Genomic DNA, 72,089 nt, shown 5'->3' on the forward strand with positions numbered 1-72,089 from the left:
GATCGTTCCCTATCTACTATATAGTGCACTGTCTGATCGTTCCCTATCCCCTATATAGTGCACTGTCTGATTGTTCCCTATCCCCTATATAGAGCACTGTCTGATCGTTCTCTATCCCCTATATAGTGCACTGTCTGATCGTTCCCTATCCCCTATATAGTGCACTCTGATCATTCCCTCTCCCCTCTATAGTTTACTGTCTGATCGTTCTCTATCCCCTATATAGTGCACTGTCTGATCGTTCCCTATCCCCTATATAGTGCACTCTGATCGTTCCCTATCCCCTCTATAGTTTACTGTCTGATCGTTCCCTATCCCCTATATAGTGCACTGTCTGATCGTTTCCTATCCCCTATATAGAGCACTGTCTGATCGTTCTCTATCCCCTATATAGTGCACTGTCTAATCGTTCTCTATCCCCTATATAGTGCACTGTCTGATCGTTCCCTATCCCCTATATAGTGCACTCTGATCGTTTCCTATCCCCTTTATAGTTTACTGTCTGATCGTTCCCTATCCCCTATATAGTGCACTCTGATCGTTTCCTATCCCCTTTATAGTTTACTGTCTGATCGTTCCCTATCCCCTATATAGTGCACTCTGATCGTTCACTATCTCCTATATAGTGCACTGTCTGATCGTTCCCTATCCCCTATATAGTGCACTGTCTGATCTTTCTCTATCCCCTATATAGAGCACTGTCTGATCGTTCACTATCCCCTATATAGTGCACTGTCTGATCGTTCCCTATCCCCTATATAGTGCACTGTCTGATCGTTCCCTATCCCCTATATAGAGCACTGTCTGATCGTTCCCTATCCCCTATATAGTGCACTGTCTGATCGTTCCCTATCCCCTATATAGTGCACTGTCTGATCGTTCCCTATACCCTATATAGTGCACTGTCTGATCGTTCTCTATCCCCTATATAGAGCACTGTCTGATCGTTCCCTATCCCCTACTTAGAGCACTTTCTGATTGTTCCCTATCCCCTATAGAGTGCACTGTCTGATCGTTCCCTATCTACTATATAGTGCACTGTCTGATCGTTCCCTATCCCCTATATAGTGCACTGTCTGATTGTTCCCTATCCCCTATATAGAGCACTGTCTGATCGTTCTCTATCCCCTATATAGTGCACTGTCTGATTGTTCCCTATCCCCTATATAGTGCACTCTGATCGTTCCCTATCCCCTCTATAGTTTACTGTCTGATCGTTCCCTATCCCCTATATAGTGCACTGTCTGATCGTTTTCTATCCCCTATATAGAGCACTGTCTGATCGTTCTCTATCCCCTATATAGTGCACTGTCTGATCGTTCTCTATCCCCTATATAGACCACTGTCTGATCGTTCCCTATCCCCTATATAGTGCACTGTCTGATCGTTTCCTATCCCCTATATAGAGCACTTTCTGATCGTTCTCTATCCCCTATATAGTGCACTGTCTGATCGTTCTCTATCCCCTATATAGTGCACTGTCTGATCGTTCTCTATCCCCTATATAGTGCACTGTCTGATCGTTCCCTATCCCCTGTATATAGTGCACTGTCTGATCGTTCCCTATCCCCTCTATAGTTTACTGTCTGATCGTTCCCTATCCCCTATATAGTGCACTCTGATCGTTCCCCATCCCCTATATAGTGCACTGTCTGATCGTTCCCTATCCCCTCTATAGTTTACTGTCTGATCTTTCCCTATCCCCTATATAGTGCACTCTGATCGTTCCCTATCCCCTATATAGAGCACTGTCTGATCGTTCCCTATCCCCTATATAGTGCACTCTGATCGTTCCCTATCCCCTATATAGACCACTGTCTGATCGTTCCCTATCACCTCTATAGTTTACTGTCTGATCGTTCCCTATCCCCTATATAGAGCACTGTCTGATCGTTCCCTATCCCCTATATAGTGCACACTGATCGTTCCCTATCCCCTCTATAGTTTACTGTCTGATCGTTCCTTATCCCCTATATAGTGCACTGTCTTATCGTTCCCTATCCCCTATATAGTGCACCCTGATCGTTCCCTATCCCCTATATAGTGCACTCTGATCGTTCTCTATCCCCTCTATAGTTTACTGTCTGATCGTTCCCTATCCCCTATATAGTGCACTGTCTGATCGTTCCCTATCCCCTATATAGTGCACTTTGATCGTTCCCTATCCTTTCTATAGTTTACTGTCTGATCGTTCCCTATCCCCTCTATAGTTTACTGTCTGATCGTTCCCTATCCCATATATAGTGCACTCTGATCGTTCCCTATCCCCTCTATCGTTTACTGTCTGATCGTTCCCTATCCCCTATATAGTGCACTGTCTGATCGTTCCCTATCCCCTATATAGTGCACTGTCTGATCGTTCCCTATCCCCTATATAGTGAACTTTGATCGTTCCCTATCCCCTCTATAGTTTACTGTCTGATCGTTCCCTATCCCCTATATAGTGCACTGATCGTTCCCTATCCCCTATATAGTGCACTGTCTTATCGTTCCCTATCCCCTATATAGTGCACTGTCTGATCGTTCCCTATCCCCTCTATAGTTTACTGTCTGATCGTTCCCTATCCCCTATATAGTGCACTGTCTGATCGTTCCCTATCCCCTATATAGTGCACTGTCTGATCGTTCACTATCCCCTATATAGTGCACTGTCTGATCGTTCCCTATCCCCTATATAGTGCACTGTCTGATCGTTCCCTATCCCCTCTATAGTTTACTGTCTGATCGTTCCCTATCCCCTATATAGTGCACTGATCGTTCCCTATCCCCTATATAGTGCACTGTCTGATCGTCCCTATCCCCTATATAGTGCACTGTCAGATCGTTCCCTATCCCCTATATAGTGCATTGTCTGATCGTTCCCTATCCCCTATATAGTGCACTGTCTGATCGATCCCTATCCCCTATATAGAGCACTGTCTGATCGTTCCCTATCCCCTATATAGAGCACTGTCTGATCGTTCCCTATCCCCTACATAGAGCACTTTCTGATCGTTCCCTATCCCCTATATAGTGCACTGTCTGATCGTTCCCTATCTACTATATAGTGCACTGTCTGATCGTTCCCTATCCCCTATATAGTGCACTGTCTGATTGTTCCCTATCCCCTATATAGAGAACTGTCTGATCGTTCTCTATCCCCTATATAGTGCACTGTCTGATCGTTCCCTATCCCCTATATAGTGCACTCTGATCGTTCCCTATCCCCTCTATAGTTTACTGTCTGATCGTTCTCTATCCCCTCTATAGTTTACTGTCTGATCGTTCCCTATCCCCTATATAGTGCACTGTCTGATCGTTTCCTATCCCCTATATAGAGCACTGTCTGATCGTTCTCTATCCCCTATATAGTGCACTGTCTAATCGTTCTCTATCCCCTATATAGTGCACTGTCTGATCGTTCCCTATCCCCTATATAGTGCACTCTGATCGTTTCCTATCCCCTTTATAGTTTACTGTCTGATCGTTCCCTATCCCCTATATAGTGCACTCTGATCGTTTCCTATCCCCTTTATAGTTTACTGTCTGATCGTTCCCTATCCCCTATATAGTGCACTCTGATCGTTCACTATCTCCTATATAGTGCACTGTCTGATCGTTCCCTATCCCCTATATAGTGCACTGTCTGATCTTTCTCTATCCCCTATATAGAGCACTGTCTGATCGTTCACTATCCCCTATATAGTGCACTGTCTGATCGTTCCCTATCCCCTATATAGTGCACTGTCTGATCGTTCCCTATCCCCTATATAGAGCACTGTCAGATCGTTCCCTATCCCCTATATAGTGCATTGTCTGATCGTTCCCTATCCCCTATATAGTGCACTGTCTGATCGATCCCTATCCCCTATATAGAGCACTGTCTGATCGTTCCCTATCCCCTATATAGAGCACTGTCTGATCGTTCCCTATCCCCTACATAGAGCACTTTCTGATCGTTCCCTATCCCCTATATAGTGCACTGTCTGATCGTTCCCTATCTACTATATAGTGCACTGTCTGATCGTTCCCTATCCCCTATATAGTGCACTGTCTGATTGTTCCCTATCCCCTATATAGAGCACTGTCTGATCGTTCTCTATCCCCTATATAGTGCACTGTCTGATCGTTCCCTATCCCCTATATAGTGCACTCTGATCATTCCCTATCCCCTCTATAGTTTACTGTCTGATCGTTCTCTATCCCCTATATAGTGCACTGTCTGATCGTTCCCTATCCCCTATATAGTGCACTCTGATCGTTCCCTATCCCCTCTATAGTTTACTGTCTGATCGTTCCCTATCCCCTATATAGTGCACTGTCTGATCGTTTCCTATCCCCTATATAGAGCACTGTCTGATCGTTCTCTATCCCCTATATAGTGCACTGTCTAATCGTTCTCTATCCCCTATATAGTGCACTGTCTGATCGTTCCCTATCCCCTATATAGTGCACTCTGATCGTTTCCTATCCCCTTTATAGTTTACTGTGTGATCGTTCCCTATCCCCTATATAGTGCACTCTGATCGTTTCCTATCCCCTTTATAGTTTACTGTCTGATCGTTCCCTATCCCCTATATAGTGCACTCTGATCGTTCACTATCTCCTATATAGTGCACTGTCTGATCGTTCCCTATCCCCTATATAGTGCACTGTCTGATCTTTCTCTATCCCCTATATAGAGCACTGTCTGATCGTTCACTATCCCCTATATAGTGCACTGTCTGATCGTTCCCTATCCCCTATATAGTGCACTGTCTGATCGTTCCCTATCCCCTATATAGAGCACTGTCTGATCGTTCCCTATCCCCTATATAGTGCACTGTCTGATCGTTCCCTATCCCCTATATAGTGCACTGTCTGATCGTTCCCTATACCCTATATAGTGCACTGTCTGATCGTTCTCTATCCCCTATATAGAGCACTGTCTGATCGTTCCCTATCCCCTACTTAGAGCACTTTCTGATTGTTCCCTATCCCCTATAGAGTGCACTGTCTGATCGTTCCCTATCTACTATATAGTGCACTGTCTGATCGTTCCCTATCCCCTATATAGTGCACTGTCTGATTGTTCCCTATCCCCTATATAGAGCACTGTCTGATCGTTCTCTATCCCCTATATAGTGCACTGTCTGATTGTTCCCTATCCCCTATATAGTGCACTCTGATCGTTCCCTATCCCCTCTATAGTTTACTGTCTGATCGTTCCCTATCCCCTATATAGTGCACTGTCTGATCGTTTTCTATCCCCTATATAGAGCACTGTCTGATCGTTCTCTATCCCCTATATAGTGCACTGTCTGATCGTTCTCTATCCCCTATATAGACCACTGTCTGATCGTTCCCTATCCCCTATATAGTGCACTGTCTGATCGTTTCCTATCCCCTATATAGAGCACTTTCTGATCGTTCTCTATCCCCTATATAGTGCACTGTCTGATCGTTCTCTATCCCCTATATAGTGCACTGTCTGATCGTTCTCTATCCCCTATATAGTGCACTGTCTGATCGTTCCCTATCCCCTGTATATAGTGCACTGTCTGATCGTTCCCTATCCCCTCTATAGTTTACTGTCTGATCGTTCCCTATCCCCTATATAGTGCACTCTGATCGTTCCCCATCCCCTATATAGTGCACTGTCTGATCGTTCCCTATCCCCTCTATAGTTTACTGTCTGATCTTTCCCTATCCCCTATATAGTGCACTCTGATCGTTCCCTATCCCCTATATAGAGCACTGTCTGATCGTTCCCTATCCCCTATATAGTGCACTCTGATCGTTCCCTATCCCCTATATAGACCACTGTCTGATCGTTCCCTATCACCTCTATAGTTTACTGTCTGATCGTTCCCTATCCCCTATATAGAGCACTGTCTGATCGTTCCCTATCCCCTATATAGTGCACACTGATCGTTCCCTATCCCCTCTATAGTTTACTGTCTGATCGTTCCCTATCCCCTATATAGTGCACTGTCTTATCGTTCCCTATCCCCTATATAGTGCACCCTGATCGTTCCCTATCCCCTATATAGTGCACTCTGATCGTTCCCTATCCCCTCTATAGTTTACTGTCTGATCGTTCCCTATCCCCTATATAGTGCACTGTCTGATCGTTCCCTATCCCCTATATAGTGCACTTTGATCGTTCCCTATCCTTTCTATAGTTTACTGTCTGATCGTTCCCTATCCCCTCTATAGTTTACTGTCTGATCGTTCCCTATCCCATATATAGTGCACTCTGATCGTTCCCTATCCCCTCTATCGTTTACTGTCTGATCGTTCCCTATCCCCTATATAGTGCACTGTCTGATCGTTCCCTATCCCCTATATAGTGCACTGTCTGATCGTTCCCTATCCCCTATATAGTGAACTTTGATCGTTCCCTATCCCCTCTATAGTTTACTGTCTGATCGTTCCCTATCCCCTATATAGTGCACTGATCGTTCCCTATCCCCTATATAGTGCACTGTCTTATCGTTCCCTATCCCCTATATAGTGCACTGTCTGATCGTTCCCTATCCCCTCTATAGTTTACTGTCTGATCGTTCCCTATCCCCTATATAGTGCACTGTCTGATCGTTCCCTATCCCCTATATAGTGCACTGTCTGATCGTTCACTATCCCCTATATAGTGCACTGTCTGATCGTTCCCTATCCCCTATATAGTGCACTGTCTGATCGTTCCCTATCCCCTCTATAGTTTACTGTCTGATCGTTCCCTATCCCCTATATAGTGCACTGATCGTTCCCTATCCCCTATATAGTGCACTGTCTGATCGTTCCCCATCCCCTATATAGAGCACTGTCTGATCGTTCCCTATCCCCTATATAGTGCACTGTCTGATCGTTCCCTATCCCCTCTATAGTTTACTGTCTGATCGTTCCCTATCCCCTATATAGTGCACTGATCGTTCCCTATCCCCTATATAGTGCACTGTCTGATCGTTCCCCATCCCCTATATAGAGCACTGTCTGATCGTTTCCTATCCCCTATATAGTGCACTGTCTGATCGTTCCCTATCCCCTATATAGTGCACTCTGATCATTCCCTATCCCCTCTATAGTTTACTGTCTGATCGTTCTCTATCCCCTATATAGTGCACTGTCTGATCGTTCCCTATCCCCTATATAGTGCACTCTGATCGTTCCCTATCCCCTCTATAGTTTACTGTCTGATCGTTCCCTATCCCCTATATAGTGCACTGTCTGATCGTTTCCTATCCCCTATATAGAGCACTGTCTGATCGTTCTCTATCCCCTATATAGTGCACTGTCTAATCGTTCTCTATCCCCTATATAGTGCACTGTCTGATCGTTCCCTATCCCCTATATAGTGCACTCTGATCGTTTCCTATCCCCTTTATAGTTTACTGTCTGATCGTTCCCTATCCCCTATATAGTGCACTCTGATCGTTTCCTATCCCCTTTATAGTTTACTGTCTGATCGTTCCCTATCCCCTATATAGTGCACTCTGATCGTTCACTATCTCCTATATAGTGCACTGTCTGATCGTTCCCTATCCCCTATATAGTGCACTGTCTGATCTTTCTCTATCCCCTATATAGTGCACTGTCTGATCTTTCTCTATCCCCTATATAGTGCACTGTCTGATCGTTCCCTATCCCCTATATAGTGCACTGTCTGATCGTTCCCTATCCCCTATATAGAGCACTGTCTGATCGTTCCCTATCCCCTATATAGTGCACTGTTTGATCGTTCACTATCCCCTATATAGTGCACTGTCTGATCGTTCCCTATACCCTATATAGTGCACTGTCTGATCGTTCTCTATCCCCTATATAGAGCACTGTCTGATCGTTCCCTATCCCCTACTTAGAGCACTTTCTGATTGTTCCCTATCCCCTATAGAGTGCACTGTCTGATCGTTCCCTATCTACTATATAGTGCACTGTCTGATCGTTCCCTATCCCCTATATAGTGCACTGTCTGATTGTTCCCTATCCCCTATATAGAGCACTGTCTGATCGTTCTCTATCCCCTATATAGTGCACTGTCTGATTGTTCCCTATCCCCTATATAGTGCACTCTGATCGTTCCCTATCCCCTCTATAGTTTACTGTCTGATCGTTCCCTATCCCCTATATAGTGCACTGTCTGATCGTTTTCTATCCCCTATATAGAGCACTGTCTGATCGTTCTCTATCCCCTATATAGTGCACTGTCTGATCGTTCTCTATCCCCTATATAGACCACTGTCTGATCGTTCCCTATCCCCTATATAGTGCACTGTCTGATCGTTCTCTATCCCCTATATAGTGCACTGTCTGATCGTTCTCTATCCCCTATATAGTGCACTGTCTGATCGTTCCCTATCCCCTGTATATAGTGCACTGTCTGATCGTTCCCTATCCCCTCTATAGTTTACTGTCTGATCGTTCCCTATCCCCTATATAGTGCACTCTGATCGTTCCCTATCCCCTCTATAGTTTACTGTCTGATCTTTCCCTATCCCCTATATAGTGCACTCTGATCGTTCCCTATCCCCTATATAGAGCACTGTCTGATCGTTCCCTATCCTAGGGGCAACAGCCTTAGTCCTAATGGGTTGTAGCTATCTTAGCTATCAAAATCCAGTGTTCGGCACTGTGCGGCCGTGAGTTTTTGTTGTAGATGTCTGTCTTTTAAAAAAAAAAAAAAAAAAAAAAAAAAAAAAAATTGTGTATTGTGCTAATTAATTGAGATTTCTTACAGCTCTTACAGGTTTTTGGCCTTGTCTGTTCCGTTGCTTCTATTACTCTCCCCTTCTTTGTAAGTCGCTTTGGATAAAAGCGTCTGCTAAATGATTAAATGTAAATGTAAATGTATCCCCTATATAGTGCACTCTGATCGTTCCCTATCCCCTATATAGACCACTGTCTGATCGTTCCCTATCACCTCTATAGTTTACTGTCTGATCGTTCCCTATCCCCTATATAGTGCACTGATCGTTCCCTATCCCCTATATAGTGCACTGTCTGATCGTTCCCCATCCCCTATATAGAGCACTGTCTGATCGTTCCCTATCCCCTATATAGTGCACTGTCTGATCGTTCCCTATCCCCTCTATAGTTTACTGTCTGATCGTTCCCTATCCCCTATATAGTGCACTGATCGTTCCCTATCCCCTATATAGTGCACTGTCTGATCGTTCCCCATCCCCTATATAGAGCACTGTCTGATCGTTTCCTATCCCCTATATAGTGCACTGTCTGATCGTTCTCTATCCCCTCTATAGTGCACTGTCTGATCGTTCCCTATCCCCTATATAGTGCACTCTGATCGTTCCCTGATCAGCCAGGGCAGTTTGATATCCACTTACGAAAGGAAAATATATTTACCAATATATTTTCTTGAAATATATTTTAATATATGGAATAATATATTGATGGTATTACAAAATATATTATATATTCCTGCAATATATTGCAAAATATACAAATGATTGCCGCTTTCAATATATTGCAATATATTGGAAAATATAAATATTAATTCCCATATATGTGAATAGGCCTATATTGCAGGATATTTTCAAATATATTGCAATATATTTTTGTTTCGTAAGGGTCATTCTGTCTCTGATGCACAATTAAAACATCATGAGAGAAATTCTCAGGGTTATTGTGTTTTATTAATGTGTTTTGCCTCTGCTGGATGCAGAGGAGTTCAGAGCTGTGTGTGTGCTTTGGGTAAAGTCCTCAGGTTAATGAATGTTAATTAAAGCGGAAGGCGGTGACCTTCTGAAGCGAACAAGGCGCCGGAATTCCGGTGATTTGCGTCACCAAAACCCGTCCGTCCGCCCACCGCGATCTCACACTCTCAACTTTACTCAACTCAACTCTATTCTCACGCGCCGGACGGACTTTAGTGGAGAATGTACACATAATAACCGGCGAATGTTTGTACCGGTCCGCCATGTCCAGCCCGGGCGCTCGTGTGTTCCTGCTGGCCGTTCTGTGTCAGTGGTCGGTGTGTGTGAAGGTCCTCCGCCGGGATGTGCTCAGAGTCAGAGAGGTGAGCGGATTATTCTCAATTTACACTTGTTTGTACTCTTCAACTGGAGTTATTCTCTCTCTCTCTCTCTGTGGCGAGAGCCCGTTTGTTCAACCCATGGACATCAGTAATGACACACCAGCTGTTGTTTCATGAAACTACTGTAAACTCCATAACTTTATCATGAGAAAATATCAGGATAACAACTAACGCCTAGGTGTACCCACACAAACCTGTTTAAATGATTCTTATCTGCATTATTTACAGACAAAATTGAGACACTCTTACTTTTTTGCATATCTACTAACTTACTGTTCTTATATCATTAGACAGTGCTGGCAAATCATTTGAGCTATGGAGACTTTATTTTTATGATATTTTTGGTCACTAACGTTACAATTCCCATGTTTGTATTTGCATGCTTTTCCAAACTGTGGACTTAAACACATCACTGACTCCATATCACACACTGGGATCATAACTATATCTATATAACTATATCTTGAAGATATAAGAAGATCTTGAATGTGTTCTCCATGTATTACCAGCAATATTATGATACACGTGTGTGTGTGTGTTTCCAGTTACTCAGTGTGAGAGAAAGACACTCAGAGAGGAAAATGAAGAGGTGGTTTTGGTCTTCTTAGAAATCCCCCTTTACTTTTTGGTTGAATTTTGTAGAAAATAGAGATTTGAAATATCCAAAAAGTTAAAATATGATTTAAAATATTAATGTTGCATAAAACAAACAAACTTTGTCTATAGTTTGTAAGCAGAGAGATGGTGTAAATTAATAAATTAAACATGGCAAACCGAATCACATGAATGATCATTCCCTCTGAAAGTCATTTGTTCACTGAAGATGTTCGAGATCTTGCATGTATTGTGTTATAATGCTGTTGCAATTACTAAAAATATAATTAACGTGCATTACATGCAGGATTCCAGTTCAAGATTAAAACAAAATATCTGTTGGAGATATTAATGTGCTCCGTCTGTTTGTCTCTGAAGTTTAAGAGCGACTCCCTTCATACTGGATCTGCGTTTTTACAAGACAACATCATTTTAATTTGAACTCTAATAACAGCAAAACTTAAATTCACAACATTTAAAGAGGATACTATAACCATACAAATACCTCTCAAGTGTGTTAAAGGCGCAGTATGTACAATTTTAGGATTAAAATATTCAAAAACCACTAGAACAGTGTTATACAATGGGTACGGAAAGTATTCAGACCCCCTTTTCTGTCAGTGTGGGGTGCTGTGTGTACATTAATGAGAAAAAATTAACTTAAATGAATTTAGCAAATTAAGGAATATAAGAGAGTGAAAAATGATGGGGGTTTGAATGCTTTCTGTACCCACTACCGGTATATGTGTATTTATTATTATACTTTGAGTCATTGGCATCGTGGTATTGTTCTGTTCGTTTTAGTTTTTCACATTTGTTTGTGTCATTGTTTTATTATTATTTTTTTGTCTTTTTTTAAATTTTTTGTTTTTGAAGTCTGGAGTAATGATGATAAACTCAGCTTTGATCACAGGAATAAATCGCACTTTACTATATATTCACACAGAGAACAGATGATTCACACTGGAGGAATATTTTACTGTTTTACTGTCTGATTCTTTTTTTGGTGTTTTTAATAAAATAAAAGCAGCCTGGGTGAGCAGAAGAGACTTCTTCTAAAACATTAAAAATATTACCGATCAGAAACTATTGCGCAGCAGTGTGAGCGTGTAAAGGGATGTTTTTATCCCAGGGTGCCGAGTGTCGGTGTTAACTCTCTCCATGTTGAGTTCTGCTGTCTTCACGCTGTGTTGGATTGCGTGTTTCTAAGCAGGCTTCAGCTCCTCCATCTCCATGTGAGTTTTGGCTCAGAACCGCGCTTGCTCGGCATCAGGGCTGTGAGACCCAGCTGCGGCTGTAATGAAGGAACACCTGAGCGTGTGTCGCTGCACTCGATTTAGAGACATTTCTAATGCACATTTGTCTGGTGTGGATGAAGATCTAGAGCTCATATGAGTCCTCAAGAGAAGTCAGGCAGGCTCTGCTTTCACATCAACAAATGAACCAAACTGTATTGTCAACTGGCCCACACACTCCCTAAAAGTGTTTATCTGAACACGGCATGACTCCACTGAGCAAAGTCAATTATTTTTGGCTCTCTCGTTTTGCTCTTGAGATGATGGACTGTTAAACTCAGTGTAATTCATCCCTTTCTAAACATTTTTTTGTATAATGCTTTTATACACTCTTAAAATGATCCGTTCAAAAGGCTGTTTCGCCACAGAAGTGCTATTTCAGCTTCCCCCTCTTTGGGGGTGTCTATGCGTCACATCTTTTTACTGATCTCATCGCTTTGTGATAATGATCATGTGTAAATAATGCATTCCACACCTTATTGGCAATATCGCCGAAATGATCTTCATTGAATTTGCATGAGCCGTAGACACAGCAGATCAGATTTACATCCGTTTTGCGGAGGTTTATTTGTCAATGTTTAAATGTCTCTTGGTCTGCCTGCGGTTGTTCACAGTTCGTTCAACCGTTACGCAAAGTAAACTGGAAGTGAAAGATGCCCAGACCTCTGTTTGTGTGAAAGCAGATGGAGAGATGGATTGCTCTTGATAAGGATGCTCTAATGTGCCATCAACTCAATTATGAAGTTGCTTTGTGCTCAAATATGCTATGAAACAATTCAGCCAATTTAAGTTTTTAAATGGTATGTTCACTGCCAAAATACATAATATATTAATAAGAATAATCTAGGAATAATAGTAAATAATACAATAGGCTAGACATGTGGACAACTCTATTCACTACTATGCCAATGTTATTTTCATGTAGAGACATTTTTTAAATTGCAACTATATTTTAAAGTATTTACTTTATCAAATAATTGCAGCCTTGGTGAGCAGAACGTGTGTAGGTATGTGACGCCTGCCTTTACACTTTAATGCCGTCCCATTGTTAACCCGTGGGGTTTAATATGGAGTCTGCCCACCCTCTCTAGCAGCTCCAGCTCTTCTGGGAAGGCTTTCCTCAAGGTTTAGGAGTGTGTTTATGGGGATTTTTGCCCATTCTTCTAGAAGCTCATTTGTGAGGTCAGGCACTGATGTTGGACGAGAAGGCCTGGCTCTCAGTCTCCGCTCTAATTCATCCCAAAGCTGTTCTATCGGGTTGAGCTCAGGACTCTGTGCAGGCCAGTCAAGTTCCTCCACACCAAACTCCTCATCCATGTCTTTATGGAGCGACGCTTTGTGCACTGGAGCGCAGTCATGCTGGGACAGGAAGGGGCCGTCCACAAACTGATCCCACAAAGTCAGGAGCATGAAATTGTCCAAAATGTCTTGGGGAAGCATTAAGAGTTCCTTTCACTGGAACTAAGGGGCCAAGCCCTGAAAAACAACCCCACCCCATAATCCCCTCTCCACCAAACTTTACACTTGGCACAATGCAGTCAGGCAAGTCCCGTTCTCCTGGCAACCCCCAAAACGAGACTCGCCCATGGGATTGTCAGACTGAAGCGTGATTGGTCGCTCAGAGAACACGTCTCACTGCTCTAGAGTCCAGTGGCGGCTGCTTTACTCCACTGCATCCCACGCTTTGCATTGCTCTTGGTGATGTAAGGCTTGAATGAGCTGCTCGGCCATGGAAACCCATTCCATGAAGCTCTCTATGCTGTTCTTGAGCTCATCTGAAGGCCACAGAAGTTTGGAGGTCTGGATTCTGCAGAAAGTTGGTGACATCTGTGCACTGTGACCCTCAGCATGCTCTGACCCCGTTCTGTGATTTTACGTGGCCTAACAATTTGTGGCTCAGTATAACCTATCACGGCACCACGCTTGAGTTCACTGAGCTCCTGAGAGTGACCCATTCTTTCACTAATGAGTGTAGAAGCGTCTCCAGTTCTCTCTGTGTGTGTGTGTGTGTGTATCTGTATATGTCAAAGCAATATTGACATCAAAAAGCTCTTGACGTCACACACAGGTTGCTATTAATTACATGCTTAGATCATCATGTATCGATCAACACACATGTTTAGCTGACATTGATGTTTAATTTGCAAAGATGCTTGTCTTTATATTTATTGAGCACAAGCTAAACCTTTCTTTCGCTCTCTCTCTCTCTCTCTCTCCCTCTCTCTCTCTCTCTCTCTCTCTCTCTCTCTCTCTCTCTCTCTCTCTCTCTAAAGGAATGGAGTGGTGCTGGTGAGTAATTACACAACACATCATTTCACAATGTCTACATTGTTTATTGTATTTATTTTTCTATATATTATGGGCTGTAAAACAAGAAAAGTCTGAAGTTTAAGTAGGGAGTGTTTTGTGTTCAGTCAGACCCTATTTTTAAACTGTTAACTCTTTTTAAGTATAGATCTGAATTTAAATGGTAGTAATTCATGATTTTATACAAAATATCACAATGTGCAGCTAAAGTGTTTTAAAGTACTGTTTTTAATTTTAACACAATGTTCAATTAGTTTTGTGTGTTTAAGCTTTCGAACGATACTCAATATATGATTATTACTAAAATATGTGATAGTAACACTGACTGTTAGCAGGTTAAACATGAACTATCTTCTGATATTGACACGCTTTTCTGACTGATCTCACATAGGTCCCGATGACAGTTTTCAGACTTCATATGTGTGCATAAATGTGTGTTATTAGAAACCTAAACAAACATAACATGCAGAGACTCATTTACTGTGAACGGAGCCGCTCTGAGACGCTGGAGGAAACGCGTAACATGCGTGTAAATGAGCGCCGCACTTCACTCAGAAACATGCGCCGCATATATTTATTTAATTATCATATCCAGTTAAAGGCGGAACAGTATAAAGCAAGCACTGTAAAATGTTTTACCCAAGTGGAAACTCTCCTGCAGTTTCTGTTGAAGCCAATATGGAAGTGACTTAAACTGCAGTTCCTCGTCTGGCCACTAGAGCGGCTCCAGAAGGAGCAGAATCTCATTGAGCTCATGTTAAAATGGCCAACTTTACAGCAGAATAAAACATGTTTACAGTCTGGGACAAATTGGTGTTTTGGTCTATACAGATAATGTTGCCCTTCATGACGACTGTGAGGGGGTGAATCCTTTTATAACTCATTCGTTTACGTTATATAAAGCCTTAACGTTCTGCATAATTAAGGGCGTGGCCACTTTGAGTGACAGGTGTATTGCCGTTTGTCTGCTGTCTGTTAGTCATCACGTCACCTAAGCTCCGCCCACATCCCGCCTCTTTGCCCATTTTCTGTTATCCAGGCGTGACGCGCTGCCAAGATGGCGACGGCTCGTCTCTACTTTACGCTTCAGAACGGCTCTTCAGAATCCCATGGGTGGCGTCACAGACACTACAGCCAAATTTTATTACAAATTTTATTTTATTATTATTGTCGCCTGTCAATTGCGTCATATCTGCGTTTCCCTCGGTGTCGGGTTTTATTTGGCAGGAGCGCTTTACTCTTAGCAGTGTGAACAAGTGAACGCACGGAGTAACGTCATAATATCATTTTAAACACTTAAATGTATCTAATATGATAAACAGCTGCTTTACCTTATACTCATGACCGGAAAAGAGGAAATGGTGCCCGTGCCCGGTGACTGTGTCCCGTCCCGTCATAATGGCGTCATCAAACTATGCCTTCGTTTTGAATAGGCGCCCTCTAGTGGATGTAAAGTTGCATAGTACACCTTTAACTCAACTCACAAGTCAGCTTTCACCTCAATGAGACGTCATGTTTTCACACCGTGGCATGAGGTCTCGTCACACACACCAAGAAGTCTTTTTCTGTCTCCTGACCTGTTTTTGTCATCAGAAGAGCGACTCCAGCCTCAGCTCAGACTCCACATGACTCTCCTCCAGCAGGAAGTGTTCGTCCGCATGCGGCTCCGCATCCGTCCTCTGTGTACGTACATGAGCTCTCTTACACCGCAGAAAAGGCTCTTCTTACTTAGTATATTTGTCTTGTTTCTAGTCAAAATATCTACAAATTCTTACATTAAGGAACATTTACTAGACAAGTGAAAGTAATTGTCTTGTTTTGGGAAAAATAACTCAAAATTAAGAGATTTTTTTTTTTTTGGTTAAAATAAGTAAATAATCTGCCAATGGGGTGAGAAAAATAATCTTGTTTTCTGTTTGAATTCTGCTTGTCTAGTAAATACTTCTTGTTTTAAGAATGTTTAGATGTTTGGACTAGAAACAAGACAAAAATACTGAGTAAGAAGAGCGTTTTTTGCAGTGTAGTCTCAGTAATCACCACAGCTCGTCCATTAATGACTGAGTTCATCTTTTCTGACCTTTGTTTGCAGTGGCGAACGAGACCCTAAAGATCGACTTCAGTGACTCTGAAACTGGCGACTCCTACACGCTACATGTGTGGAAACAGAACCGCGTTCTCTGGGTAAGTCTCAGGCCACACTGCAAAAACACTCTTCTTACTCAGTATTTTTGTCTGGTTTCTAGTCCAAAAATCTAAAAATTCTTAAAACAAGAAGTATTTACTAGAAAAGCAAAGGTAATTGTCTTGTTTTGTGGAATAATAACTCAAAATGAAAAGAGGTTTTGCTTAAAATAAGATAAATAATCTGCCAATGGGGTGAGAGAAATAATCTTGTTTTCTGTTTGAATTAAGATTATTTCTCTCACCCCATTGGCAGATTATTTATCTTATTTTAAGCAAAAACTCTCTTTATTTTGAGTTATTTCCCCCCCCAAAAAGACAATGATTTTTGCTTGTCTAGTAAATGTTCCTTAATGTAAGAATTGTTAGATATTTTGACTAGAAACAAGACAAAAATACTGAGTAAGAAGAGCGTTTTTTGTGGTGCAACTCGCCTTTCTTTATTAGGTTCAGTTTGGGTTGAACTAAGACCAGGTACCGTCGGGATAAACCGAGAGACTAGCGGTAGCGTAGAGGCCGTTCTGCTCACGATGTGATGAGTATGCTGTGAGTTATAGGAAGTGTTTCCAGTTCTGGCTGACCTAGTTAATGCAGTCTTTGAAAAATGTATATTGATCTCATTGATTTGTGATCATGATTCGGTGTAAATGGTGCATTCGACACAGATACCAATCCGTCTCCAACACTGCCATAATGGCAATATCGTAGAAATGATCTCCAACTGAATTAGCATGGGCCGTAGAAACAGCAGAGCAGATTTATATCGGTTCATTTGTCCTGGTGTGACTGTCTCCTGTGTTTGTCGTGAGCTTGAACACTGCGGCTCTTTAAAGGCTGTTTGTTTGGCTCTGCCTGCGTTGGTTTACAGTTCGTTCAACTGTGTCACTGTATCGCTATCCAACGTTTGCCAGATATCAATCAGGCATAACATTATGACAGGTGAAGTGAATAGCACTGATGATCTCTTCATCACGGCTCCTGTTAGTGGGTGGGATATATTAGGCAGCAAGTGAACATTTAGTCCTCAGAGTTGATGTGTGTGAAGCAGGAGAAATGGGCAAGCGTAAGGATTTGAGCGAGTTTGGCCAGATTGTGACGGCTAGACGACTGGGTCAGAGCATCTCCAAAACTGCAGCTCTTGTGGGCTGTTCCCGGTCTGCAGTGGTCAGTATCTATCAAAAGTGCTCCAAGGAAGGACCAGTGGAGAACCGGCCACAGGGTCATGGGCGGCCAAGGCTCATTGATGCACGTGGGGAGCGAAGGCTGGCCCGTGGGGTCCGATCAAACAGACGAGCTACTGGAGCTCAAACTGCTCCAGAAGTTAATGCTGGTTCTGATAGAAAGCTGTCAGAATACACAGAGCAGCTCAGTTTGTTGCGTACGGGGCGGCATAGCCGCTGACCAGTCAGTGTGACCTCTGACCCCTGACCCCGCCGAAAGCACCAACAGTGGCACGTGAGCATCAGAACTGGACCACAGAGTAATGGAAGAAGGTGGCCTGGTCTGAGGAATCACGTGTTCTTTTACATCACGTGGATGGCCGGGTGTGTGTGTGTGTGTGTGTGTGTGTGTGTGTGTGTGTGTGTGTGTGTGTGGCTTACCTGAGGAACACATGGCCCCAGGATGTCTTGGCTATGAATTGGCCTCCAAATTTCCCAGATCTCAATCCAATTGAGCATCTGATGGATGTGCTGAACAAACAAGTCCTGGATTTTACTGTGAACATCAAGTCTCAACTCAACAAGTCAAATCGTGTCTAGGCGCAGGTCCACCATCTGATCTGGATAACATCGCTGGCCTAGTTAAAGGGATAGTTCACCCAAAAATGAAAATTGTCATTTCCTCCCCCTAAAGTTGTTCCAAACCTGTATGAGTTTCTGCTGAACACAAAAAAAGATATTTGGAAGAATGCTTGTAACAAAGCAGAGATAATAATAACCATTCACTAAAATAGTATTGTTTCCCCCTATGGTAGTGAGTGGTTGTTCTCTGCTTTGTTACAAACCTTTTAATCTTTTTTTGTAAGAAACTCAAACAGGTTTGGAACAACTTGATGGTGAGTAAATGACAATTTTCCTTTTTGGGTGAACTATCCCTTTAATGCAGCCTTTAGGATGTGAATTACAGAAATGTGATAATGATATATGTGTATGCCATAGTAAAGAGATTAAATGAATTTAATCTGACGGAGTGTGTCTGCTTCCTGAACAATGCTAGGAAGACCGTTACAACTTTTTGTTGTAAATTTGTTTGCATGTGATTCGCTTCACAACACACACTAACCTCATTATTTCTGCTAGTAGAGCTGGACTTTACTCTGCATAAAATGCTCTTCTTACTCAGTATTTTTGTCTTGTTTTCAGTCCAAATATCTAAATATTCTTAAATCAGGATGCATTTACTAGATCAGTAAAATGATAGAAGATATTTTTGCTTGTTTTCTGGGGAAAATATCAAAATGAGTTTTTGCTTAAAACAGGCAAAATGATCTGCCAATGGGGTGAGAGAAATAATCTTATTTCTGTTTGGGACGGAAACAAGAAACAAGATTTCAGTCAGAAATAAGATTATTTCTCTCACCCCATTGGCAGATCATTTTGCCTGTTTTAAGCAAAAACTCATTTTGATTTTATTTTCAACAACAAAAAAATCTTATGTCATCTCGTTTCTAGTCTAAATATCATGCATTTTTAGATATTTAGACTAGAAACAAGACAAAATTACTGAATAAGAAGAGCATATTTTGCAGTGTATGAAGTGTGACTTGCACTTTATGAATGAATGTCACACTCCACCAAGCGCAGATTTGCATCAAATATGGTTGAGATTATTGATTAACATGCTGCAGAAAACATGATACATGAACACTGCTTTTCTAAAAGCATAGCTATATGGTCAGTTGCGTCCTATCATTTGTGTCGGTGTTTTTTGCCCTGCTGAGAAACGCTGGTCGAGAAAATGCAACGGATCGTTTTAAATGAATGCTGCTTATTGATTTCCAGCAGTGGCTAATGGCTATAAAGTCCAGCTGAATCATTTACTGTGTGCACTAGCATTGGTGAAGCTAAAGTATACTTCAGGTTTTACGTGTTTGGCCGTGTGTGTGTGTGTGTGTGTGTGTGTGTGTTTCGTCATCAGAGAGATATGCAAGCTCGGTGTAGTGTTATATGAGCGCCTGTGTTTGCACTCGCGGTCAGACTGAGTGCACTTTGGCAGGTGTGCAAATGTACATACACATTACACTGCAAAAAATGCTGTTCTTACTTAGTAGTTTTGTCTTGTTTCTAGTCCACACATTGAACAATTCTTACATTAAGAGACATTTACTAGACAAGTAAAAATTATTGTCTTGTTTTTGGGAAAAATAACTCAAAATGAAGAGAGTTTGTGCTTAAAATAAGATAAATAATCTGCCAATGGGGGGAGAAAAATAATCTTATTTTAAGCAAAATCTCTTAATTTTGAGTTATTTTTCCCCAAAACAAGACAATTACTTTTGCTTGTTTAGTAAATAGTTCTTGTTTTAATAATTTTTAGATGTTTGGACTAGAAACAAGACAAAAATATTGAGGAAGAAAAGCATTTTTTTGCAGTGACGTGTTCATGTAAAGAAAACATTGCCACACAGAGTTTTGAACTGAACTTTCACTAAATTGATTTTAAGGCATCATAACAATTGTATCTTCTTGTTCTTCTTCTTCTTCTTGTTCTTCTTCTTGTTCTTCTTCTTCGCCAGTGGATCACCAGTGATGATCTGCAGCAACACGAAGCAAGAATTCAGACGAGTGAGAAGAACAGGACGTCCCATCAGGCCGTTGTGAGTGAATTCCTTTGGTCTGTGTTAAAGGGTTAGTTCACCCAAAAATGAAATGTCTGTCATTAACTCCTCACCCTTCTTTCATGATTTGGATCGCGTGTCAAACTGCTGAAATCACGTGACATTGGCGATCCGAATCATGAATTAATACGCTGATTCATAACCGTTTGAAGCCCTGTCCACACGAAGCCAGCGCTTTCCCAATCCAATCTTTTTTTTTCCTCGTTTCAAGAAATATCTGCGCCCAAACGAGCTTACAAAAACGGACTAAAAACGATGTAGTTTGCATGCCAGGCCAGTGTGTGGCGCTGTAATTCTGCCACAGAAATACACTAAAAACGGAGAAGAAGAGTTGTGGCTAGCAGGGGTATAGCAGTGGTCGGAGGTGAGGCAAAATCTCACAATAAAATAACAATAAATACATTTGCTACTTAACAGATGTGTTTTATTAACGCCTACACCTACCCCGACCCTAAACATACCCTTACAGTAATGCAGATACGGTCATTAAATGACGCGATATTGATGTGCGCATGCCCAGTGCCTGTAGCTGTATCCCTCAACTCTTTCACCGTGCCGGACGTAGTGTGATGACATCACCGTTTCAGAAAATATACGGATTCGCTGTACACACGAAAACGGAAGATGATCGTTTTCAGATTTATCCACTCTGGGACCCGGTTTCAGAAATATATCGGATGCATGCTTCTAAAACGCCGGATCCGTGTGGACGAAACGCTGATACGGTAAAAAATGTATACGCATACAGCTAAACGCGTTTCTGTGTGGACGGGGCCTAAGGCTTTATTTTAGCCTGCCGTGCTCATCCTCAGCTCTAGTCAGAATATGAGTCTGATGCTCATTGGGCTGTGATTATGGGGCGTGTTTCAACCCAACCTGGAAAGACCTCGATTGGACAGACCAACAACCAATCAGAGCAGTGGAGCGACGCATTGTCAAATGTCAACAGAGCTCAACTGCACTGTGTTGCCAAGTCCGCGTTTTTCCTCCGCGGGTTGAAGCGACTATTATGTGATATATAGACCCATGAGTGCGAATTTTAGCAGCAACTTTACCAAAATAACACACATTTTACCCCCAACGCCATTTTCCCCCCGGAGAACCCCCCGAGAAGCTATTGTTTAGGGCTAGTAGTTGGCGGGTTTTGTTGCAAACTTGGCAACCCTGTCTGCACGCGCGCTGGAATAAACGATCTTAGCCGGTGTTGTAAAAAAAAAAAAAAAAATTAATGATACACAGAGCACTTACCCAACATGATCATCAGCTTTGAGAGAAATAGTGAAGGTGATGCAGATACAAACAAGCTCTCCGTTTAGGATTCGAGTAAATATAACTCAAGCGCCTTTGATGACGTGATGATTACGGTACTGTTGATCATCTGTCCATCATCGTCTAAAGCCCGCCCTGATGATCTCATTGGTCAGTTACTGTTGATCATCTGTCCATCATCGTCTAAAGCCCGCCCTGATGATCTCATTGGTCAGTTTCTGTTGATCATCTGTCCATCATCGTCTAAAGCCCGCCCTGATGATCTCATTGGTCAGTTTCTGTTGATCATCTGTCCGTCATCGGCTAAAGCCCGCCCTGATGATCTCATTGGTCAGCTTCTGTTGATCATCTGTCCGTCATCGGCTAAAGCCCGCCCTGATGATCTCATTGGTCAGTTTCTGTTGATCATCTGTCCGTCATCGTCTAAAGCCCGCCCTGATGATCTCATTGGTCAGTTACTGTTGATCATCTGTCCGTCATCGTCTAAAGCCCGTCCTGATGATCTCATTGGTCAGCTTCTGTTGATCATCTGTCTGTCATCGGCTAAAGCCCGCCCTGATGATCTCATTGGTCAGCTTCTGTTGATCATCTGTCCGTCATCGTCTAAAGCCCGCCTTATGATCTCATTGGTCAGCTTCTGTTGATCATCTGTCCGTCATCGGCTAAAGCCTGCCCTGATGATCTCATTGGTCAGTTTCTGTTGATCATCTGTCCGTCATCGGCTAAAGCCCGCCCTGATGATCTCATTGGTCAGTTTCTGTTGATCATCTGTCCGTCATCGGCTAAAGCCCGCCCTGATGATCTCATTGGTCAGTTTCTGTTGATCATCTGTCCGTCATCGTCTAAAGCCCACCCTGATGAGCTCATTGGTCAGTTTCTGTTGATCATCTGTCCGTCATCGGCTAAAGCCCGCCCTGATGATCTCATTGGTCAGTTTCTGTTGATCATCTGTCCGTCATCGGCTAAAGCCCGCCCTGATGATCTCATTGGTCAGTTTCTGTTGATCATCTGTCCGTCATCGGCTAAAGCCCGCCCTGATGATCTCATTGGTCCGGCCGTTTCTGTTCGGGGATAATTACTCCTCTATGGAGCGAGGCCAGACCGAACCGCCTGACCTAAACATTTTTGTGGGTAGGGCTAAATTCGGCTGCCATCCAGGCTATCTTTATTTGAGGATTGAACACAAACGCGGAAGAGAAGCCAATGCTGAATAAAGTCGTAGTTTTTGTTATTTTTGGACCCAAATGTATTTCGGATGCTTCAAGAGACTCTAATTAACCCACTGATGTCTCATATGGACTACTTTGATGATGTTTTTATTCCCTTTCTGGACATGGACATTATAGTGTGCATACACTTGCATACGCTCTCGGACTAAATATAAAATATCTTTGTAACAAGTTCGATATGATAAGGAAGGAAGAGGACACGGGAGTCGGCTGGACTGTTGATGCTTCTCTTTATTTTCGTATATCAAAGTCAGTAACACACTCAGGCGTGTGCCTTCAGGCAAACTCATAAACAACAATAACTTCCGGTTCACAGCACTTCCGGCTTCCGGGTCAAACTCAGGGTCTCATGTGTCGCATCAACAGTCCGACTCTCTCTCTCCCTGTCCTCTGGTTCCGCTGGCGTTTTATCCCCTCTCCGCGCTCATTACTGGAACAAGAGACAGGTGTTATTAATCTGCGTCCAACCCACTCACTTACCGCTCGTCCCGCGGCTCTCTCTCCCGCTGCAGACCTCGCTGAACCACGCCCCCCTTGCCACAATCTTAAACTGTGTGTGAAGATGAACGGAGGTCTTACGGGTGTGGAACGACATTAGGGAGAGGAGTTAATGACAGACATTTCATTTCTGGCTGAACTAACCCTTTAAAGCTACACTGTGTAACTTTTTTAGTTTATTCTTAGCTAAAAACACTTAGTTCTTTCAAAAATATATGTGCTCATTAATGTATATTTACTTCTTTCAAGTAATAAAGTATTCTGGTAAGTTTATAATATGCCATTGTAAACACATACGGGTGAGGGGTTCGAATGCCGGTCGCCATGTTGCTCCTCCATCTTGAAAGTACAGTAGCCAAAGAGGGACATACCCGTAAATTCAAGCTTCGCCTTTCGCGCTTTAACACTCGATGGCACCGTGTCGAATGTGAAGAGGGGGATTGCCGTGTTAATCTTGGACTAAATTGGCCACCGTAGGAGTTAAAACGAAATCAGAATTGAGAGGAACAGAAACTAATATTCACTGGATGGTCATAAACCTTTACACCGCTAGATGGGGGAAATATCACACAGGGGAGCTTTAAGTGCTTTATCCTTGTAAAGAGTTTCTCAGACTTAGCGAGTGCAACTTTAGTGAAGCAGATATAGGGTCCTATCACACACACACACCTCAATGTGACACAAGTGTGTTCTGCTAGTTTCAGCCCAATGCAGTTTTCATGTTCACGTCCAGATCCTCGTTGTTTGTAGATAAAAATCCCTGGCAGCCAAAACGACTACACCATTGACCAACACACACCTGCTCTAAAGTCAATAGCGCAGTATTTTTGTGTTATTTAAAGGGTGTGTTAGTAATATGAGCCTATAGATGGAGCACAACAAGCATACTCTGATTATTACACACAGGGACACCACACACACACACATACACACACACGCTTGTTTTTGTTAAATGTGGGGATATTCCATAGACGTAATGGTTTTTATACTGTACAAACTGTATTTTCTATCCCCTTACACTGCCCCTAAACCTACCGAACACACACACACACACACACACACACACACACACACACACACACACACACACACACACACACACACACACACACACACACAGCCCCTAAACCTACCCATCACACACACAGCCCCTAAACCTACCGAACACACACACACACACACAGCCCCTAAACCTACCCATCACACACACTGCCCCTAAACCTACCGAACACACACACACACACACACACACACACACAGCCCCTAAACCTACCCATCACACACAGCCCCTAAACCTACCCATCACACACACACACACACACACACACACACACACACACACACACACACACACACACACACACACAAACACAGTATGTTTAGTATGTTTTTGAAGCTATTTTACATAAGCCACATGTATAGTGTAATACCCATGTAGTTATACAGATTTGTGTCCTCATAAACCGCATAAACACACACACACACACACACACACACACTGCCCCTAAACCTACCCATCACAGGAAACATTCTGCATTTTTACTTTTTCAAAAAAAACTCCTGTATGAAAGGAATAGGAACTTGTGTTTTTTCAGTTTGTGAGGCATGCTTTGTACAACTCAGGCTGTTTGCAGTGTTTGTAACTGTGTGTGTGTGTATGTGTGTGTGTGTGTGTGTGTGTGCCTCCAGTGGATCCTGCGGTACGACTGTTTCCCGGCGCGGCTTGGCTCCACCATCACTGTATCGGTGCACAGAGACGGAGCCGAGCCGCTGAGCCGATCTCTCTCCATCCAGCCCTCCGCTCGCCCTCGCTCTATAAACCTCCAGAGCCCTGCAGCCGAGGGCGACCCCGTGCCTAAATTCAGCATCACCGCGGACGAGCATCACAAGCGCTTCACTGTACGAATGGACACACACCAACGAGTGAAGCTCAGCCTGTGCTACAAGCGCTCATACCCGGAGTGTGAGGTGTTTCATTTTGAAGAGGTGAGGCATTTCATCCTGAAGTTCATCAAAACTTACTCAGTCATTTTGTCTTGTTTCCAGTCCAAATATAAAAACATTCTTAAATAAAGATGCATTTACTAGATCAGTAAAATGACAGAAGATATTTGTTCTTGTTTTGTTACAAATAAAATCTAAATGAAGTGAGTTTTTGCTTAAAACAGGCAAAATGATCTGCCAATGGGGTGAGAGAAATAATCTGATTTCTGATTGAAATCTCGTTTCTTGTTTCCGTCCCAATCAGAAATAAGATTATTTTTCTTAATCATAATGAATTAAATTAATTCAAATCATCAGGCTGATCATTTTGCCTGTTTTAAGCAAAAACTCACTTCATTAAGAATTTAAGAATTTTTCGATATTTGGACTGGAAACAAGAAAAAAATACTAAATAAGAAGAGCATTTTATGCAGTGTGTGACTTGTGTTAAACCCATGTTGGTCTGTTGTTTAGAGATGTTAAGGTGTCGTGTTTGTGTTGCAGATCGATCCTCCTGTCAATCAAACCGTTCTGAGCTTCCCGTCCCTGGTTCCTTGTGTGTGTGTGCAGGTGTGCTGCTCTTCACACTCCTCAAAACTCATATCACTTTTAGTTTTCTAACCTTAGTAACATCTGCATAATTCTGTGTTCACAGCTGTGGTTTACAGGCCCTGATGCCAGAAGAAACACACAGTGTCCCTTAAAAGAGAGAATACTGCCACGTGAGTCATTTTGTGTGTGTGTGTGTGTGTGTGTGTGTGTGTGTGTGTGTTTGCGTGCGCAGGCTTGTTTTTGTGACATATAAGGACACAAATGTGTATAATGCCATGGGTATGACACAGGTATTACAGGAGAGGGTGAAATATGAGGACATTACCCATGGCCCCACTTTACAAAAGGCTTATAAATCACACAGGAGGAGTTTTTATGAGAAAGTAAAAATGCAGAATGTTTCCTGTGATGGGTAGGTTTAGGGGCTGTGTGTGTGTGTGTGTGTGTGTGTGTGTGTGTGTGTGTGTGTGTGTGTGTGTGTGTGTGTGTGTGTGTGTGTGTGTGTGTGTGTGTGTGTGTGTGTGTGTGTGTGTGTGTGTGTGTGTGTGTGTGTGTGTGTGTGTGTGTGTGTGTGTGTGTGTGTGTGTGTGTGTGTGTGATGGGTAGGTTTAGGGGCTGTGTGTGTGTGTGTGTGTGATGGGTAGGTTTAGGGGCTGTGTGTGTGTGTGTGTGTGATGGGTAGGTTTAGGGGCTGTGTGTGTGTGTGTGTGTGTGTGTGATGGGTAGGTTTAGGGGCTGTGTGTTTGTGTGTGATCGGTAGGTTTAGGGGCAGTGTGTGTGTGTGTGATCGGTAGGTTTAGGGGCAGTGTGTGTGTGTGTGATGGGTAGGTTTAGGGGCTGTGTGTGTGTGTGTGATGGGTAGGTTTAGGGGCTGTGTGTGTGTGTGTGATGGGTAGGTTTAGGGGCTGTGTGTGTGTGTGTGTGTGATGGGTAGGTTTAGGGGCTGTGTGTGTGTGTGTGTGTGTGTGTGTGTGTGTGTGTGTGTGTGTGTGTGTGTGTGTGTGTGTGTGTGTGTGTGTGTGTGTGTGTGTGTGTGTGTGTGTGTGTGTGTGTGTGTGTGTGTGTGTGTGTGTGATGGGTAGGTTTAGGGGCTGTGTGTGTGTGTGTGTGTGATGGGTAGGTTTAGGGGCTGTGTGTGTGTGTGTGTGTGTGTGTGTGATGGGTAGGTTTAGGGGCTGTGTGTTTGTGTGTGATCGGTAGGTTTAGGGGCAGTGTGTGTGTGTGTGATGGGTAGGTTTAGGGGCTGTGTGTGTGTGTGTGTGTGATGGGTAGGTTTAGGGGCTGTGTGTGTGTGTGTGTGTGTGTGTGTGTGTGTGTGTGTGTGTGTGTGTGTGTGTGTGATGGGTAGGTTTAGGGGCTGTGTGTGTGTGTGATGGGTAGGTTTAGGGGCAGTGTGTGTGTGTATTTGGTAGGTTTAGGGGCTGTGTGTGTGTGTGTGTGTGTGTGTGTAGGTTTAGGGGCTGTGTGTGTGTGATGGGTAGGTTTAGGGGCAGTGTGTGTGTGTGATGGGTTGGTTTAGGGGCAGTGTGTGTGTGTGTGTGTGATGGGTAGGTATAGGGGCAGTGTGTGTGTGTGATGGGTAGGTATAGGGGCAGTGTGTGTGTGTGATGGGTAGGTATAGGGGCAGTGTGTGTGTGATGGGTAGGTATAGGGGCAGTGTGTGTGTGTGATGGGTAGGTATAGGGGCAGTGTGTGTGTGTGATGGGTAGGTATCGGGGCAGTGTGTGTGTGTGTGATGGGTAGGTATAGGGGCAGTGTGTGTGTTTGGTAGGTTTAGGGGCTGTGTGTGTGTGATGGGTAGGTTTAGGGGCAGTGTGTGTGTGTGATGGGTTGGTTTAGGGGCAGTGTGTGTGTGTGTGATGGGTAGGTATAGGGGCAGTGTGTGTGTGTGATGGGTAGGTTTAGGGGCAGTGTGTGTGTGTGATGGGTAGGTATAGGGGCAGTGTGTGTGTGTGATGGGTAGGTATAGGGGCAGTGTGTGTGTGTGTGATGGGTAGGTTTAGGGGCAGTGTGTGTGTGTGTGATGGGTAGGTTTAGGGGCAGTGTGTGTGTGTGATGGGTAGGTTTAGGGGCAGTGTGTGTGTGTGATGGGTAGGTATAGGGGCAGTGTGTGTGTGTGATGGGTAGGTTTAGGGGCAGTGTGTGTGTGTGATGGGTAGGTTTAGGGGCAGTGTGTGTGTGTGATGGGTAGGTATAGGGGCAGTGTGTGTGTGTGATGGGTAGGTATAGGGGCAGTGTGTGTGTGTGTGTGTGATGGGTAGGTTTAGGGGCAGTGTGTGTGTGTGATGGGTAGGTATAGGGGCAGTGTGTGTGTGTGATGGGTAGGTTTAGGGGCAGTGTGTGTGTGTGATGGGTAGATATAGGGGCAGTGTGTGTGTGTGATGGGTAGGTTTAGGGGCAGTGTGTGTGTGTGATGGGTAGGTATAGGGGCAGTGTGTGTGTGTGATGGGTAGGTTTAGGGGCAGTGTGTGTGTGTGATGGGTAGGTTTAGGGGCAGTGTGTGTGTGTGATGGGTAGGTATAGGGGCAGTGTGTGTGTGTGATGGGTAGGTTTAGGGGCAGTGTAAGGGGATAGAAAATACTGTTTGTACAGTATAAAAACCATTACGCCTATGGAATGTCCTCACATTTCACAAAAACAAACGTGTGTGTGTGTGTGTGTGTTGTTCTAACGCTCACTTTAAAGATCACTATCAGTATATTGATATTAGAAGTGCTTACATGGAAAGAAATAATCGATAACTCAAACAGAAGGACTCCTCCCTGACACAACGGACACGCCGAACATTGTAAAGAATAAATGCCATGTGATGTCTTTCTGTAATGAGATACTATTATAGTTTTTATCTATTTTTAAATTTTTAAATATTTAGTTTCTTAATATTGCATTTGGCGCATGAGAAGCTCTATTTGCTGCAATGTAGAGTGTTTGGAATCCGTCACTTATCAGGCATAACATTATGACCTTCCTAATATTGTGTCGGTCCCCCTTTTGCTGACCCGTCTCTGATGGACTCCACTAGACCCCTGAAGGTGTGCTGTGGTATATGGCACTAAGATGTTAGCAGCAGATCCTTTAAGTCATGTAAGTTGTGAGGTGGGGTCTCCATGGATCGGACTTGTTTGTTCAGCTCATCCCACAGATGCTCGATTGGATTGACATCTGGGGAATCTGGAGGCCGAGTCGACGCCTCAAACTGGTTGTTGTGCTCCTCAAACCATTCCTGAAGCATTTGTGCTTTGTGTCAGGAGCATTATCTGCTGGAAGAGCCACAGCCACCAGAATACCGTTTCCATGAAAGGCTGAACATGGTCTCAGCAATGCTTAGGTAGGTGGAGCGTGTCAAAGTAACATCCACATGGATGGAGGACCCAAGGTTTCCCAGCAGAACATTGGCCAAAGCATCACACTGCCTCCGCCGGCTCGCCTTCTTCCCATAGTGCATCCTGGGGCCATGTGTTCCCCAGGTAAGCCACACACACACACACACCCGGCCATCCACGTGATGTAGAAGAACACGTGATTCCTCAGACCAGGCCACCTTCTTCCATTGCTCTGTGGTCCAGTTCTGATGCTCACGTGCCACTGTTGGTGCTTTCGGCGGGGTCAGGGGTCAGAGGTCATACTGACTGGTCAGCGGCTATGCCGCCCCATACGCAACAAACTGAGCTGCTCTGTGTATTCTGACAGCTTTCTATCAGAACCAGCATTAACTTCTGGAGCAGTTTGAGCTCCAGTAGCTCGTCTGTTTGATCGGACCCCACGGGCCAGCCTTCGCTCCCCACGTGCATCAATGAGCCTTGGCCGCCCATGACCCTGTGGCCGGTTCTCCACTGGTCCTTCCTTGGAGCACTTTTGATAGATACTGACCACTGCAGACCGGGAACAGCCCACAAGAGCTGTAGTTTTGGAGATGCTCTGACCCAGTCGTCTAGCCGTCACAATCTGGCCAAACTCGCTCAAATCCTTACGCTTGCCCATTTCTCCTGCTTCACACACATCAACTCTGAGGACTAAATGTTCACTTGCTGCCTAATATATCCCACCCACTAACAGGAGATGAAGAGATCATCAGTGTTACTCACTTCACCAGTCAGTGACGTTATGCCTGATCGATGTACATTACAATAGGAAAATAAATAAAATAAAAGACTAGTGCATCTTCCGTGTCATGCTGACTTTAACTTGCTCAGCTGTGTGTAGGTTGTGTTTGTGTGTGTGTGTTTGACAGCATCGTCTCCGTCCCACAGATGGCGGTGATATTCTGTCCTCCAGCTCAGCAAGAGTTCTCGGCTCAGTTCTGCATTGGGAGCCTCTCTGTCCTGATGGCCAATCAGATCCCTCGGTCTCTCTGTGCTGGCGAATCCACACGCAGAACTCGTACTGTGTCCCCGCCCCCAACGCCACCCTCTACGGGACTAAACTGGTGCGTGATGGTCCAGAACAGAAATCACACACCGAATGCTAGTACGCTATTCTGAATGTGTTTTGCTTTTTCAACAGGAATATAATGTGTCTGCTGTAGATAAACACCCTCAGATGTGTGTGAAGGTACTGCACGCCGAGCACACATTAGTGCATGATTAAAAAGTGTGTGTGTGTTTCTCAAGTGTGTGTATTTGTTTGTGTTGCAGTTTTCTCTAAATGGCAGCCATCGAGTGTTCTGTCCCTTCGAGTCAGGTGAGGACCGCTCATATACAGCGGTGCAAAAAGTGGCCCCATTCATTCATTATTTTACACCATCATTTGCAAATAAATTCTTTAAAGGGTTAGTTCAGCCAAAACTGAAATGTCTGTCATTAACTCCTCTCCCTAATGTCGCTCCACACCCGTAAGACCTCCGTTCATCTTCACACACAGTTTAAGATATTTTATATTTAGTCCGAGAGCGTATGCAAGTGTATGCACACTATACTGTCCATGTCCAGAAAGGGAATAAAAACATCATCACAGTAGTCCATATGAGACATCAGTGGGTTAATTAGAGTCTCTTGAAGCATCCAAAATACATTTGGGTCCAAAAATAACAAAAACTACGACTTTATTCAGCATTGGCTTCTCTTCTGGGTTTGTGTTCAATCCTCAAATAAAGATTCACACGGTTATGAATTATGACATCAATTTCATTTTTGGGTGAACTAGCCTTTTAAAAAGCAGACAATGTGATTTTCTCTCATAAGCCCTATTGGAACAGTAATTGTCTCTCATGTGGACGTCTGTAATAATAAACGTGCCGCCACCTCAGAGATAAACTCGTGCGTTCGGATGATTTATTCCCGGTGTGGGAGCGAGTTTTGTGATCCTGCGCATTGTGCTCAGTCGAATGATTGTCTGCTGTAAAAATGTCTTATGCTTGGAATAATACGAATAAAATCATATTTAATGCACTGCAATAAAATGCTTTTGTTACTTAGTATTTTTGTCTTGTTTCTAGTTCAAACATCTAAAAATTCTTAAAACAAGAAGTATTTACAAGACAAGCAAAAGTAATTGTCTTGTTTTGGGGAAAAATAACTCAAAATGAAGAGAGTTTTTGCTTAAAATAAGATAAATAATCTTAATTCAAACAGAAAACAAGATTATTTTTCTCACCCCATTGGCAGATTATTTTTGTTATTTTTCCCCAAAATAAGACAATAATTTCTATTTGTCTAGTAAATGTTTCTAAATGTAACAATGTTTTGAAATTTTGACTAAACAAGACAAAAATACTGAGTAAGAAAAGCATTTTTTGCCGTGTGTAATGATAGGAATGTATTAATTATTTCAATATCCTGTTTAAGAAAAATTTGGAAATGAGCGGAAATAAGTTAATACAATCCTGCGAATTTAACCTATATAATGTTAATTAGTGCCGCAATAACGGCTCATTTCAAATGTTTGTGTTTTTCTTCTCTTTCTCTTTTGAGCGGTGATGAAAGATTATTCTTGAAAACCTTTCCAGCATTTCAGTAATAAAAGTGTAGGTTAGATCTTTAAAATGCATCCGAATTACAGCGAAGTGCAACGATACGGTGCTCTGCAGTGGTCAAAAAGGATATAAACAGTTCATTTTGAAGCATTCTTTTCTTGAAAACTCAGAGATGTGGTTTCGGGTGGACATCACATGACCTTGGTGTTGGTCTAAAAACTGAGTCTGGTTTCTCTAAGGTTTATTTTTCTCCATCATGCCCTGATGGAGTTTCGGTTCCTTTGGTCGCCTTTGGCTTGGCTTGCTCAGTTGGGGACACTAACATTATGATCAAAGTTATTCAACTAATTATACAAATAAAATAAAAAATAATTAGGTCTTATTTAATTCTATAATCTATAATACTGATCTGCCAACATTGTCGCTCTATGATAAATTAAAATAAGTTGATATCATCACTGTTTACTCCAGAACGACTGCACAGCCAAATCTAATTCTGTGGTAATATTGTCCTGTTTAACACTGAAGCTGCTTTCACACAATCGTGATTGTAAAAGCGTGATATAAATAAAGTTGATCGATTGATTGATAAAAACAGTCGGTAATTTGGCTGGAGATTTTTACGCAGGTGGTGGCAGAAAAACAGACATTCTGGATTCAGACGGCAATAAAATCACAGACTAGCCGCTGTCAATGATGAAAATACCGCACGACCGCACGAGAAACAATTACCGTCCGAATAGGGCTTTAGTTGAAGTGTACCGATAATGAAAATTATAGGCCTCTGTCATCTCATTAAAGGGATACTCCACCGCTTTTTCATATTAAACTGTTATCCTTAACTAAGACGAGTTGACACACACCTCTCTCGTCTCAGTGTGTGCTCTCGGCGCAGTAAAAAGTCCCAGCTGAAAAATCTCTCTCTTCAGGTCTATACGGTAATTTCTCAACTGTGTGTCAGAGTCGCGTTGGTTATGACGCAATCGTTAGCCTATTTTTACAAAAACAGCTTCTGCGGGGCGATAGTGTAAGATACAAGGTAATGGAGCCTTTTATGCATTGTCGTGTTTCTTTGGAAATAAACAATGGACAAATGGAGTCTTTAATCGCCTCAGATGTAAAGTTATTCACTGTCAAAGTGACTCAAAAATGAATGGTAGTCAATGGGATGCTAACAGCAGGTGATGGCTTGGTTAGCAATGGCAGCCCCTAGGGGTGGAACGCTTTCCGAGCGCTAGATTACCCCCTTGTTTTTAACCAGCTTAGAGAAGTGCCACGTTTTATTTTATGTCATCATAGTTGATCGTTCAGCTATTGGTGTAACTGTATTTAAATAGGGAACACGTGGAGGTGTTTGGTGGCTTCTAACTTGATCTCTGTTTGGTACCATAGTGAATGAACTGGGCTTAGTGGGCTAAGCTAAATGCTATCAGATCGTCACCGCGCGTCAGAGAGATTAAGAGAACACACTTGAGACGAGAGAGGTGTGTGTCAACTCGTCTTAGTTAAGGGAATAACAGTTTAATATGAAAACACGGTGGAGTATCCCACTTGCACAATTGGTGGCGGACTAAATCCTCTTTTGGCCCACTGTATTATCGTGTCTCTGCTGTGTGACTGATGTGTTTTTCTCAGAGGGCCGGTCCGAGTGGAGCGTGACTGTCGTCCCAGGATCTCTTCATCTGCATCTGCACCTCATGTCTAATATGGCCGCTTCTTTTGCTGCTCAGCTCTGTGCCAGAGATGAAGACTCGTGTGTACCTCAAGGACACGTCGTCTCACGTCAGCTGGTTAGTTTTCCTGTCCTGTGCTTTCTTCTGATTAATGACATTGAGTTCCTGCATATGCATGTGTGAGCATGGGGTGGCCATTTGATATTAGGGATTGACTGATTTGGCTTTTATATATATATATATTTATTAGGGCCGGGACTTTAACGCGTTAATTAAGATTAATTAATTACGTGACTTTAACGCGTTAATTAATTACGCAAAACAAAAAAACAAAAAATGTACCACACTTATTTTTGCACCGCGGAACGTTTTTCAATGAATGAGTTTCGACGGACCGATTATACTGGAACACCAACTAGCGCTCCGGAGTCACGACAATAACAAACCATGGGTGCGTCTCAATCAGCTCCCTAGTTCAGTAGTCAGGGCACTGATCAGGGAGTCAGCCCATTGACTTATGTCTTGATCAGTGCCCTGACTAGTGAACTAGGGAGCTGATTGAGACGCAGGGCATGAGTTAACATGAACAAAGAAGCTGATGAGACTGCTTTGCTCGGCCCCGTGGATGGGAAATTTTGTTTTAAAAAACGAAAGAATGGAAGCGTCGTCTAGAGCACGGTTGTGTGCAAGCTATACAACAAGGAATTTGCGTATCACCGCAGCTAATCGAGCCTCAAATATCACAAATATGCTTTTGCTAAACTTAATGGCAAACATTGCACTGGTCTGCTGGACTGAAATAAATAAACAATATTTTGTTGATTAAGCTTATGTATTCAGTCATTATTCAATGGTATACTAAAAATACATGTGAAAAATTACTATGTTCTCAGGTCAAATATTTATATGCAATTAAAATGCGATTAATTTCGATTAATTAATTACAAACCCTCTAATTAATTAGATAATTTTTTTTTATCGAGTCCCGGCCCTAATATATATATATAATGTATATATCTCAACATTGGCTGATCAATATTGTCAGATGTAGGACTTTTATTTTGACAGTGAGATGAAAGGTCATTCTACATCCGTGGTTGACTGATTATCTGCCGATATTTGGCCGATGTTTACTAAGTTGGGCGCTTATTTTGACAATGCATTGGATGTTAGTGGTTGACCAATATACAATATCTGCCAATATTTGGATTTTATTTTATTTTTTTAATTTTTTTTATCTGCATTGGCTGATGTGTCGTAAATGGGACTTTTATTTGGAAAGGCCATTGGATGTTAGTGGTCAACCGATATCTGCTGATATATGGTTTTTAAAGAAAAGAAAACATTATTTAAGTATCAGCATTGGCTGAGGCCATCCTTAAAAATATTTTGGTTTGCAGTAACAGTAAAAAAAAAAAAAAAAAGGGTCGGTAGGTACCCTCAAAAAAATAACTCATTGGACAAACTTAATTTAATTGAGAGCAAGTTTTCCTTCCAATAAATATGTGTAGCCCCAAATCATAAATTAGCAATGAAATGTAATTGAGTTGGTCCAACTCAATTTGATCAAATACAGTTTAAATGATATTTTTATACTTATAACAGGACTTTTTTGAACGAGTCAAACTTTCATCATCATACACAATGTATATAATGAAAATGTAAGGAAAGGCTGGTGTAACGCCTGACATTAGCGCAGATCACGGAGTGCCCAGAGCCTAAACCCAGCCAATCTTCAGCATAATGGTGACCACAGAGTTCAAAAACATCACAGAAACTCCTCTAAAAGTCCAACATAACTGAACATTAAACACTAACATTAACTAACAACATCTTTCCCTTTACAGAAAACCATAAAATAACACTTTAATCCATAAATTTACTCTCCTAATGTAGTCCCTTGCAAAGCATGCTGGGAACTACAGATCCACTGCCCATGTAGTTTTAACACATTAATAAGGTCAACTTCAGTTTTAAATATATTAGGTTGACCGAACACAATTAAATTACACTTTATTAAAATTAGATATGTTTACGGAAGCTTATTGCATTCACTTGAGAAAAAAAAATCTACTCTGTTTTTCTGAATTAATGACTTAATTATCTCAGAATTATGAGTTAATTTTTCATGAATACATTTTTTTGCTCTGTTTTTCTGAATTAATGACTTATTATTATTTTTTTTTTCAAGAAAAAATTTGTTCTGTTTTTCTGAATTAATGAGATCCCTCAAAATCCAGCCAAGAGCTCTATTTTAGCTGGATTGCATGGAAGTAAACATATCCCGCCTTTCAAATTTGTGCAGACAGCCGATCTCATGAAAATTCGTATAAATAGTAGTATAAATAAGTGTGCAATCTTGTGGAATGTATACGCTAAAATGAGTTTTGGTGTGCATATGGTACACAGTTTTTCACGTGCTTATGATACGCACTTTATGGCATATTATACGTACGAACCCCCCATCCCACCATCCCCAACCTACTCAAGAGCATGTCATATGCATGCAGGCGAAAGACTGTGTAGCACGTGCATTATCTCAGTAAACATTCCACACAATATACATTCCAAACGATATACATTAGACACGATTTCACACTCGTACTATTGATACGCATTACTATGTGATCGTGTTAAGATGATGCATCTGAAATGCATTCAGGCTGGCTACGTGGTGACACAACAGACAATCAGGCAATTGTTGAAAATACTGGATCCCCATGGAGTGCAATAGCAATGTCAAGCAGATCAGAATGTTCTTTTCTGCTGTCATGAGCTGTCTGCACAAAGTTGATGCACTAAAAACAATACCATTTTATTACTTAAAGACAATGTCTCAAACCCAAAGTAAAATAAATCCGGATTAAATTTGAAAGGCGGGACATGTTTACTTCCATACAATCCAGCTAAAATAGAGCTCTTGGCTGGATTTTGAGGGATCTCATTAATTCAGAAAAACAGAGAAAAAAAAAAATATCTCATAATTCTGAGATAATTAAGTCATTAATTCAGAAAAACAGAGTAGATTTTTTTTTCTCAAGTGAATGCAATAAGCTTCCGTATATGTTTAAGTAAAGTGAACATAATTTAAATGTCGTATCTATGAAGGGCCTGAACCATTTTTTTGAGTGTATATATATTTATTTTTTGAAGTTTCAATGTAAATGTTTTAACCGATGACAAATACTAACATTCTGCAGTCAAATATTTTCAGAGTAAAACTGTATCGAATAACAGTTTTTATTTACATAGCTGTGCAAACTTCACATCTCTTACCTTGATGAGTATCTGTGTAATAAGAGCTGTTCTGTACGGTGAGTGTGTCAGGATGGAGAAATAACGCTGCAGTGTGGCGATCAGTGCATTAACCTGCAATCCCGCTGTCCTCAGGACGGGGGCGCCGCGGTGTCGGAGCTGAGCCTGCCCTTCCCACTCCTCTCATCAGGACTGTGTGTGCAGGTAACGCTCACGAGTATCATTGGTTTCTGGATCCCACAGTGTCTGAATTAGGGATGTCACAATTCTCAATATAATATTGAACCGTTCGGTACGTCATTCACGGTTGCATTTTTTATTTTTATTTTTTTTGCATTTAATTAATTATTTCTCTTTGTTTTAAATATTTCTCCCAGTCTACTCCGCCTCTTTTTGAGTGTGCCTGTGAGTCTACACACGGATATGAGCAAATATCCAATCATATGCACTAAAGTTAGGGGTGTTTAGCTGCGTTTTAAAGCCTTGCTGATTAAACATTTCATTCCCGTTTTACATGTGCTCAGCACACGCACGCGCCTGTCAAACACACGAGATTACTGGACTAAGTAGTCTTAATGCACTAATACTTTCAGATACACAAGGTTAACATATATAAACACTTCAGTTATGTCTAAAGTGAAAGTAAAATTGTGTGTGTGTGTGTGTAGAGATGCGAGCAGGTCTTGTATTGACAGCAGCGCAGCAATTGTGAACACTTAAAGGGACAGTTCACCTGTAAATTTGTTAATAAAAAAAACTAAAAACAAAGAGAAAAATCACTCACTGCTCTTGAATAAAGTATATACAGTAGCTTTTAATCAATGTATATTGCATATTGAAGACTATGTAGTTTTAATATTACGTTTATTCATTCAATTTCATGCTTAAATGCTAAAATGCTACTGTACATCTTTATATATATTTATTTTATATTAGACAATACAAAGATTTTTTTTTTAAAGTAAAGTCAAGTATGAATGAATGAATGAGGCATTTATATAGCGCTTTCATATGTACTACTTAGGGCTGGGACGGTATGGATTTTCTTTTACCGCGGTTGAAAAGCAAGAAATTCCCGCGGTTCAGCGGTAAACCGCTTTTAAACCGGTGATATTTGTTTTTAAAAAGAAAGAAAAAAGACGTGCAACAGGCCCTCTCTTGCGAGTGCCACACACACATTAATCTTTTTCTATAGTTTGCTTTGTAAATTAAATTGAGAGTATAACTAATGCATATATGCTGTTTTAAATACTGTACTGTATTCCTGATATATAGCCTACATTTTACAATAATAAACGTGCAAACATCCATTTCATAAGCATGCGTGTTTATTTTCCGTCAAACAACATATAGGCTATACAGTCTGTAAAACAGTTAAATGATTATAAGTAAATAATGGTAATCTTAAGAATATAAGAAAATTAAATATTTGTTTAAAAAATGTTTGTTTTATAGCCTATTGCCCCGCAAAGATGCGTATGGTCGGCGCTTTGAGATGAATTTTGGACACGAGCTGGATTATAGACACCGTCTCGAATATCTTCGTCTTCATGTTTTCTCCTGATGTTGTAAAACGTCGGAAGAGTGAATTTTATCTTCCACAGGGTCAAGACATTTAGGCTATGTTTGATTATTCACTGCTAGAAAAACGAAAGTAAACCCGCTGGGTGCACGTGAACTGCGCTATTCAAATAAACTTGACGCGCCTCATGTCTAATAACAAGCACAAACTGTGTTAAATTATATTTCGTCCTGCAGTGTTTTTCTACTTTACCACAGTAAGATGTGAACGGGTGTAATAGACTTAAAGCTACACTGTGTAACTTTTTTAGTTTATTCTTAGCTAAAATCACTTAGTTCTTTCAAAAATATATGTGCTCATTAATGTATATTTACTTCTTTCAAGTAATAATGCATTCTCGTAATTTTATAATATACCATTGAAAATACATACGTGTTGAGGGTTCGGATGGCGGTCGCCATGTTGCTCCTCCATCTTGAAAGTACAGTAGCCAAAGAGGGACATACATATAACATAAATCCGTGTTCTATGACGGATAACATGAGATTAATATTTTAATTGCATTATAATTTGTTTGCCTTACGCTAGTGATGTCATATAATATAAAGAATAACGATAGCACTGATAAAAGTTCCTTTACTAAGATTAGCTCGCATTCGTCTGGGAACCTGATAGCTGATGTTAGCAATGAACTGGTTAAAAATAACGAAAACGTAAAACTATTATTCATTTTACATAGATTAATTTAATCATAGATCATTTGGCAAATTAAATAACTGCAAATTATAATAGTTTTCAAAAGTAACCTCATCACTTGAAGCAACACTCACCGAAGAGGTCGAACTGGAAGCCATGACTAAATCGGCCACCGTAGGAGTTGAAACGAAATCGAAATTGAGAGGAGCAGAAACTAATATACACTGGATGGTCATATACCTTTACACCACTAGATGGGAGAAAATATCACACAGTGGAGCTTTAAGCAAGCGAGAGGAAGAAACGTTTATAATTCCCTGCGAAAATGAGTGCGCTGCGAGTGAAGATTTGAGAAAAGAAACGAGATGTCCCGTGGGATAAAATGGACTAACGTTAGGCCTTATTGTTAAAATTCACAGAAATCGGAATATCGGATGACCAGATTGCAAAACAGATTTAAAAAGCTGGCGAATCTTAAATTGGGCTCAGCCTCCCTCTCATTCGGCATGAATCCATAGCCTGTGTTCATGGCTGTGATGTAACATCTGCGAATCTGTTTCCCTTGTAAAAGTTTTGTGCTTCAGCCCTGTGGTAAAAATATCGTAAAACCGCGTTCGCATGCACTGGGTCAATAATATAGTTCGAAATGATAGTTTTAAGTAGAAAATAGAAAGGAGATATTAAAATAAAAAGTGCACAACTCTTCCTAAGTGGAAGTAAAGCTACTTTTTTCCGCTCACGTGCAAACTAGCACGGATGAGTCCTTATTCGGGTTAGTAAAATAACTACATTTTGTTTTGTACAAAATATATTTATGTAAAGAGATAAAATACAGAGTAGCCTATAGTAAATTATATCTTTTTATACAAATAAAACATGCTCGTTTTTTTGCGGTTATGGCAGTGACGATCTCAGACCCGCGGTAGGCATCACGTGACCGCAGTATTGCGGTAAAACAGGAACCGCCCCAGTCCTATTACTACAGACCCTTTTACAGCCCACGTGATCAAAGAGTTGCGCGCGCATTTTGGCAACGGAAGTGGTGTTGATCCCTAGTGGTTCTAACGTGTGAGCAACTCCGAAAGTTTATCAAAACGGTTTCCCAGCATCAAAATGTCTGGCTGTTGCGTTTTCGGTTGCACTAATCGCTATTCCACCAATGAGCTTAAGTTTTATAGGATTCTGACAGGATCACGGCCGTTTCAGAAGAACCGGCGGCACCTGTGGCTGCAGGCGATTCAATGCATTGATTAGAAGGAGGACATAAAAATGCTCGCATAAAAAAAAATCATTTGTAAAACATTTACTGCACTTGAAACTTAATTATTTATAATAAACCTCCCAACATTGGCTGCCACTGGTGTGTATAATGTACCCCCCATCCCCAGACTATCATATCAATAATCACAGTACTTATCAATTTCATTTGTAATGATTTTATTAATAGTTTAATTGCAAAATAACCATCTGAGAAATGTAGGCAAGCAACATAGTTGCTATTAAAGTACTATAGCATTACAAAATTAAACTTTAAACAGAAGTGTGTCGACATACAAACTATACAAATCAATAACAACATAAAATGTAAGGAAAAGGATAAATGTATGTCTGTGTGAAGAATAAGAATAAATGTAGACAATTGTATTGGACATTCTGTACACACCCACAGACGACGTATTCATAAGCATCCAGTGATTTATATGCTTGTCTCGGGTGTACACGCTCGGTTTCTCAACTAAATACGTATATATCCGACCACCTGGCCATCTGCTAACGTCTTCTATCCACTCCACTATAGTACGCGGATCTGGTAGTCAAATACCATTTGATAAAGTCAACTTTTTAAAATAACTTTCTCGGTTTGTGTTGCTTAATCCGCTCACGTAGCTTGACATGCTGCTGATTCTCGCCACAGTTTGTTGCCAAAATGCGCGCGCATACGTTGCTACGTCATCATTGTATACAAACAGTAAAAGGGTCTACTGTACCCCAAAGCACTTTACATTTATGACAGGGGTCTCTCCTCAACCACCACCTGGTAAGGTTTTTCAAGTTGTTTAAGTAAAATAAAGAAAGAGTATTACAATAAAACCCTCTTTCTGTTCTTGTTGCCTAAGAATAGAATAGCAAAAAAACGAACCGAACCGAAAAGCGTGGTTAAAAACCGAGGTGTGTATTGAACCGTGGACTAACTGTATTGTTGCATCCCTAAAGCTGATCATACACAGGGCACCTTTTTGAGCAATGTTGCTGAAAGATGTAGCTGTGGGCTTTTTCCCATTGGGAATGGCCAACACATTTCTCTTTGGATATCCAGATAGAAATGTGTTACCCATTCTCAATGGGAAAGTGCCCAAGCAAGCTGTATTGTTGCCTCCCTAATCTGAATCAATCAGGTTCTGCTCCTGTCCGTCTGTAGGTGTGGCGCGTGGATCTCCAGGGAAGAAGAGTCCTCTGCCCCGACTGTAAGTACACACACTCCTCATGCACACTTGCTGAGAGCGGGGCAGTGATAGTTTTGCTCATGATCTGCTCCTCTCAGTCACACACAGGCGCTGGGGTTTGGTTATCGGCGCGTCGCTGACTCTCCTGATGGCTCTAATGCTGCTCATCTGCATCTCACGCTGGATGTTCAGACGCCGCACACCAGGTCAGAAAACAGTCCTTATCATTTTAGGCCAGGAACATGCTCTGTGCAACTCAAGGACAAGCTGCTTATGTGAACCAGGTGTGTGTTATTCAACCTGTCGACAGTTTTACAGACTTAAAGTGTTAGCAGGGTGTCTGCAGGGTTTTAAAAAGTATTAAAAAGTGATAAATCAAAATTGTGAAATTTAAGGCCATTAAAAGTGTTAAATGTGGTCTCAGAGGTATTATTTTTTCAGACTATCAGGTGTCCTATTCTGATTGAAATTCTATCTGCGTTCGCGTTAGTTCGTTTAAATATGGCTATTAGCATATCTGGGCACATAATCAAAGATCTTTCGTCTCCGTCTCGGCGTGTGTGTGATGCCGACGTCATATTCAGCGGTCGTTCGGCATCATCTCACACACTGCGCGCTCAACAGGCTGGCTTACGTTTTATTTTAGACTTGCTTCAAGGCATCTCTTCATCGACTATCCTCATAAGAGCAATCTTAAATGATTTATATAAAGTCTAAAATGAACAAAAAGAGTTGTGAGAGAATGAGGCGCGATCCACAGACAGTGAGACCCGCGTGTCTGTCTGCTCTTAAAGGGACAGCAGCCAATAAAGCTTCCTGTCAGTAAAGTTAAAGAACAAAGGGAACAGAGAAAATGACTCGCTGCTCTTGACTAAATAACTTTTGTAGCTTTAATAAGGATTAACTCTTTCATTTATAGTTTATGCAGTACAGACTGAATATAACTTTGATAACTTTATTAAATTTCTGTATATTTCCTAACTGTTCAGACAGGAAGGGCCGGAGTAAACATGACATTTTTTACGGGTTTATGTTAGCATTGTTTTAAGTTTACTTAAATTAAAAACTGTTGTATTTTTAAAGCCTAATAATAAATAAATCAGTAGTTGTATTAATATCAGTAATACTGGCCTTCATTCATAAAAAGATGCCATTTAAACAAGTATTTAAAATATACTGCCTTTATGTTGTTTCTACATTAATTTGATTAACTGTGAAATTATTATATTAAAAACTATATTAAAAACGTACACAAACATTTATTTTTTATTGTGATTAATCTAGTTAAAGTTTTTAATCGATTGACAGCTCTAGTTTTTAGTATTTTGTTAAACTCAACAACTTATCACAGTTATAGAAATGTAATATTTGGCTCAGGTTTTGTTGTTGGAAAAAAAACACTGAATAATTGAATTGCTGAATTACCAATTATTAATGTAAATCAGATGTGTGTGCAGTAATGCTTCTCCTTCACCAGCCTTTGTGAATGTTGAGATGTATTTTACTGTGTCTTAATGATAACTTATGACAGATTTCCTCCTGCTGTCGATTCTAAATCTATTATTTTTTGTATGTTATATGTCAAAATCTGTGTTAAATAATAGAAAGGTCGCTGATTAACACTTGCAATTCAGTGTCGTGATGGTTTTTAAAAAATATTCTGAAGGTAGTAAAAAAGGTATTAAAAAGTAGTAAATTTGATTAATTCCTCCTGTGGTTGGCCAGCCGTCAGACCTCCGCTCATCTTCACACACAGATGAAGATATTAGTGTTGAAATCCGATGGCTCAGAAAGGCCTTCATTGACACCAATGTCATTTCCTCTCTCAAGACCCATAAAGGCACTAAAGACGTCGTTACAAAGCCCATCTCACTACAGCGGCTCTACAATCATTGATGAAGAGGCCAGAATAGAGTTAGTGCGCAAAAACACTAAATAACGACTTATATAGTGATGGCCGATTTCAGAACAAAGCTTCGAACCGTTATGAGTCAGTGAATTGAAATCAGTGAACTGGCGAATCATGAATCGATTCACTGATTCATAACGGTTCAATCAAAACTATCTCCATGTCTAGCCACTGAGGGACCATAGGCAGGCTAGGGCAACTCATATTAATGTTAAAAAAAACCTCATAAAGTGACATTTTCTTTAATATATGGTGATGAATCTTGTAAATCTGTCAGTGCTTTATATAATGTAGTAATGGTCTTCTCCAGTGGTTGAGCATTACACGCTGAGGGGATTCATTTGAACTAAAGCACTTATTTGGATCATCATCAGACCTTTTTTAATTTATTTTCTGATAGAAATGTTGCCGCAATTGAAGATATCTGAAGAAGTCCTTAGATTATAAATTGAATCTTTCTTTCAAATGGTCCTTTATCCATTTATTAAATGATAGGTGTTAATCCCTTTCTTAGATCATATTTGGACTACTCCTATTTCAATGCTTTCACCAGATCCTTTATTTTATACTCCTTATTAACCTCGTACCAATTTTATTGTTATCCTAAACCATTGATTTTATTCCTCCTTCCATCTGGCTTGATGGATTAATGCTCTCAATTTATAGTTTTCAGTCATGTGACCATCACAGAGCCCTGGAGAGTAAAACCTCCGCAGTCAAATTCCCATCTTACAACAAAGATATGTGAACAAGATGCACGTTCTGAGCACTTATGATCATATAGAGCTGCAGTATTTCAGTCACTAAACACAGCGGGACGCTTTTAAACACTTAACGTGAAACACTATCGGCTGAGTTGCACCAATAAGGATTCGATTAAGTCAAGTTTAACATTAATTAAGGATTTGTTAGAGTTTTATTTTAAATCGAGTTATTGCACCACTTTATTTTAAACGTTCCGCAGTAAAGCGCTCTAGATCTGATCGAGCAGCAGACGGAGGATGAAGAATCTGCATTAGCGTAACCCAGCCTTAAAGTGCCGTAATGCACTAAAACAGTGATATTAAAACATCACACTCAGTTTACACTTCATACAGGCCAGCAGATGAGCCACGAATATCAGCTTTATAATGGGTTTCAATGGGGAAACACCGAACGAGAAACCTCCTGTCCCTCTAATATTCTGCTCATCTGCTGTCCTGTACTGAATTTGGGATTTTAATATCAGTCTTTCTGCATTAATACGGACTACAAACCTGGTAAAAATGACGGGAGGAAAGCCTTGTTTTGCCCTCCAGGCTGTCGTTCTAGAAGCGTGACGTCACCGGAAAACTATGAATTTTGCATAACAGAACTTTTTTTGTAAACATGGAAGGGCTGTCCCGTTCTGTGAATTGTTTTTTTTGGGCAAGACGACGGTAAAGACCGAAATAGATCAAGCATTCTTGGAAGTATATTTTGCTTGATTTAATAAATTCTAGATCTCATATTTAAAAAACGGTAAAGAATTCCATCTGGCAATGTCTATTTTCTTTTTCTTTATTATTAATGGGACCAAAAATAAATAAATAATGTGTGGAAATGATTCTTCATGCTCCCTCCTAACCGTTCTTTCACAGTTTGAGCTGATGAATCTTGGCATTGTCATCCTGGAATATGGCCATGATGTGTCTTCCTACATGCATTCAAAATCCCCCCCGCCTTCTCAGTGTTTTCTCAAGTTTATTATATGGTGTCGGAAATTAGTGTAGTTAAAGCGCGTGTGTCCATGCATGTGCATTCAGCATGTTCCTGGGAGAAATTAACTTCTACATGTGTTATACAATGCTACCAGAGTTTGGTTTTTACAGCCCAGAAGTGCATTGAGAGTTGCTAGACGACACTCGCGGCAGATTAGATTTGCTGCTGCTAGGGTGCGTCTAGATTTTTAGGCTATCAAAAATACATTGTGGTCCAAAAATAACACAAACTATGACTTTATTCAGCATTGTCATCTCTTCCCGGTTTTGTTTTCAGCTGTTGACGTGCTATCTGGTGCGCCGAGCTTCGTTTATAATCTGAGGGAGACTCGCGGTGTAAAGTAAACAACCAACCTTCGCAAACATGTCTAATGATTTCCACACAGAGGAATACTTGCATTTTTTTGCTCAGCCATATTTATTTGAGCCCAGATAACACGTCAGCAGGGTCATTGCGGATGAAAACAAACGCCGGAAGAGAAGCCAATGCTGAATAAAGTCGTAGTTTTTGTTATTTTTGGACCCAAATGTATTTTGGATGCTTCAAGAGACTCCAATTAACCCACTGATGTCTCATATGGACTACTGTGATGATGTTTTTATTCCCTTTCTGGACATGGACAGTATAGTGTGCATACACTTGCATACGCTCTCGGACTAAATATAAAATATCTTAAACTGTGTGTGAAGATGAACGGAGGTCTTACGGGTGTGGAGCGACATTAGGGAGAGGAGTTAATGACAGACATTTCATTTCTGGGTGAACTAACCCTTTAAGACCCTGGTTAAGTTCAGAAATGATTAAGATGTGTTTTTTTTTCTGCAGATTGGCGGAGCGCTGAAAGACGTCCCGTGCTGCTGGTGTGCTCATCTGATGATCCGGCTCATTTCTCGGCCGTGTGTAGTTTGGCCTCCGGCCTGCAGGGGGAGCTGTGTATGGACGTGCGTCTGGCTCAGTGGATGCAGTGCCATCCTCAGTCTCTGGCTCAGCTGGGCCCCGTGCCGTGGCTCTACGGTCAGTGCCAGGCCGTGCAGAAAGCCGGCGGTCTCGTCCTGATCGCCTGGAGCCCTGACGCACATCAGGCTTACCTAAAATGGAGGAGGACGGAAAGAAAGGCTGAGCTCTGTAAGACTAGCACTATGGAAGAAGAGGAGTGGATAAGCGGTGAAGAAGAGAACCTGATGGAGTCTTCCGTCACCGCTCCGGTGTTCGCCGCGGCTCTTTCCTGTCTGTGTTTGGGAATACGAAACGACGGCTGCGGACGAGGATTCGGACTCCTTCACTTCCAGAGTCTCAACGACAGATCTTGCATCCCAAAACGGCTCCGCTGTGTCCAAAAGTACTGTCTGCCGAAGGACCTTTCCTCTTTCGTACACGACCTGACCGGATCATGGGACGGTTGTGGAAAATCCCGAGGGCGATGTTGGCCCCGTCTTCTGTCCAAAGCGCTCTCGTTCTTCGTCTCGCGTCAGCTCGCGGCGAGATTAGAGGCGAAACTCGTGCCGACGGACAGACCTAAATTCGTTCCCAGCATCTCACGGAAATTAATAAGCGGGACGAAGCGAAAGACATGGAGGCGAAAGAGACGCTTATCATCGTGCTTATCCAAAAAGGTGTGCTTGAAGAAAAAGACAGTGCCTCAAAAGCCACTGGATTGGTAGCCGTCTGCTGATCAGAAGAGACCGTTTCAGAAGCACAGAGTCCGTCCAGTCCAAGTGCTTGTTTTCTGGGGAAAAATATCTAAATGAAGTGAGTTTTTGCTTAAAACAGGCAAAATGATCTGCCAATGGGGTGAGAAAAATAATCTGATTTCCGTTTCGGACGGAAACAAGAAACAAGATTAGAGACTAAACTCGTGCCGACGGACACACCTAAATTCGTTCCCAGCTTCTCACGGAAATTAATGAGCGAAAGATGAAAGACATGGAGGCGAAAGAGACTCTTATCGTTGTGCTTATCCAGAAAGGTGTGCTTGAAGAAAAAGACTGTGCCAGAACCACATTAGCCACTGGATGGGTAGCCAGACGGACAGACAGAGTTCAGTGCAACATTACAGTCTGTCCAGCAGGGGGCAGACATTAAACTGAGCTCAGGATATTCTCACAGCGCTGCATCTCACTGCAAAAAATACTCTTCTTATTTAGTATTTTTTTTCCGTTTCCAGTCCAAATATCTAAATATTCCTAAATCAAGATGCATTTACTAGATCAGTAAAATGACAGAAGATATTTTTTCTTGTTTTCTGGGGGAAAACATCTAAATGAATTGAGTTTTTTCTTAAAACAGGCAAACTTAGCCAATGGGTTGAGAAAAATAATCTTATTTCTGTTTGGGACGGAAACAAGATTTCAATCAGAAATAAGATTATTTTTCTCACCCCATTGGCAGATCATTTTGCCTGTTTTAAGCAAAAACTCTCTTCATTTAGATTTTTTTCCCCAGAAAACACACAAAAATATCTTATGTCGTTTTACTGATCTAGTAAATGCATCTTGATTTAAGAATTTTTGGATATTTAGACTGCAAACAAGACAGAATTACTGAGTAAGAAGAGCATTTATTGCAGTGCTGATCAGAGAGATGTGGATATGTTTGCACCAGTCACATTTATTCATACTTCACTTTATACAATAGATTTCTTTAAAGCAGCAGCTCTACAGTATTAAACATGACAAAACAGAGTTCAGTGCAACAGTTCAGTCTGTCCAGCAGGGGGCAGAGACATTAAAGTAAAGCCGCGTTTCCACCTTTCCCCAGGAACCACACTGCATAAAATGCTCTTCTTACTCAGTATTTTTGTCTTGTTTCCAGTCCAAATATCTAAATATTCTTAAATCAAGATGCATTTACTAGATCAGTAAAATGACATAAGATATTTTTACTTGTTTTCTGGGGGAAAAATATCAAAATTAGTTTTTGCTTAAAACAGGCAAAATGATCTGCCAATGGGGTGAGAGAAATCATCGTATTTCTGATTGAAATCTTGTTTCTTGTTTCCGTCCCAAACAGAAATAAGATTATTTTTCTCACCCCATTAGCAGATCATTTTGCCTGTTTTAAGCAAAAACTCACTTCATTTTCGGGTAAAGGTTTCCCCCTTAAAACGGCCCTGCTCGCGAGGGTAGTACTTTTTCAAAGTTCAGGAACTTTCGGGGGGCGGGACTTGGCTGCTGAACGTGCTGATTGGTTGAGCTCACGCAGCATTTATATCAACCTTAAAGTCTGCAGTAAGAGTCGTTTGCTCCTCAAATCAACAATAGAGTTTTAAAAAAATGCGACCGATGGACCGACGACGAGGTTCAGGCTTTATTTGCGGATGATGAAATCCAGTGAGAACCTGAAAGACTCAAGCGCAGTCCTACGTCACCGGACTAATCTTCGCAGTACTTTAGACCGTGATGGAAACGCAGACGGCAGCAGGTCTGAGGGAAAAACAGTTCCTGGGCAGATTGTTCTGGGTAATTTTGGTGGAAACGCGGCTCACAGTCAAGGTTCTGTTCTGCTCTTTGTTTGTGGGTAAAAAGAAGTTTGAAATGCGTTGGATCTGATCAGAGAGATGTGGATATGTTTGCACCAGCTCTGCAATTCAGACACATTTATTCATACTTCACTTTATACAATAGATTGCTTTAAAGCAGCAGCTCTACAGTATTAAACATAAACAGTGTTAACATCTGAACTGAAGAAATGAACAGCTCAAAGAAGGTGGAGCCTCTGAGCCACACCCACCTGTTACATCATCAACAGACGGACCAATGGGAGTTCACCAGTCAGAGTGAAGACTTCATTTTGTCCTGGTATTTCTTCGACGTCACACTTCATTCTTTAGTCTCACTTGAAGCATATCAGGGCCTTTGCAAAGCCTGTGCTGACTGACAGAAAACACGTCGACCGAGAGATTGAATCCAATAGTTGGTGATAAGGAGAGATTTACAAGCAATTTAATAGGCCGGTCGTTTTTGACTCGGAATACCAAATTAGGTAAAGTATTTCAGCCTGGTGTATTGGTTATCCTTCTCATGTTATGAAGATGAATCTCTTGTTGAATTTCCTCATTTGTACGTCACTTTGGATGGAAGCGTCTGCTAAATGAACGCATGTGAAGAATGAACTCTACAAAGAGTTGTGCAGACATTTATTTTCTGCCATGTTTTTTTTTTAAATAAAGAAAAAATCCACCAACCTGGAAAGTCTAGTTTCCTATTGGTAATCGTGAGATTATGATGTTCACATGCACTCATGTTGTAAATATGATCATCTGAAGCTCAATCAAAGCTCTCTTTTGAGGGAATAATAATAACCCGTCCTGTACATATATATGTAAACATTGGAAATGTTGTATTTTTGTATAAAGACCTGCATCAGTAGACTTGTGCTTGTTCATCAGTATATATAAATGCATCAATCATCCATAGTCCTAGTTATCAGATTATTATTTTACCACAGCTCTGTTTAATGAGCATAATTATATGTGATCGTGTACCACAAAACTCTCTTAAGGGTCAATGTTTTGAAATTGAATCATCGGAATAAATAAGCATCATTGCTTATTTATACACACTCACCTAAAGGATTATTAGGAGCACACACTAATACTGTGTTTGACCCTCTTTTGCCTTCAGAACTGCCTTAATTCTCCGTGGCATTGATCAACAAGCTGCTGAAAGCATTCTTTAGAAATGTTGGCCCATATTGATAGGAGAGCATCTTGCAGTTGATGGAGATTTGTGGGATGCACATCCAGGGCATGAAGCTCCCGTTCCACCACATCCCAAAGATGCTCTATTGGGTTGAGATCTGGGGACTGTGGCGGCCATTTTAGTTCAGTCAACTCATTGGCATGTTCAAGAAACCAATTTGAAATGGTTGGAGCTTTGTGACATGGTGCATTATCCTGCTGGAAGTAGCCATCAGAGGATGGGGACATGGTGGTCATAAAGGGATGGACATGGTCAGAAACAATGCTCAGGTAGGCCGTGGCATTTAAACGATGCCCAATTGGCACTAAGGGGCCTAAAGTGTGTTTAAAATCCACTTCCTGTTCCAAGATGGCGCCTGTGTTTGGCTTTGCCTCTGTGGCTGGTTGCTCGTCCCGATTCATTTTGTTTGTTTTCTGCGCTATATTGCTACTAAGTCTGTCAGCAAAAGTTGTGTCTACTGCATGGGTGTATGATCGCCAAACATTGCTGTTAATCCGATCTTCTATGGTTGAATGCAGTGACGGGTATATCTGGAGTGGTATCGACAAGTTTGCAGCGCCGTTCACACGTCCGACTGGAACTGCTGTCTGTATGCAGCATGAAGAGGACCTAATACGACCTGCAAATAGACGGTGGAGAAAAAGGGTAGGGAGACAAGCCTAGAAATCTAGACGCACCCTAGCAGCAGCAAATCTAATCTGCCCACGAGTGTCGTCTAGCAACTCAATACCCTTCTGAGCTGTAAATGCCAAACTCTTGCCGGGCCAATCACGTTGTGTATAGAGTCGGTGGGCGGGGCCATAATGACGACGGCCGAGTTGCGTTTGCGTGCTTCTAGTAAACACAGAAACTGGCGAACGGCGGCGGTCTTTCGAATCAGCTTTGACCGCGACTCTGGAAGACTTGAGTTAAGCTTTTCTCTGAGAAAAGAACAAAGAGCGGCACTGAAGTCATTCTTAAAAAGGGAAGATGTGTTCTGAGTTTAGCCGACCGGATACGGCGAATGTTTAATCTATCAGCGAGCTCTGCTTCACCTTCGTTGCTCTGGTTGGTGTAGCGCTATCCTATCGCGTGCAGAGGGAGTTTGACAGAGAGCCGTTTATCCGCCCCTCGGATTGAGCCGTCAATGGAGAGTTTCCAGACCAAACATCTTGATGTGGGTCTGGCTTGTCAGGCTATAGAGAGACAGTTCCAGCTGGAAAATCGATTTAAACGGGGGATCTTGAGCTGCGACTACAGACCTGTATGTCTTTGTTCTTTCTTCCCTGATGTCCCCATGGCTCTTGTTCCGGTGTACCAGAGAAACTCTACCTCAGGTCGTGCCGTGTGTTTGGTGCATCTGAGGCCGCTGCCACGAGCTGATTTCTCTGTTTCGAGTGTTCCTGCAACGCTCAGGATGGGTCTGATAAATGCCCGTTCAGTTGCAAACAAGTTTCTTCTGCTCAGCCTCCAAAATTTACCTCCAAAAGCATGGACTTCATGCTGCTTACGGAGACTTGGCAACAGAATATGGAATACTATCACTTAAATGAACTCTGTCCTATGGACTGTAATTTTATCTGCACACCAAGACTCACAGGTCGGGGTGGAGGTCTTGCTGTGGTTTTTTTAAATCGTTTTATCTGCCAGTCAGTAAGTGCCGACACGTACTCTTCTTTTGAACTACAGATGACTAAGGTGGGTCACTCGAGCTCATTTAATTGCATTCTTGTTTACCGGCCACCTGGGCCAGCGGCTTCTTTTCTTGTTGATTTTTCAGACTTCCTATCATCTATTATTAAGCTGGATAGAGTGATAATTGTTGGCGATTTTAATATCCATGTGGATGAGGATACTTGTAAAGATGCTTCTGAATTTGTAAATATTACTGAATCTTTTAACTTGTCTTTGGCCCTATGCACAACAAGGGACATACGCTCGATCTTGTCTTTTCTTATGGTGTAAATATCAATGATGTCTGTATTGAAGACGTACTTATTAGTGATGACAACTGCATCTTTTTTGATCTGATGTGTGATGAGGATCCTCTCAGTGCTAAACGAGAGTCCTGTTCACGTTTGATTAACCAGTGTACTGTTGAGAAATGTTCAGCCGCATTCGGCTCAAGCCTGGTTCTTATTTCGAATGATGTAGACGCCTTTGGACTGGCTTTAATGATCACTGTACTGTGTTGTTGGACAAAGTGGCGCCTTTTAAAATGAGAGAAACTTCATCCGTCAATACATCACCGTGGATGAATGATCACATTCGCAGCTTAAGACGTGTCTGTCGGAGAACCGAGCGATTATGGAAAGCAACTCAGCTACACGTTCACCGCTTTTATCTTAAAGAGCTCTTTATGGACTTACACAAACTGATTAAGCTAGATCCTCTTATTTTATTAATCTGATTTCTGCCTGTAAGAAGAATCCAAAGGCTCTATTTAAAACTATTAACAGCATTGTGTCTCCTGCTGCATGTATTGGCCCTGGGTTTTCAAATGTTGACTGCACTTTTTGTTTCATTTTGTAGACAAGGTTAGACAGTCAGGGCAGGCTTGGTTCCATCAGCTAACCATCATATAGTTGAAGATCACAGATCTTCAATACTGGACTCTTTCTGCCTTATTACCCTGAATGACTTCATTAAAGTAGTGGGCACGATGAGACCATCTCAAAGCCCGGTTGATATTTAACCTACTACTTTACTTTTTAAAATCCATAAATCATCTTGGCCCATGTTTGGTTTCACTTTTAAACCCATCTCTTCAGCTAGGCCAGGTTCCTAGCTGCTTTAAGCATGCTGTTGAAAAAGAACAATCTTGATGCTTCTTCATTTGGAAACTACAGGTAGGGCTGGTCGATTCCGCACTGTTGTTTTCGATTCGTTTTCGATTCTTCTTTTTTTAACAAAATCGATGGAGGAACCTAGTTCCGGAGTGACCGCAGGATACAAGGATGTAGAAAGTATCTTTCTTCGAAACTTTATTTGTAAAATGATGATACATTTCCATAACTCTGATGAATTTTAAATGATGGATTCTCCTGAAATGGCCCATATAGCCCAGAAGTAAATGCGATATAGCCTAAAAAAATAAAAAGGATAGCACATTATTCATGGATGTGCATTTATTGCATGTTTAAAACCACATGACATGTCTAAAATGCATGTGCACAGTTAAGTTAAATGACTACGTTCAAATAAGTTCTTTTGCACAGAATGTACGAGGCAAAAAAACCACAATATTAACAAAAACAATAATATAAGAGTGCGCAGTTTATTTGTCAATCGATACTCGAGCAAGTTGCGTTCATTACTTTAGCAACATTAGACTCGGTCATTAAGCTGTACTCTAGTCTAGGCGCATTTTCTTTCAGTTATCAATGGATTAAAGAAAATAAAAGAAAATAGAAAATTAAAATAAAACCCTCACATCTGCATCTGTAAGCAGCGCTCAAAACCTACCGTCGTGGACAACAGAACCATTTCACAATTTAAAACGATGGAGTTTTTGTGTGCAAAATGTAGAAAACTTGTCCACGATGCAGGATCACAGAAGGAAACAATGACAATAAACACTATTAAACTAAGTGAATGGAAGGTATAGTAATAATCAGTGATATGCGTTCACATATGGCTTTATTTGAACGTTTCATACCATAAAAATAAGTAGTTAGGATTACGTTCTAGTGACGTCATCATACAATGACGCAAAAAAAACCAACAAGGCTGAATTGCTTTTTTTTTAACTCGTTATTTGAAACTAACTGTTCAAAAGAACCTTTTGCAAAAATTAAATAGACTTCCAATCATTATTAGTAAGCGAGAGACAAGTGAATAAAGAGGAGTCGATTCCCCGCGATGGAATCGATTCCCAACGCCTTGGAGTCGATTCCCAGCCCTAACTACAGGCCTATTTCTAAATTGCCTTTTCTTTCTAAAATTTTAGAAAAGGTTGTTGCTAACCAGCTAAATAATGTTTTGGATTCTCATAATACCTTTGATAAGTTTCAGTCTGGTTTTCGTAAAAATCATTCAACTGAGACTGTCTCCTTAGGGTTTCAAATGATATTTTGATGGTTGCTGATGGGGGTAAATGCTCTGTGCTGGTTCTGTTGGATCTTAGTGCGGCGTTTCATACTGTGAACCACTGCACTTTGATTGATAGACTGAAAACAACCGTTGGCATTACTGGATCAGCTCTGGATTGGTTTTCCTCCTATCTTTCAGACAGGAGTTTTTCTGTGTCCGTAGGAACACACGTCAGATTCTGCTCCTTTGTCCTGTGGTGTGCCCCAAGGCGTTGTGCTCGGCCCGCTGCTGTTCAGCCTGTATATGCTTCCTCTTGGGCAGATTTTTGGTAGTTTTGGGGAAATATCATACCATTTTTATGCTTATGATATTCAACTATATCTTTTAGCCATGATAGGTTGGACAGACTGTCCTTGTTGCACAATTGTTTAGCCTCCATTAAAAATTGGATGGCAGACCACTTTCTGCAACTAAATCCAGACAAAACTGAGATGCGGATTTTTGCACCAGACAACATTATTCCTCGGATTAGGCAGGCAATTGGGGCTATATCATCCTCTGACTGAAATGTTGTGCGAAATTTGGGTGTCATTTTTGATAAATCTGCGTTTTAGCAGTCGTTCCTGTTTTTTCCATCTCAGGAACATCGCTAAGATTTGATCTGTGGTTTCGAAAAAAGAGATGGAGATGCTTATTCACGCTTATATTTCCTCTCGTCTCGACTTTTGAAATGTATTGTACAATTGTTTAAACAAATCCTCCATGGACAAATTGCAAATGGTACAGATTGCAGCTGCAAGACTTTTGAATAAGACCAACAGGCGAACACATATTACACCTTTACTTAAGGCTCTACATTGGCTTTCAATTAGTTTTAGATACATTTTAACCATTACTTACAGAGCCTTGCATGATCAAGCTTCCTCTTATATCCAGGATATACTACATACATGCATACAATTCTGGTCGCTCTATGAGGTCTTCAGGCCAAGACCTTTTAACTGTTCCTAGAACACGTTTTAAAACAAGAGGTGACCGAGCCGTCTGTGTAATGGCTCCATGGCTCTGGAACGCTCTTACATTAGCCTTGAGAGCTTTGGACTCTGTGGAAGTTTTAAAAAAACACCTTTAGACGCATCTTTTTAGACAAGCATTAATTAGTAATTGTTTTTTTTAAAATGTTTTTGTGTATATATGTATGTTATGTGTATATTTTAATTTTGTAAAGCACTTTGTGACCTTTTGTCTGTGAAAAGTGCTATAGAAATAAAGCTTACTTACTTGCACATAAAGTGTGCCAAGAAAACATCCCCCACACCATTACACCACCACCACCAGCCTGCACAGTGGGAACAAGGCATGATGGATCCATGTTCTCATTCTGTTTACGCCAAATTCTGACTCTACCATCTGAATGTCTCAACAGCAATCGAGACTCATCAGACCAGGCAACATTTCTCCAGTCTTCATCTGTTAAATTTTGCTGAGCTCGTGCAAATTGTCGCCTCTTTTTCCTATTTGTAGTGGAGATGAGTGGTCCCCGGTGGGGTCTTCTGCTGTTGAAGCCCATCCGCCTCAAGGTTGTGTGTGTTGTGGCTTCACAAATGCTTTGCTGCATACCTCGGTTGTAACGAGTGGTTATTTCAGTCAAAGTTGCTCTTCTATCAGCTGGAATCAGTCGGCCCATTCTCCTCTGACCTCGAGCATCAACAAGGCATTTTCTCCCACAGGACTGCTGCATACTGGATGCTCTTCCCTTTTCACACCATTCTTTGTAAACCCTAGAAATGGTTGTGTGTGTAAATCCCAGTAACTGAGCAGATTGTGAAATACTCAAACCGGCCCGTCTGGCACCAACAACCATGCCACGCTCAAAACGGCTTAAATCACCTTTCTTTCCCATTCTGACATTCAGTTTGGAGTTCAGGAGATTGTCTTGACCAGGACCACACCCCTAAATGCACTGAAGAACTGCCATGTGATTGGCTGATTAGATAATTGCATTAATGAGAAACTGAACAGGTGTTCCTAATAATCCTTTAGGTGAGTGTATGGTTTGTTAGGACAATATTTTGCCAAACTATTTAAAAATCTGGAATCTGAAGGTGCAAAAACATCTAAATATTGAGAAAATCTCCTTTATAGTTGAAATGAAGTCCCAAATGAAGTCCTCAGCAGTGCATTTTACTACTAATGATACATTTCTGATGTAGACCTTAAAGTAGGTCATTTACTAAATATCTGCATGGAACATGATCTTAATATACTATTGATTATTGGCATAGAAGAAAAAGTGATCATTTTGACCCTTATATAATGTACTGTTGGCTATTGCCATAATATACCCGTGAGATTTGTGACGGGTTTTGTGCTCCAGGGTCACATTTCTTTTCTGTCTTTGTAAAACAAATGAATCAACCTGATGAAGAGGTAAAACAGTTTTCACATTGATGTTATCTTTCTGCTTTTGACAGAATCGGGAACCATCTTGGACCAACAGTGAAATCTATGCAAATGTGTCTGTATTGCGGCAAGAATTCACATTTACGTCTCATAAAATGCATCAGAGTTCATAAAATACACGCCCTGTGGAGCTGAAAGCACAGGGTGGGTCTATATATTCTAGCTGCTGTCAGAAAGCTATTTTCCCCCAGGAGTTATGCTGCAATCATAGTGTTTTGGTGCACAACAGTTATGTTAGTGACATGCAACCGAACCAGTTTTCCCAACGGCCTGATGTTTTCAGACGCATCACTTGAGTCGACAGATCGTTACAGCCGCTGTCTGAGATATCACACCGATAACTGAAGCCTAGACATTATGCAAAATACCCCAAAACACTATCCTAACACAAAAACAACAAATTATACTATATATACACACAAACACACACACACCACTCAGGCATTTAGTGAAGTGAATAACACTGATGATCTCTTCATCACGGCTCCTGTTAGTGGGTGGGATATATTAGGCAGCAAGTGAACATTTTGTCCTCAGAGTTGATGTGTGTGAAGCAGGAGAAATGGGCAAGCGTAAGGATTTGAGCGAGTTTGGCCAGATTGTGACGGCTAGACGACTGGATCAGAGCATCTCCAAAACTGCAGCTCTTGTGGGCTGTTCCCGGTCTGCAGTGGTCAGTATCTATCAAAAGTGCTCCAAGAGGAACAGTGGAGAACCGGCCACAGGGTCATGGGCGGCCAAGGCTCATTGATGCACGTGGGGAGCGAAGGCTGGCCCGTGGGGTCCGATCAAACAGACGAGCTACTGGAGCTCAAACTGCTCCAGAAGTTAATGCTGGTTCTGATAGAAAGCTGTCAGAATACAAAAAGTAAAATTATACTGTCTACTTCTCTTTGCTGCAAAAAAGTGCATTCTCTTAATTCAGCCAAAAGGTCATGGTGCAGGTATATCAGTTTCTTCAAACATTTTCTATAGGTTTTATAATTTCTGTGGTCAGAGATGGGCATAAATACATGAAAATAAAATATAAAATACTGTGCATAAATATATAAAAATGCAGTATTTCAAAAAATACATTGGTTATTCAGTGAAGTATCACTATTAGTATCACTCCCTCTCAAAAGACTTAAAAGTTTAAGGTGTCATCTTTGTGCCACTTCTATACTTATTTCCGTTACTCTATTATTTGTGATTTGGTGGTGGAGACTACTAAATAAATCTTGTGTACAAATGTGGGCACTTTTCTTGCTTGTATAGCAAGTAGTAGTCACACCAAAATCGCCACACAATTATATATAGGAGTAGAGTGGGGTAAGATGAGCCACTTTTGACTTATGTGGTCCTCAAGATAAGACAGAAGTGGAATGATAGTATCTAAAGTAATCTCAGGATGTCATTTCAAATGATCAGAATACATCTATGATAAAGGGTTATGAAAATATGGCTTCTTCTTTTAAAAAAAAGTGTTGTGGTGGCTCAGTTTACCCCAAGTTAGGGGTAAGTTGCACCATCTAGGTGTAAACGGAGCAATCTGAATCAAACCCATGTAAACTCTAAAGATAATTTACCTCTTTTAAGAACACCGTCAATATCAAATTTCCTTTTACAAATAGTCATATTATGTAAACAACATAAAAGCAACCAAATGAAGTCGAAATATCCATTTCTTTAATTGTTTGTATTTCTGAAACAATACACTGAACACAGAAGCTGAAACCTTCCCAGAAACAGATTAAGAGAGTTTGTTGAGTAAAATGAAATTAAAAACTGAATTAGGATGAATGAATGAACGTCAGGGAAACTAATAAAGTTTTTCTGCAGTGTTGAACATGTTAAGGACTACAGGTGGAAAGATTATTATTATTATTATTATTATTTGGTGTGTGTGCATCGTTCCTATCAAATAAACTCAAACTAAAGTGATAAACAGTTGTGTAACATTACACCAGTTTATTCTTCAGAGATGTAACTCAACTACAGTGCCAGTAAATCTAAACACTGGCTCAATTTACCCCACAGCATTGGCTCACTTTGCCCCATAGAACTAGCTCGCTAATCAATTCAGGCGATGTGAACTAAAGTGGCAATCTCATTGTGTGGCCAGTTTTTAACACAGCGTGTCAAACCTTTAGGTTATTTTTAAGGGGGCAATGCAATATTGTACACTCAAAAAATAACTTAATAACTAAATATGTGGTAAGTGGTTGCACACAACTATACTGAGCAATTTTTACAAATAAAAAATTATTTATATGAACAAACAAAAAGTAAAGCTGACCCAAGTTCTTTGAGTAAATACAAACTCTTTGAATTTGTCACTGTTACATAATATGCATGTGCCGCTCTCTTAAAGGGGCGGTGAAACACTCAGTTTCAGTCAATCTCATGTCAATCTTGAGTACCTATAGAGTAGTATTGCATCCTTCATATCTCCGAAAAGTCTTTAGTTTTATTATATTTATAAAAGAAATATAGGCTGTACCGAGTCTTTCCGGAAAAAAACGAGCGGCTGGAGGCGTATCGAGTGGGCGGAGCTAAAGAATGACGAGCGCGAACAAAGCGGTGACGTCCTCAAGCGTGGAGAAACCCATCGCTATCTCAGCTAATAGATATGATATGATGGGAATCCAAGTCTTTAACAGTGTAAAAAGCTCAGTATGCATGAAACAGCATTTCATCGCCCCTTTAATAATGTTATGTTAAAGCAGCACTAGGTAACTTTTCAACCTTCATAATATATTTTTTAAGACTCTTGTGATGATAAATCGACTTACAATAGGTTGAATGAAACGTCTGCCATAGCCTGATGGGGTCTGTATCGTTTTTAATCGTACTTTTAAACTTCGAGTATCGGGTAGTAATCCAAGAACAAAAAGAACTACAGAATTCGACTGCTTTACGGCATATACGTCACTTCCACCAACACACACACTTCCTTACATTCGGACGTGCGAGCCCAACTTTGTTCGTCGGGTAATATAGTCATGTCTGAAGCAGCACAGACAAATAAGAAAGAAAAGGTTTTGTTGGAGGAAAGCAATAAGAGGAAACTAAAGAGTGCTGTGATTAAAGGCAGGACGAGGATCAACATGTGACCAGCGTTTGCTCGTCGGCGTGAGCTGAAGGAGGCGTGCCCGACCGATGCTGTCATGCTTGTTACGGTGAGCTACCACTCAAACACTGAACTGAAGGATCATATAGATTCTGTCAAACGCTAACCAATAGACTACTATAATGACGCTGGCTTGTAAACGTGATTATTTGGCGTTTGAAAAAAATAAAACCCATGAAATTATATTCATATGACATGCTGAAACATATGCCACTGACTGTAACGTTACCTGGGATGAAGACATTTCACACGCGACGCCAGAAGAACACCTGAGTGTGAACTCCTCCTGCAGTGTTCAGGGGAACTGTTAGTGCTGCAACGACTCGCGGGACGCTTTTATGAAGTTATTTGGCCCGTCCCGCACCACTGGATATATTTTTACAACCCGCCGCGCACCCGCGACAATTAAATAGACATACGGGGTCCGCGGGTTATGAGACGACCCGCGCATCACTAGTTCAGGTCTATCAGGGTTGTCATGTCCACAAATGCACGCGCGATGGCATCAGCTGATGTAGGAGGACAGAGCTTACGACAGTAGTTGAGGACATTATTTTTTCCAAACTGTAGGGGGACCCCGAGAGCAAAAGTAGCCAAGTGCGGCTTTAAATGTATAAAAGTTTATTATGTAAGGTAAATACTGTTATCAATTGAATTGGCCTTTAAAACTTTTAAATGACAACAAGCATATTTATAAAAGATAAAATGCAAAAATAACTCATTGGACAAACTAAAAAAAAAATTTGAGAGTATATAGTAATAGTTCCATTTAAGGAATGTGTTTATAAGTGCCCACAGCCTAAACACACACACGCACGCACATGTCGCACACACACACACACACACACACACACACACACACACACACACACACACACACACACACACACACACTCTTCTGCATAATGCTAACCACAAAATTATAGAAAATCCTTAATTTCCAACATAACTGAACATTAAACACTAACATAAGCTAAAAACATCTTTCCCTTTACAGAAAACCATAAAATAACACTTTAATCCATAAATTTACTCTCATAATTTAGTCCTTTGCGTTTTTCGTTATGTCAACACAAATATTTCATGTAGTTTTAACACATTAATAAGGTCAACTTCAATATATTAGGTTGACTGAACGACAATGGTTAAAAGTGTCTAACTCTGAGATGGGCTGTCATGTTGTTTACCCTTCTATTCTCAAAACGTGCATATCCGGTGTCCCACATTAGCCAGCATATGAATGGAAGTCAATGGAGTGAAAAGTGTAGAGTAACAACCCTTTATGCTATATGGTCCAGTCCCACACACACACTTCACGTGCTCTTGCAGACTCACACACATGCAGCAGCCGTTCTGTCCGTTAACTTCACAAGACCCACTGGTCATAAATAAATAAATATATATATAAATATATATATATATAAATAAATAACTCTACATTGGTGGTTATAATTCTGAATATAATTGATAAAAGCATATTATTCTGTGTAAAAAGGAATTCAAAATAACTTGACATGTGATATGAAATGACAAATAACTCAAGAGAAGCACATGGCCTGTGGTAAATGCAATGCAAGCAATCATTCCTGCATGTACAGAGATACTTAACATGAGCTCAGAAGCTGTAGAAGTGTTTATTCATATTTATATCACATTATTCAGTGTTTGTCACAGGATTTTGGAGACATTGGTCCCTCTATGGGGTCCCCGGAAGAACATTTTGTTCATTTTAAATCTGGTGAGATTATTTTAAAAGCAAAATTATGTGACTAGATCCATGAAGAAATGTGTGTTTTTGTAAACAACTGTGTACTTTGCTAGTAATCTAATTATTGGTTGCATATGGTGATGGTATAAATGATAGTTCATAAATGTAGAGTATGCATTCGTACCAACAAAAATATATAGCAAAAGAAGTTATCTTTGTTGAATTAACTTAATTCTAGAATAATTATTGGGGGTCTGTAATCGGTGTTGGGTACGTTTTTCTTAAAAGTAATGAATATTACATCTTTAATAGTGTTATTTATTTACTGTACACATTACTCTTCCCAAAAACTATTGAATTACTTATTACTAATTATTTTCCAAATCCTTTAACAACCTCGAGGATAGCGACATTAAATGGCTATTTTAAGTCATTCAAATATAAATAATATTAATATAAAACTACATTAATTATTCTTAACTGACCAACATATTACAAATGTGAGAAGGATAGATAAAATCACGCATTTTAAAGACTTTATATCTTGATGTTAATTCCACTATTGTAGTAAATATAATTGTTCTACAGACTCTTCACAGTATTTAGTTCAATTACATGTGGAGTAACTCTAATGAAATTACACAACAAATAAGAGTAATCTCTACTTTACTTTTTCAAGGGAAAAATGATTAAATTACAGCAATTAATTACTTATGTTACACTTAACACCGCCTGTAAAACATTTTTACTAGGGGTGTAACTGTTTAAATTATTCATGGCTCAGTTTGTATGTGCTATATCCCAAGGAAAATAACTACTGTCAAACAAAAATAAAGAAAATAAGAACAAATAATCAAACTAAGCAACCGCACAAATAAATACAACAGAGCAAAGATAATTATAAAATTAAATAAACAGTGCTTTTCAGGTTTTTCTGGTTTGTCTAACATTAGATTTCCCCTATGAATGCCAAGTGTGCCAAAAATGTAAAATAAATAAATGCATAAATAAATATACACAGAAAGGCAAAAAAACCTAAAATAAATAATTTATTAATCTATTTCCATATTTATATATTTTTTCACATTTATTCATTCCTTTATTTACTTCAACTTCTATTTCTATTCATTTCTACATTTATTAATTTCTATTTAAATTATACACTCCCCTAAAGGATTATTAGGAGCACACACTAATACTGTGTTTGACCCTCTTTCGCCTCCAGAACTGCCTTAATTCTCCGTGGCATTGATCAACAAGCCGCTCAAAGCATTCTTTAGAAATGTCGGCCCATATTGATAGGAGAGCATCTTGCAGTTGATGGAGATTTGTGGGATGCACATCCAGGGCACGAAGCTCCCGTTCCACCACATCCCAAAGATGCTCTATTGGGTTGAGATCTGGAGACTGTGGCGGCCATTTTAGTTCAGTCAACTCATTGGCATGCTCAAGAAACCAATTTGAAATGGTTGGAGCTTTGTGACATGGTGCATTATCCTGCTGGAAGTAGCCATCAGAGGATGGGGACATGGTGGTCATAAAGGGATGGACATGGTCAGAAACAATGCTCAGGTAGGCCGTGGCATTTAAACGATGCCCAATTGGCACTAAGGGGCATGTAAAGTAAAGTCCTGTATGTAGTAGACGGAGCAGAGCATTCAGAGAGATAGAACAAGCTGATCATATATTCATATAGCAATGTTTTGTGATTTAATTTTCACATACTATGTCGTGATTTGATTTTGTAGTATATGCAGTAAATGGTTCAGTCCAGGTCACCCCTATACAGTTTGTATAGTTGGTATGGACCGTGAATGTACTGCGCATGTGATTACTATGAAACAGGTGAACACGCTTGAGTAAAGAGAAGTTAAACACATCTAACTTTGTGTGCGTGCCTTTATTGGAGTTAATCGTTCCAACAAAGTATACAACATGGTGTCAGAAGCGACTGTACCCACTAACTAACGCCGCGCACATGAAGAAGTGACAAAAGATCACCGCTGCGCGAGTGACGAAACAGCAGTGCAGACGAAAGAAAAAAAAAAGCTCTGCACGTTGAAGCGGCGAACAAGATGGAAATGCTTCATCCGCCACCACCTTTGTCTCTGACGGGAAACTTGGCCGAAAATTGGCGTAAGTGGGAACAAAGATTTAATCTGTACCTTACTGCCTCAGCGCTAGTGGATAAACCTGAGTCGAGACAGATCGCTGTACTGCTGCATTGCATAGGAGAAGAGGCGCTAGACATTTATAACTCGCTGGAGATTGAATATGCGGACGCAGAACATAAAAAATTATCAGAGGTGCTCGCGGCATTTCAGAGATACTGTGCTCCGCGGAAAAATGTCGTCTTTGAACGACACCAGTTCTGGGCCCATACATTCTCTGAGCAAGCAGGCATAGACAAGTTCGTAACAGAGTTAAGAAACAAAGCACGCACATGTGAATTCAGAGAAACGGAAGATCTCATGATACGAGACAAAATAGTATTCAGCATGACTGACTCTGGGCTTCGTGAACGGCTACTGTCCATATCTGATTTGACGCTTTCAAAAGCCATTGACGTATGCAGAGCTAAAGAGGTCACAAAAGCACAAGCCACAGCTATGGCAGCATCATCAGAAGCACAATTTGTACATGCCATTTACAAGAAAGGCTCACAGCCTGTGTTCAAATCAAGCAAACCTGCAGTAAATAAACAAACTTCAAAGTCAACGAGAGGACACGCAAAAACCTGTGGGAAATGCGGACGCATTCACATGCCACGACAGTGCCCAGCCTATAATGAAATTTGTAAAAAATGTGGCAAAAATAATCATTTCGCGATTGTGTGCAAATCCAAAGCTAAAATGGACATGCTCGACATGGACACTGAGCTATCTGGAGTAGATACACTGTTTATCGGTACTGTAGTTCACTCAAACACGTCTGACACAGGCTGGCACGCAAATCTGCGCATGGCAGGCACGATTGTCAACTTCAAGCTTGACACAGGGGCTGAAGCGAACGTCATTCCAAAGAAAATCATTGAGCAGCTTCAGATTCCTGTGAAAATCCAAAAGACAAACACAGTGCTTGTATCGTACGGAGGCACTCGCATCAAACCAGAAGGTGTTGTTAACCTCCACGTGCAGGCTAAAGATATTAAGACTGACATGATGTTCTTTGTGACCTCAGCATCAGATATAGCTCTACTTGGGAGACAGGCATGTGTGCAGTTGGACCTCATAAGAAAAGTAGAGGCCCTTAAACCATCATCGCCCAACACAAAAATGGAGCTCCTCACCCGCTATGCATCTGTGTTTCAAGGTCTGGGCCAGTTTCCAGGATTGCACCATATCCACACTGACCCTAGTGTCCCTCCTGTGATACATGGCTGCAGGAAGATTCCGTATGCAGTCCATGACCGACTCCGAGAGACACTGGATGACCTGGTAAAAAAGGGTGTGATTAGCAAAGTCTCTAAGCCTACTGCATGGGTTAGCAGTCTGTGCATCACAGAGAAGAAAAACGGCGCACTGAGAGTCTGTCTGGACCCTAGAGACCTAAACAGGGCCATACTCCGTCAGCACTACAACATACCCACTCTGGAGGACATACGGAGTAAGTTAGCTGGCAAAAAGTTGTTCACCATCCTAGACGAGAAGGACGGCTATTGGCAGGTGAAGCTAGATGAGGAGTCCGCAGACCTGTGTACTTTCAACACGCCATGGGGCAGGTATCGTTTTCATCGCATGCCTTTTGGTATCAAGTCGGCAAGCGAGGTATTTCAGCGTTTGAACTCTGAGAGCTTTGGCGACATTGAAGGTGTTTTCATGGTGGCCGACGACATGATCATAGCGGCATCCACCAAGGCAGAGCACGATACCATTCTTGAAAAGGTGATGAACAGAGCAGAGGGTCTCAATATCAAGTTCAATAAAGACAAGCTGCAGTATATGGTCAAGGATGTGACATACCTAGGCCATGTCATCACATCAGATGGAATGAAACCTGATGAATCAAAGGTATTGGCGATAGTGCAGCTTCCTTCCCCTACTGACAGAAAGGCACTTCAGCGTCTACTGGGTATGACACGCTATCTGTCACAATACATACCCAACGAAGCCACCCTTACTGCACCACTCAGACTGCTGCTAAGGAAAGACATAGCCTGGCAGTGGCACCCTGAACAACAGTCAGCACTTGAACAGCTAAAAGCAGCACTAACAACAGCTCCTGTTCTCAGACATTTCGACTCAAAAGAGCCTATAGAGGTACAGGCAGATGCCTCAAAAGATGGTCTGGGAGCCACACTGATGCAGAACCAGCAACCAATAGCATACGCTTCACGAGCACTATCTGAGGCAGAAAAGAACTATGCTCAGATAGAAAAGGAACTACTGGCCATAGTGTTCGCACTAAAAAAGTTTCATCAGTATGTTTATGGCGTTCCCATTAGAGTCCAATCTGATCATAAACCACTTGAGGCGATATTCTCCAAACCCATTGGAGCAGCGCCAGCACGTCTGCAGAGAATGTTGCTTCAGCTACAAAGGTATGACATCCACATTGTCTACACTCCAGGTAAACAAATGCTAATCGCAGACACACTGTCCAGAGCATACATTCAGTCTGACGGAGCAGAGAGTCTTGACCTGAGTGAGGAGAAAGTCATCTATGCAGTGAATGGAGAATCGCTCAGTGGGAACATAATGCACATGATCCAACAAGCCACACAGTCAGATCCCGAGCTTCACCTGATACGGCAGCTACATGAGCAAGGATGGCCGGACAGAAAGAAAAATGTCCCACTAACTGCTCAAGCTTACTGGCCAGTCAAACACACTATTAGCATAGATGATGGGCTACTCTTGAAAGATGATCGCATTATTATCCCTCGTGCACTGCGACCAGAAGTGCTAAAACGACTTCACACGGCACACCAGGGCATACAGCGGTCTCTAGCACACGCCAGATCATGCTTCTACTGGCCAGGACTCACTGATGCCATACGTCACATGGTGGAAGCCTGTAGTTGCTGTCAAGAGAGCTTCCCTGTAAATCAGAAGGAGCCACTTATCTCGCATCCGGTTCCAGAGGGACCCTGGCTGAAAATAGCTGCTGACATTTTTGACTTTCAAGGGCGACCATTTCTTCTGATAGTGGACTATTTCTCTAAATATCCAGAAGTCCTACAGCTGTCAGACAAAACGTCAGGCTCACTGATAGCACAATTCAAAGCAGTGTTTGCGAGACATGGTGTGCCCGAGATCCTGATTGCAGATCATGTACCCTTTGCCAGTGCTGAAATGGCTCGATTCGCTCGCGACTGGGGTTTCAACATCACACACTCCAGTCCGAACTACCCTCAGTCCAACGGCATGGCCGAGCGGGCCATAAAGACTGTCAAAACAATGCTGAAAGCTGCTGCACAGTCTGGCACTGACCCTCACCTAGCCTTATTGAATCTTCGCAACACTCCTATCACTGGTCTCAAATACTCTCCAGCCCAGATCCTTATGGGTAGAGTCATACGTTCCACCTTGCCAGCCAGCAAAGCTGTCCTGCGACCTTCTGTACCTAAACACGTTCAGGTAGCACTGCAACATCGCCAATCACAGCAGAAGAGCTGGTATGATAGAACAGCAGCTCCACTTCCAGCCTTAAAGGGGGGACAGAGAGTATACATGAGAATCAAAAACACGTGGAAACCAGCTACAGTTATCAGTAACAGAGATGAGCCCCGCTCATACGACGTTGTTACATCGTCGGGCACAATCTACCGCAGGAACAGACGCCACCTTAGGCCGGACAGGTCAATCAATCCTGTTTCACAACCTGACAGTTCCATGTACACTGACAATGATTTGTGCAAACACACAATTCCAGAACCTGTTCAGACTGAACGACCTCAAAGTGTGGAAAAGGCTGTGCGAGGTTCTGAATGCACAAGAGCTGGACGCACCATCAGACGACCTGTACGGTTCAAAGATTACGTGCTTACTTAAGTATGCTAGACTACTGTTTATATTGCCCGTTCATAGCAAATGTTTATTTTTACACTGGTAATTTTACAGCATATTTTTGTTTTGTTTTGTTTCATGTCTAATTAACACTTTGTTCAAAGCTTAAGAAGGGGGATGTAGTATATGCAGTAAATGGTTCAGTCCAGGTCACCCCTATACAGTTTGTATAGTTGGTATGGACCGTGAATGTACTGCGCATGTGATTACTATGAAACAGGTGAACACGCTTGAGTAAAGAGAAGTTAAACACATCTAACTTTGTGTGCGTGCCTTTATTGGAGTTAATCGTTCCAACAAAGTATACAACAGATTTATTCTAGGCCTACAGCTCTACTTTCGAGTTATTCGTTCATCCATCAGTTTGCGTGTATTACGTGAATTCTCCGTTATAATGTAAAGTTAATGTTCATGACTGGATTCCGGGATTCCCTCTGCCTCACAGAAATTAGTCGGCCTTAAGTTATAAACATACCTTTATCTGCACAGAGGGATGTGTTCCCCAACATGTTCTGTGTTTCTTCATTTGCATCCACGTTTTGTGCAAATTTGATATCCTCCAGGACAACACCACGTTATTATTTTCTATATCCAAAGTATTTCCATACAAGCCAGGGGTTCACGACGGCGTTTGCTTCCACCTGGGTCTGCGTCACTGACGTCTGTCTCGTTCGTCTCCATCTGATATTTGCGCGCTTGTTCTCTCCCGCGTCCCGCGCCCTCTATTCAATATAGTCGTTTCCGGATCGCGTTTTTTCCCCTCCCTTTTGCATTAATGATATATTTTTACTCAGTAACGGACGTGGTTTAAAATGTAGCGAAGTACAAGACTTCAATCAAAATGTACTGAAGTAAAAGTAAAATTACAGGTTTTTAAAACTACTTTAAAAAGTAGAAGTACACAGAAAAGCTACTCAATTAACCTACAGTAACGCGAGTAGGCTAAATGTAATTTGTTACTTTCCACCTCGGCCGATAACATCACTGTTTTCTCCAGAGCGACTGTAGGCTACAGCCAAATAAAATGTTGCAATATTGTCCTGTTTAACACTGTGAAGCTGCTTTGACACCATACTACAGGGCCGGGTTGAGACTCATTTTCAGCCCTGGAGTTTAAAGGGGTACTTCAGCGCTGGGAAGATGAATCTGTATTTAAACTGGGTCATCAATGCAGTAGAAATGTGAAATTATTTTTGAATTTGGTGTCTTCTAGACTGAGAAAAGACAGAAAATGTACTTTTGTCTCATGGGGATGAAAGACTACAATTCCCAGAATGCTTCGCTGCCCTGTGAGGCCATTCCCAACACCACCAGCTTCATTACTGTGACTGAGTTAGAGAAGACACTACAATTAAAAACTGAACGTGTCTGTTCAATATAATGAGTGAGTCACCGCGCGAGTCTCACAGCACTGAGCACTGACTGCAGGAGTGATGAGAGCTGAGATAATCGCGACTACATTCGCGGCATTCATTCACAACGCGAGTTCAGTCTGGCGCGTTTCAGTTCATGCCTTTACAAGCTTAACTTTCATAGAAATTAATTTGAGAAGTTAAAAGACTTACATTGCTCACCATAGCTCCGTTTAAATGATCCTGTCTGCAAGCTGAGCTCTCCCTGCCAGCTGAGTGTAATCTCCCATCCCCCATGCGCAGATTCAAAACATGCGGAAATGGCTCCCTCTGCTGGCTGTAGTCTTTAGCCTCTGGGCAAACATTCCTCCTATGATGCAAAAATCGTCATTTTGCATCATAGGAGGAATTTTTCCAGAAATAAAATGCATAAATCTCTCGTCTCAGGGAGATATGAGGGGGGAAAGCACAATAATTTGAATATACTCCAGGGTTTCTACTGATGCAAAGCCATATGCTAATCGCTGAAGTAACCCTTTAATGCCTTACACCGGCCCACTTTAGTTCACGACAGACTATATTAAAATAATGTGATTCCAACCTCAGAATATAAATCTGCATAAGGTACACTATTCTCTAGAGCCTTAAGTTATAAATCTTTGTATTTTTGAAAAATATAATTTTCAATTCAGTGCAAAAACAGTAGCTTAAGTTTTGCTTCACAGTGAAGATTTATTAGAACCGTAAATAACAGGACAGTATCAGAATCTCTTTTTTTAAGTATTAGTATTCATAAATATCCAAACATTGAAATGAAGAAAAGATTTTAAGTTTTTTTGACAAATTTCTTATGTCATTTCACTTGTCTAGTAAATGTATCTTGAATTAAGAAAATTTAGATATTTGAACTGGAAAAAAATGCAGTGATAATGTTTGCTTATTCACACACTATGGTACAACAGCAGTTTACCTGTGTTTCACAGTAAGAGCTAATCTCTTCACAACTGGGTCCTCGCTCGCTTTCTGACACTAAATGAAATTTGTTACATTTATTTCTTAACACAAATACCCGCTTTTTACAAAGCTTTTAAATCAAGTCACTCAGTTTCATTAATGAACCTAAATCATCAGGTATCATTATTATCTCAGGGCATTTTTCATTGAGCAGGGCTCTTCCTATTACTTCTGAATGACAATCCTACCTGCCCATTCGGGTGTGTTGGGCTCATGACTGGAGCTTGGTCACGTTACTCGGCCTTGCTCTTCACTATTAGCAGCAAAACGGACTAGAGGCGGCTGCTGCTGAAGAGCTAAGATAAAGTTTGATACATGAACGTGGTTTGCAGACAGCATTGTTTTGCGCGGTCGCATCTTGCACTGCTCCTAACTACCTTAAAGGTGCACTATGCAGCTTTTGTCCACTGGAGGGCGCCTATGCAAAATAAATGCGTAGTTTGATGACGCATTGTGTGAGAGCAGCATCTTGGGAGATGTGGTCTTCTCATCACAGCCGGTGAAAAATAGGACTCGGGCAGAAATCACGTTCATGCATGCGGTTATTAACGTTACTGTAGTCTAAAGCAGAGCAGGACCGAGTGTTATGGACCTGAGCAAAGCTGCTGGAGCGATTGTTAAACAAATACCCGCCTTGTGAATACCGGGACTTTTATTATGACGGGACGGGACTCATTTGCCGGGCGTCTGCACAGATCCGCTCTTCCGGTTATGATTTTGAGGTAATGGAGCTCTGTTTATCATATTAGATACATTTAAGTGTGTTTAAAACGATGTTATGACGTTACTCCGTGCGTTCACTTGTTCACACTGCTAAGAGTAAAGCGCTTCTGCCAAATAAAAGCCGAAACCGAGGGTAGCGCAGATATGACGCAATTGACAGGCGACTCTCTCAAATGCAATGCTGCAACGTCCCTGTCCTCCGTTAAAATAGCAATTTTCTCACAATTTACAAATAGTTGGAAACATCTGGGATATTGTAGGTACTCAACTGAACAAAATATATAGCACTGGCCTAGTGGTTTTTGGATATTTTACTGCAAAAATACTACATAGTTCACCTTTAACGGGATAATTACTTACCGGCCTCGTCATCATCATTTGTTTTTTTGAGTAACAATGTGCACAGCTTAGAACATTTGGCCGCGTCAGTTTCCAGAGCCTTCTTATTTTTTTTATTCTGGCTTTTCAGCGCCGCCTATTACCCATTTTTATCTGACTTTTATATTTTGAGCAACTTTAAAGGCGCTGTATCGGGGGCGGGGCCAGGGAGTCAAAATATAATCACGTCATCATTAAACCTGCAGGCTGCACTCTGTGAGAAAATATTAAGTAAAAAAGAGTGGGACTGCAGTAAAATAATAAATAAAAAGAGTGGGACTGCGGTAAAATAATAAATAAAAAGAGTGGGACTGCGGTAAAATAATAAATAAAAAGAGTGGGACTGCAGTAAAATAATAAATAAAAAGAGTGGGACTGCAGTAAAATAATAAATAAAAAGAGTGGGACTGCGGTAAAATAATAAATAAAAAGAGTGGGACTGCGGTAAAATAAAGTGGGGCTCGCTGTGAGTGCAGGCAGCCAATAGGGACAGCATCCATAGTTCAACCAAGTGCCATGACAACAACGGCCCTCGCGGCCACAAAAACAGACCGGCCCACTGGGAATTTTCCCGGTGCTCCCGATTAGCCAATCCGGGCCTGCCATACTATGATGATTGTAAAAGCGCGATATAAATAAAGTTGATTGATTGATTGATTGATTGATTGATTGATTGTCACCCACCTGACAGACCGCCCCCGCCACCCAGCTCCTCTGTACCAGCCGGGTCAAGACTGTTGACTCGTCTCTAGGGGTGACTCCGAAACGTCGAAGATTCGATGCATCGATATGCGGAGCCGGATTCGACCACCGATCTCACGGGTGTTATGAAACGAGGATCATACCATTTTGGCAATACGGGGGTGCTCAATATTTCAAAGACGTGGCGCGGCTCTGAGCTTCGCACCGTGCCTTTAAAATTTGAACACATTCAATAAGTGTACACACACCAGCGGCAGCATTCAACACCTGTCCGCAGCGACAATGTACCTGTTCCCTCAAATCGTCATTGTACTGATTTCACCCTGAGCTACTGTCAGACGTCAATTCAAAAATGAGCTTGTGTGTATATAATGTGTGTGTCCGGTGTGAGATCCTGAGGCGCGGCGCTCAGCTTAAGTCCGGTGTGTGACCCCCTTTAGGCATAAACGCACTCAAAGTGTTCTTTTCCTCTCTAGGCAGGTACTTTTTTAGGTTTATTTATCAAAATGTTCTTTTATATATTTGTGTGATGTTCTGTATTTCGATCGCGGCTTTAAAATCTTATGAGAAAACGTTTTACGAATGTTTATCCACCACATTACCTTTTGTCAGTTCGTCTGTCAGGTGGCAGGCAGTTTTGGTCGCTTTATTAAAAGTTGTTGCTGTGTGCGGTGTGTAAAGGAAAATAAAAATAGTTTTACCCTTTTGCTGTGTGGCGTGCCCCTCCCAACCCACACACACACACACACACACACACACACACACACACACACACACACACACACACACACACACACAGACAGACAGACAGACAGACAGATGATTCGACTATCAGTCGACTATAAAAAGATTCGACAATTCTGATTCTAATGTGTAAATCCTTAGTCAGGGACATCCTACTCGTCTCATAGGAACATCCGGAGGACTTACGGTTTCCATCTGGGACAGGGCCTATTTATCTCAGAGTTCATTAGCTAACATTCAGATTTGAAGTCTAAGTTAAGATGCCCTGA

At 41.4% G+C, this 72,089-nt stretch overlaps 1 protein-coding gene across 1 annotated transcript; it reads left to right on the top strand.

Annotated features, from left to right (window-relative positions):
• Positions 1-9,748: 9,748 nt before the first annotated feature.
• LOC137038399 (interleukin-17 receptor E) lies at positions 9,749-47,054 on the top strand. Its single transcript, XM_067412928.1, has 16 exons — positions 9,749-9,991; positions 14,172-14,187; positions 15,799-15,888; positions 16,295-16,386; positions 20,123-20,203; positions 24,910-25,206; positions 25,708-25,773; positions 25,859-25,925; positions 30,006-30,181; positions 30,259-30,306; positions 30,390-30,435; positions 33,302-33,456; positions 36,730-36,798; positions 41,232-41,277; positions 41,355-41,462; positions 45,731-47,054. The coding sequence occupies exons 1-16, from the start codon at positions 9,893-9,895 to the stop codon at positions 46,564-46,566; spliced, it is 2,292 nt and encodes a 763-aa protein (XP_067269029.1). The 5' UTR covers positions 9,749-9,892; the 3' UTR covers positions 46,567-47,054.
• The last annotated feature ends 25,035 nt before the right edge of the window (positions 47,055-72,089 follow it).

The sequence above is a fragment of the Pseudorasbora parva genome, chromosome 13 (genome assembly GCF_024679245.1).
Source record: "Pseudorasbora parva isolate DD20220531a chromosome 13, ASM2467924v1, whole genome shotgun sequence".
Lineage (NCBI taxonomy): Eukaryota > Metazoa > Chordata > Actinopteri > Cypriniformes > Gobionidae > Pseudorasbora > Pseudorasbora parva.

Excerpts from the sequence above, each read along its gene's own strand:
- LOC137038399 (XM_067412928.1), top strand. The coding sequence starts at position 9,893 with ATGTCCAGCCCGGGCGCTCGTGTGTTCCTGCTGGCCGTTCTGTGTCAG. Across the intron at positions 36,799-41,231 it reads CATCAGGACTGTGTGTGCAG|GTGTGGCGCGTGGATCTCCA; the intron begins GTAACGCTCACG and ends GTCCGTCTGTAG. Across the intron at positions 41,278-41,354 it reads AAGAGTCCTCTGCCCCGACT|TCACACACAGGCGCTGGGGT; the intron begins GTAAGTACACAC and ends TGCTCCTCTCAG.